The 72,089-nt window shown below is 47.3% G+C and overlaps 2 protein-coding genes and 1 long non-coding RNA gene across 3 annotated transcripts; all 3 read left to right on the plus strand.

Moving 5' to 3' along the window:
- The first annotated feature begins 16,752 nt into the window (after window positions 1-16,752).
- On the plus strand, window positions 16,753-18,369 carry LOC107196794 (Calcium-dependent lipid-binding (CaLB domain) family protein). The gene is given in 1 exon segment (NM_001320095.1): window positions 16,753-18,369. A coding segment is annotated over 1 exon segment (1,086 nt). The 5' UTR covers window positions 16,753-16,990; the 3' UTR covers window positions 18,077-18,369.
- Window positions 18,370-23,857: 5,488 nt separating this feature from the next.
- Window positions 23,858-30,253, plus strand: LOC103636279 (protein IRON-RELATED TRANSCRIPTION FACTOR 2). The gene is made up of 3 exons (XM_008658640.3): window positions 23,858-24,471; window positions 24,563-24,907; window positions 29,940-30,253. Exons 1-3 carry the CDS (start codon window positions 24,157-24,159, stop codon window positions 30,021-30,023), a joined length of 744 nt encoding a protein of 247 aa, XP_008656862.2. The 5' UTR covers window positions 23,858-24,156; the 3' UTR covers window positions 30,024-30,253.
- A 2,188-nt stretch (window positions 30,254-32,441) lies between these two features.
- On the plus strand, window positions 32,442-33,649 carry LOC109941571 (uncharacterized). The gene is made up of 3 exons (XR_002264235.1): window positions 32,442-32,569; window positions 32,679-32,747; window positions 33,458-33,649. It is a non-coding gene; the product is annotated as an uncharacterized lncRNA (long non-coding RNA).
- Window positions 33,650-72,089: the final 38,440 nt, after the last annotated feature.

Below are 72,089 nucleotides of genomic sequence, written 5' to 3' on the forward strand. Positions count from 1 at the left end.
GGTCGGCGATGAGGGCCTCGGACTCGGCGAGGGCCTCGGCGTACTCCACGCACTCCACGTCGCATTCGAACGCGTGTTTGTACGTAGGGCCGACGGTGATGACCCCGTTGGGGCCCGGCATCTTGAGCTTCAGGTATGTGTAGTTGGGGACGGCCATGAACTTCACGTAGCATGGCCTCCCCAGTACCGCGTGGTAGGTCCCTCGGAACCCGACCACCTCGAACGTCAGGGTCTCCCTTCGGAAGTTGGAGGGTGTTCCGAAGCAGACGGGAAGGTCGAGCTGTCCGAGGGGTTGGACGCGCTTCCCGGGGATGATCCCATGGAAGGGCGCAGCGCCTGCCCGGACAGAGGACAGATCAACACGCAGGAGCCCGAGGGTCTCGGCGTAGATGATGTTGAGGCTGCTGCCTCTGTCCATGAGGACCTTGGTGAGCCTGACGTCGCCGATGACGGGGTCGATGACGAGCGGGTATTTCCCCGGGCTCGGCACATGGTCGGGGTGATCGTCTCGGTCGAAGGTGATGGGCTTGTCGGACCAGTCTAGATAGACTGGCGCCGCCACCTTCACCGAGCAGACCTCCCGGCGCTCTTGCTTGCGGTGCCGAGCCGAGGCGTTCGCCGCTTGCCCACCATAGATCATGAAGCAGTCGCGGACCTCGGGGAACTCTCCTGCCTGGTGATCTTCCTTCTTGTCGTCGTCGCGGGCCTTGCCACCCTCCGCGGGTGGCCCGGCCCTGTGGAAGTGGCGCCGAAGCATGACGCACTCCTCAAGGGTGTGCTTGACCGGTCCCTGGTGATAGGGGCACGGCTCCTTGAGCATCTTGTCGAAGAGGTTGGCACCTCCGGGGGGCTTCCGAGGGTTCTTGTACTCGGCGGCGGCGACAAGGTCCGCGTCGGCGGCGTCGCGTTTCGCTTGCGACTTCTTCTTGCCCTTCTTCTTGGCGCCGTGCTGAGTTGACGCTTCGGGAGTACCTTCCGATGGGCGGCCCTGGGGCTACTTGTCCTTTCGGAAGATAGCCTCGACCGCCTCCTGGCCGGAGGCGAACTTGGTGGCGATGTCCATCAGCTCGCTCGCCCTGGTTGGGGTCTTGCGGCCCAGCCTGCTCACCAGGTCGCGGCAGGTGGTGCCAGCGAGGAACGCGCCGATGACATCCGAGTCGGTGATGTTGGGCAGCTCGGTGCGCTGCTTCGAGAATCGCCGGATGTAGTCTCGGAGAGACTCTCCCGGCTGCTGTCGGCAGCTTTGGAGGTCCCAGGAATTCCCGGGGCGCACATACGTGCCCTGGAAATTGCCGGCGAAAGCTTGGACTAGGTCGTCCCAGTTGGAGATCTGCCCCGGAGGCAGGTGCTCCAACCAGGCGCGAGCGGAGTCGGAGAGGAACAGGGGGAGGTTGCGGATGATGAGGTTGTCATCGTCCGTTCCACCTAGCTGGCAGGCCAGACGGTAGTCCGCAAGCCACAGTTCCGGTCTCGTCTCCCCCGAATACTTCGTGATAGTAGCCGGGGGTCGGAACCGGGTCGAGAACGGCGCCCGTCGGATGGCTCGGCTGAAGGCTTGCGGACCGGGTGGTTCGGGCGAGGGACTCCGATCCTCCCCGCTGTCGTAGCGTCCCCCACGCCTGGGGTGGTAGCCTCGGCGCACCCTCTCGTCGAGGTGGGCCCGTCGGTCGCGGTGGTGGTGCTCGTTGCCGAGGCGACCCGGGGCCGCAGGCGCGGTGTTGCGCGTGCGCCCGGTGTAGACCGAGGCTTCCCGCATGAATCGGGAAGTCGCGGCATGAGGTTCCGAGGGGTACCCCTGCCTTCGAAAGGCAGAGCTCTCGACCCGTCGGACCGCGGCGCCTTCCAGGAGATTCTTGAGTTCTCCCTGGATTCGCCGCCCCTCGGTGGTTGATGGCTCTGGCATCGCGCGAAGAAGCATTGCTGCTGCCGCCAGGTTCTGGCCGACCCCACTGGATGCGGGTGGTGGCCTGAGCCTGACGTTGTCGGCGATGTGGTGCTGGAAGCCCTGGGGTAGATGACATATTTCTCCGGCCGGAGGTTGGCCCGCCCATGCCTGCCCGACGTCCCGACGGATCGGCTCCAGCGCTCCTGCTCCCTCGTCGAGCCTGGCCTGCACCCCGTGGATTTGCTCGAGCTGTGGGTCATGACCCCCCGCTTGAACGGGGACCACAGCTAGCTCCCATGGGATGTCAACGCGAGGCACCGGCCTAGGGAGGTCACCGTCCTCCGGCATGCCGAGATGGCTGCCTTCGGGGGAACCCCCTAGATCGACGTGGAAGCATTCGCGACTTGGGCCACGATCCTCGTCGCCGAGGCTTCGGCCACCGTCGGAACAGTCGGAAAGGCAGTAGTCGCATGCGGTCATGAAGTCCCGCATGGCACTGGGGTTACCAAGTCCAGAGAAATCCCAACAGATGCTGGGTTCATCGTCTTCCTCGGACCCAGAGGGCCCGTAGGTCGAGACGTCCGTCAGCCGGTCCCAAGGTGACCGCACACGAAACCCCAGAGGGTCTGGATTTGCCTCTACGAGAGCGCCCGCCAAAGCGAAGTCGCTAGACGGGTTGAGGCTGAACCCAAAAGACGCGGGATGGGAATCGATCGGTACCTTTTGGTCGACGGGCGGCGATAAGGTCGCGTCGGGGACTGACTGCGCCGTCGTCTCAGGTACGAGGGTGACATCCAGCAAGCTTTTCGCGAGCGTGCTGGCGTCGTCCACTTGCTCGGGATTGGCGTGTCGCGGGGAGACGACGCTCGCCTTCGTCTCAAACGCGAGGTCGACGCCTGGTGCGCCCCCCGTTGGGGTGCCGGGACCGTCGACTCGCTCGACAGCCGACGAGGCGCTGTCTCCTGCTTGGCCTTGGTTGCCCCGCCTCCTCCTCCGTCGACGGGGGAGAGGACGGGGTGAGCTCGAAGGTTGCTCTTCCACCATGCGGGGAAGACGTCGCCGATTCCGCCGCCGGCAGGCGGGTTGTCGGCCGCCACTGTTGTTGTCGCACGGCGGTGGAAGGAGTATCATGTTGTAGCTGCCGTCGAGGGACATGAACTCAAGACTCCCAAAACGGAGCACCGTCCCGGGTTGGAGAGGTTGCTGGAGACTGCCCATCTGGAGCTTGACGGGAAGCTGTTCGTCAATACGCAGCAGGCCCCTACCTGGCGCGCCAACTGTCGGCGTTCCGAGACCGGGGGGTCCCTGGGCCGACGAGTGAATGTCGCCGCGTGCCCCAGCCCAGATGGGTCGAGCGCGAGGGCGAGCGCGAAGGGGGGAGAGCGAGGCGGCCGGAGACCGGCGTGAGAGAGGTGGGAATCCCGTGGCCTTCGTGTTCGTCTCGCGCCCAGGTCGGGTGCGCTTGCAGTAGGGGGTTACAAGCGTCCACGCGGGAGAGGGAGCGAGCGGCTCCAGGCGAGCGCCTGTTCTCGTCCTCGTCCCCGCGCGGCCAACCCTCTCTAAGAGGGCCCTGGTCCTCCCTTTTATAGACGTAAGGAGAGGATCCAGATGTACAATGGGGGGTGTAGCAGGGTGCTACGTGTCTAGCGGAGGTGAGCTAGCGCCCTAGGTACATGCCGTTGTGGCAGCCGGAGAGATCTTGGCACCCAGCTGGTGTGATGTCGTGGCCGTCGAAGGAGCGATGGAGCTTGGCGGAGGGACAGCTGTCGGAGCGGTCGAGCCCTTGCTGACGTCCTCTTGCTTCCGTAAGGGGGCGGAGAGCCGCCGTTGTCACAGAGCATGCGGGGCGCCATCATTGCCTATCTGGCGGCGCGAGCCAGATGGGACGCCGGTCTTGTTCCCTGCGGCCCGAGTCAGCTCGGGGTAGGGTGATGATGGCGCCTCCTGTCGACGTGGCTGGTCTACGCCCTAGGTTGGGCGATGTGGAAGCTCCTCCGAAGCCGAGGTTGAGTCCGAGCCCCCGGGTCGGGCGAGGCGGAGATCGTCGTCTTCTGGGCCGAGCCCAAGTCCGAGCCCTGGGTCGGGCGAGGCGGAGATCGTCGTCTTCTGGGACTTAGCCCGAGTCCGAGCCCTGGGTCGGGCGAGGCGGAGATCGTCGTCTTCTGGGACTTAGCCCGAGTCTGAGCCCTGGGTCGGGCGGAGCGGAGTTCGCCGTCTTCCGGGACTTAGCCCGAGTCCGAGCCCTGGGTCGGGCGGAGTTCGCCGTCTTCCGGGACTTAGCCCGAGTCCGAGCCCTGGGTCGGGCGGAGCGGAGTTCGCCGTCTTCTGGGACTTAGCCCGAGTCCGAGCCCTGGGTCGGGCGAAGCAGAGCTTCCCATGGTGCCTCCGGCAGGGCCTGACCGCTTGTCAGTCTTACTTTGTCCAGTGGCACTGTAGTCGGTGTGGCGTAGGCGGCGCTGTCTTTTCGTCAGGCCGGTCAGTGGAGCGGCGAAGTGACGGCGGTCACTTCGGCTCTGCCGGCGGGGGGTGCGTGCCAGGATAAGGGTGTCAGGCCACCTTTACATTAAATGCTCCTGCGACTTGGTCGGTCGGTGCGACGACTTGGTCAGGGTTGCTTCTTAGCGAAGGCAGGGCCTCGGACGAGCCGGGAATATGTTTGCCGCTAAAAGGGGGGCCTCGGGCGAGACGGAAATTCTCCGGGGTCGGCTGCCCTTGTCCGAGGCTAGGCTCGGGTGAGGCGTGATCGTGTCCCTCGAATGGACTGATCCCTAATTTAATCGCACCCATCAGGCCTTTGCAGCTTCATGCTGATGGGGGTTACCAGCTGAGAATTAGGAGCCTTGAGGGTACCCCTAATTATGGTCCCCGACAGAAATCATACAAACCAAGCAATAAAACACGCTTCACGCGAAAAGTGATGTTATACTCGCGCTAAAAGTAACAAGACTACTCGAACAAAGAGGAAACTAGTAAAAGCTACAACCCACGGCCGTGGTATTTATAGGCAGCTTCGGTCAAAAACAATTATTCACCTTTCTTTTATAACCTATGCCAATCGTAACTTGATCCTTACGAGTATAAAAATTAATGTTCACTCGTTAATAGCCAACTCCAAAGATCGGGGATGACATTCTTACCTTTACTCAAAAATCATGGTTTCGCAAGATTCGGAGCAGTTCTTCTTCCACGAGGGGTTTACTGTTGGGAATTGCACCACACGCAAACGCAACCGTCGATATTTAGGAGCAGTCTAACAACCACTCTTTGTTTCCCATTCATTCACAAGACTAACTTAGCTTTGGTAAAAAAAGTAATAAACATGGTAATAAAGGAAAAAGGTGAATATCTCAATTTACTCAAGGACGAAGACCATACGAACGTTGAAATAACTTGATCACCTTTGTACTACGACTGAAAGCTTCACCAATGAAGATCCAATACGAAGCCTCAAGAGTTACAAGCTTCACCGAAGAAAACTCTATATGAAACCTTCGAAGTTTCACCGAGGAAGACTCTACACGACAAAGTTTCATTGAGAAAAGCCATATCTTTAGAAAGTGAGGCGAAGCTACTAAATAGTCTTTGCCGAAAGCGAACCCTCGTCCGCAAAGACCGATAACCGACGAAGATTCAAGAACTGATAAAGGCAATGACTGATCAAATCGGCAAATAATTATAACACTATAGTTTAGGGAGAGCTAGGGCATTACATAAGTGTTTACAAAGATAGAGACCTCTATAAATACCTCATGACATGTATTATTAACGGTCATGAAAACGATATTAAACTAAGTTGGTAATCAATATTTTGTCTGTGTAGATTAATTCATTCTCCAACAATGCGTAGCTAGAGAAAAGTAGCAAGACACCCAACCGTTGCAAAGTAGCCACCTAATATTAGTTTATGGGTATGTGGTCTATTATCCAACCAACTATGAATATAAGTGGCGATGGGTTCTGAATTTTACACTATAAAATGTAAGGATCAGATCGAATTAGAATCACACCATATTTCATTTTATTTCTTAGGACCTATGAATTGGAACGGGCATAGTAGTGGAAAAGTATTATGTGGCAACCTGGTGCTAGTGGTGCTTACGGAAGCTATGACCATGGCGTAGGCATTTCGCTGCAGGTACAGGACAGGAGGCCAGCAATCAGACATTGGGCGTCTGACGCATGCGCCAGAAGCCATACACGAAATTTGAATTTTTTTTTAAAAAAAATGGCCAGACTGCGGGTTTCGTGCTTTGTGGTTCAGGATCCAACACCAAAATTAATTAAGCGTGTTTGGTTGTCACACAGGGCTCGCATCTTTTGGTTAGCTGATGATGGAAGAAATGCAATGGTTTCCGCGAGTCGTCAATCAAACACGCAATGAATTCGATAAGGAGTCTCGGTGACAGCGGCTGCTGTGGAAGACGTCGAGACGCGTCTGGGTACCGTTGCTGTGCTGCCAGCCTGCCACGGAATTCTCAGGCTGAAAACTTCGGGGGCACATGGATGGAATGGAACCAATTGGTCATTGGTCTCTGGGATTTTACGTCAGAAAGCGACAGCAAAAGTGCTCGTGAAAAAAAAAGAAAAAAACGATCCACCTCCTTTTCTTTTGCAGGAAAGTGAACTGCTGTTGGCTTGTGGCCAAACAGGCCAAGAGTCACAGTGGCACGCTTCCAATGGATGACCTTGAATTAGCTCCAAGGCCCAGTTAGCCCAAAAGGCCGAGTTAGAAATCCCGAATCTTTTTCTAACTTTAAGGAGGCATATACAACCCTATTAATTAAGCTTAGAGCTGTATTATGCAGTCTCTTCGCTGTCTTTATACTTGGACCAGTCTCTTAGCTTTCTATGTGCACGGAGAGGATCTTGTGCACAAGATGCGTTCCCATCCATGTACTCCGATGCGTCTCAGTTCCAATAGCGAAGGGATTGAACTAAAACAGATGACAAAAGATTGGTAACTACATATATGTTTCTATGAACCGGGCATTTTTAGGTAAAGAATAGTGTATTGAGTTCATGAATCGATAGATCCACGCATGACTGCTTCACTTCGTTGACCCCGTTGGGAACAATGACAAAAAGAGATCGGCCTCACCACTGTAAGGATAGGTGGTCCACAATCAACCGCAAGGTCACCCTGTTCAATGACATATACAACCGCTTATCTCCATCACGATCGAGCGGAGCAAATGATGGTATGCTCCTCGAAATGACAAAGGAGAGCTTTTATGAACTATGTATTTTTTACTTTCTACTTTTTTACATTTTCTTTTTTGTTTGAATTATGTATGTTTTCTTAATAATATTACAGAATGGTTTTTTTCCCAAAAAACTTTATATATCATTTTAAATAAGTATTTATAAAAGGAAAGTTGTTGCAGCAATGAGACGGTCGTAGCGACAAAGACCGTAGACTAGAGTGTTACTGTAGATAAGAGATGTCAATGGTCATAATAGTATGATTGATAGTGTGATCGGTAGCGTTTTAGTCGTTGGTGGTCACTTTCCTTTGTGTTATTTTTTAATATTGTTGTTTTTCCCTCGGCTGCATAAAAGACCCGTGCATCATCTCTTTTCTTAAAACCTGACCCTTTTTGGACGCACGACCGCATTTCACGGAGGAGCAGCCATTTCTGCGACGACGTGTGCCTGTGTATTTTGCAAAATAATCCTTTGGCTTCACAAAAAATCAACCCACTGTCAATTCATCCGTTCTTCCACTTCTGCCACCACCGCCTCGCCTCGCTCAACATCCCACTCCCACACGCACTCCCCTCTCTCCTGCCTGCTCCGTCGCTTCTGCGTCGATCCAGAGGACATCCTGCTCCTCAAGGACACGCTCAAGCCATCTACCGCGGGACTCCCTTGTCCCATCGGAGACGAAGCCGATGGCAGCCAGAGAGCCGCCTCGCCTCTTGCTGCCCCTACTCCACGCCCGATTCGTCTGGGAGGAGGGCCTTTAGCCGACATTCCATGGGGTCAGCGCGCGGGGGCCCGTGTCGGCCTCGCCTCGTGGCGGTCAGTCGATGGAGGCGTCGCGGACGGCTGCTTCAACAACGGCTCTACAGATGTTAGGCGACAGCTTCCATTCATGATACTTCGTCCAAAGTTCAAGAATCAAGACACATATTACCATTTATGTGCATAGCTCTACAGATGTTGTCTGATAGAAAAGGCTGTCGTCGACTCTTTTTTTGCTTCTTTGTATATGCAATGTTGGCTTGTTTCAAAAGAAAAAACTCAATCATCACAAAATAGTATACTATTTACCCATTCCCTTATAGTGTAAGAAAAGAAATGTTCTCCGCAACTTGGAGAAAAAATGATGTTATGTTGATCACTAAAATAGAAAACTAATTTAAGACCCTCTTCTCTCGGTTTCCCTTATGCTTCCATTATGTTACAGAATATATGTCATCATTCCTATGTTATCATTTCTAGGACTGTGTTGAGTTTGTGATCCAAATTCTGCATATGGAGGTCGTGTTGGCGAGCCGAGCGGAGGCTCACCGCTGGGAGGCTTGGGTCGGACAACGCTAAAGTGAACAATAATCCCAAACAAAGAGTGCTACTATATGAGTTAATTGAATATTTTAAGACATGTACATGTGGGTTTAAGTGTTTGCACAAATTATCTATAGCTGGAAAATTACTAATTCTTTATTGAATGCAAGTGGCCCAGATCTCCTTTAGCAAATTATGTCGTGAGATGCAAACATGTAGTGTGCTACTAATGCACATTGCTATTTCTTTTTGTTCTGGTCCGATAGATTGGCTAACAATGCAACCATATGTAGAGGAAGGTGAAACTCTTTGAAAAAGATCCTACAAGGCAGTTAGCGACATATGTTGAGACCATAAAATAGTAGACCCAACGAAGACAGTTGAGACTCTTTGGGTGAAATTAATTTGCAAAGATGTATATAGGACTGATAATGGGTTCTAAATTTACACTAAATTTTAAGGATCATGTTAGAATCGAGCTCTATTTATATTTATCATTGAACTAAAATTGATTTAGGGCATTAACAAAATGTGAAGACACATTTGGATCGCGATCCATTACCACCCCTAGATGTATGAGAAACACAATCGTCTAGATAGTGCTGAAGATATCTTTGAACGGGATACTCAACTGAATTATAAGGCAGTTGACAATTTTTACAAGGCTATTGAACTGATGAGGCAAGTAACACTAGAGCCCTCTCTTGAGTTTAAGAGGCGGGGTATAATATAATCTGTTAGATCCATGTTATTTTTAAATTTTCCTGTGTATTTTATAGAACATTCATACTAACAATATGATTGATGCAACTGCTGCCGAGAGAAATGAGCCTGTTCAAATGAAAGTGTATAAATATTTAAAACTATGGAGCTTTTATTTTGATATGGAGGAGAGCCTCAGAACCTTAGACTCTACCTATGAGGTTTATGAGAGAATATTAGTTTTACAAATTGTCATTCCACAAATAGTTCTCAATTATGCCTATCTTCTAGAGGTAAGATCTTTCTCAAAAAATCATGGTTTTAAGTGTATTTCCTATACGCTAAAACATATGATTTAATTTGTTTTCTGTCTCAAAAGTCATGGTTTTAAGTGTATTATTTCCTATACGCTAAAACATATGATTTAATTTGTTTGTTGAGTGCACGAACGGTTTAGCACCCAATAGGGCGCTTTCTCATTCTAGTTATAATAATAGGATCTTTAGCCCTTTTAGTAATACCTATATTGTCATCCCTTTAACCTCCAGAGCTGAAGAGAGCCCATTCCCCCAAAATATCTTGTTTATTCCATTTCATTTGCTAGGAATGCAGCAACTTCCAGTTCGTGTATCGCTCGTTATGCTTGTTAACATCTATTCTAAATTTTAATGCAATATAGTTTTTGTGTATTAGTATTTATATGCAATATAATTTCATTCCAATGTCCTGGCGATGAAGCTATTGTGCCATTCGAATGCTGATCAGTATCAGTTTTCTGCTAACATTGCGCCCAAAAATTTAGCCGGTCCCAATCGTTTGGTCTCTACTCTTTGACCCGCCATATATAAACTGCATTTGTAATGAAACTATCGGTTCCTACTGTTTGCATTCCATTTACTCACTTGTGAACCTGCTGTGTCACTGAATACATCTTGTATCATGCAGTTAGTGATAGATCTAGATATCACTTGACTTCGGAGGTGTTTGGTTCTTACCTTCTAAACTTTAGTTAGTCACTTTTAATCTCTAAAATAGCAAACGAGATGACTGAAATAGGTCTTGCAAATAAGATTTGGAGAGACTAAAATTTAGTTCCTAAAGTTTAGATATGATAGAGGGTGCGTAGCCTGCGTTTATAATCACTATTTTTGTGTCCTTTACATGGTTTGTGTTACTACCTCTATTTTTTTATTTTACGCTAGCTAGTTTAATTTTACACTAACCAACATCAAATAAAAAAAAACCGGAGGGAGTACAATGGTAGCCCCTCCCTGAAGAATGCACTTGACAGAGCTTCTAGAGGAAAGAAGTGTTGGGCAGACAAACCTGCGGCAATTGTGAATGCAGGCGGTGGCTTTGGTGGAGGGAGCTCACAGTAGTACCGTCTCCGTTAGGTTGGAATATTCTTGGATCTTCATTTGATCAAGCCAGAATTGTGTGTCCAAGCATTTCAGCAACCACCCGAGTTTGACAGTGATAGCAATCCGATTTTGTTGCTGAAATCAGAGAGAGGCTGTGCTCTTACCCCTTCATTCAGGCTTTAACACTCAGGCTCTAGAAGGACTGAATCAACTGGGAATCATTGTTTTTTTTTTTGATAGGGAAATGCAAAAAGATTTGTCATTCCAATACATTAGAACTTAGAAGGGTGAAAAGCTTTAAATCTAGTGCATTCATCTTGCATTCAACGGCACCAGCTAATTTTACGAAGAACCCCTCCCACCAGGGGAGGAAGGTGGAAAGGGTGCTTCACAAAATTGGTGCTGCTGTTAGATGCGAAATGGATGCACCAGATTTAAAATGTGCACATGAACACTGTACCCCTTTGAGCACCAGATACGTTCCAAAAAACAAAGCCCCACACAATGCAACTTAACAAGGCTGCATAAGAAGAAGACACTGTCGCTGAATAAAAAAAATGGAAGCTAATAAACAGACATCAGACTGTCAGGTGGTCTGCCAAACTAATACTACTGCTACTATCAGTGTAAGGTAACCTAATCCCAAACGCGTCCGTTTTCGGCTTTGGCTAAATCCTTTGCGTTGCGAGAAACAACCACGCAAGGCAGCTCTCGTGTTGGTGTGGAGCGCGGACAAATGGAAGCTTCTTTTGCGCCAAAAAAGAAAAAGAAAGAAAGAAAGAAAACAAGACGAGATGATAATATCGGTTTGCCCAGTGGTATGTGATGTTAGGCAAATCAATCAACTGAACGAGTACGAGACGACAGAGATGCAGTTCATGGGAGAAGTGAAGAAGCTAGCTGTCAGGATGTGCTACAGTATTCCAGGTAGGACATCCTGTCCACGAGCTGCACATGATTGCGATTTGCCATTGACTCTTGCATTCCAGACAGAACAAATCAGCATTGTCGCTTGGCTTTAATCCGTACCAGATTCTACTATTTATACAATGTTTTTGTCTCTATACATCACACTCATATGCATTTGTAAAAGACTGTCTGGCTGGCTGCAGGGATTCTTGTTCATTTGTACTGGCATCCTGTACTCATGTGGCAAGAGTTGGGTGAGAGAATAGTTGGGTCCAGATCCAGGAGCTCGATCATCGCCGTTGAGCGTCAGCGTCGGTGTGGGGAGTTTTTGGAAGCGCACTTGTCGAAGTGGGTTCAGACCTAACCCAACCCAACCCAACCCGGCCCATCTGATTCTTTGTGAACTGGACGGACCTGTTTGGCATGCAGTTGCTCGAGTGGCAGCGAGACCGTGTGTCTCACGATGCAAATGCATTCTATTTTAGTCGTTGGTTTGGTGGTGGCGCTCATCAAGTCCGGTTGGTTGGGTGGCTTTCGCTGTCGATGGTTTTGCGATCGCCGCCCACCACTCGCCGCCCACCACTCGCTTCGTTCCATCCATCTCTGACGAACACCCAGGCCACGTCGTCGCCTCGCCCACCTTCTCCGGCGCCCGCCCATCTCTGGTCGAGAAGCGTTCCGGTAGTGCAAGTGCCGGTTGTGCGCCGGCGCCGTCCAGAATGTTCCATGCATGTCCCGATAGCCAAAAAGAAGGGCCTGACCTTCCGCCGGCGTTGCCGTCTTCCAGAACTCCGCTGTCGCACATCCCGGTTGCTAGATATAGAACTGTTGAACACCTAACGGCATTTTAGCACTCTAGATTATAGATTTAAGAAATTGCTAAAACAATTTAAGGAGTAGAAAAAATATATGTGCTCTAACATGTCTCTATTTATTGGTGGCTAATTTTTAAAGTTGTCTACGTCAATCAGAATAAGCGAGCATGTTTTCTATTTTTAATTGAGCTGGCATATCAACAACCTTTCCTTATGTTTTGAGAGGTCAAAGTTATCGATTAAAGATCAGACGATGTGCTCCCTGACGACATCTCGATATAAGAGGTTGTCTAGCAGTGGCAGCATCAAGACATCTAGGCGCTGGAGATGGATTTGTGGTCAACACGGCAGTAGGACAGCACCAAACAGTGACAAAAGTATGATTTTCACGATGGATTTAGTACCAATGTTGATTTAGAGAGTCCCAACAAGGTTGGTAAATGTAGGGATGAAATTGGATTTTGTAGGGAGTTTGTAAATTTAGGGAACTGATTTACATAATTGTTGAAGAAGAGTTTTTCTCGAAAACTTGTTAAATTCATATTTAGGGACTTGTTTATATAACTATTGGAGATGTTCTAATGTGGCCGATGGTCCTCGCCCCTGTGATCAGATTGACTCGGACAATTATTTGTTCTGTTTAGCCCCCAATAGGTGATGACCATCATAGAGGTGTCTTAATGCTCTAAATATCTTCAAATTTATTTGATCCTACATCATCTAAAAGGTGTCAATACCACAGGGTGGCACACCCCTATTGTTTGGTGACCAGATTGACGACAACACATTTTTTGGTGACTCCGTTGGAGACAAAGTTTGTATATCTACAAAAATTGACTTCTATGATCGATTATAAATATCTCAATGGTGTTTCTTCAGATAGCGACACAAGACTGATGAAGATAGAGACACAAGACTGACTACTTTATCGGCCGTTGAGCATAAGAAATTAGAAGATAACATGAACGAGCTGGACGAGGAGATTGAGCGATAACAAGCTCAGGTGCTCAAGGTGGCGCATAAGTGGTACCTCTCCCACTTTAGGATAGATCGCCACTAGAACGTTGTCCGGGAGTGGGAAATAAACTTCGATTCCATGGTAGCCGTGATGCAGCAGCTCTCCAGTGTAAGTGACGCCGCATCATTCAATGATATTCAATATATTAATTTTTCTTTTGATGATCGGGTTAAAAGTATCACAGAGGATATAGAGAAGAAGACACATGCATTAGATCAAACTCACGCCTGATTTTTTATCATATGAATTGGGCACCGAAATAACTGCGCCAAATATGTCGGCAACAGATGGATTTTCTCAATCCAAGCCTTATTCTGGTATGCCAATGGACTCATATCTAGGAAGACCGTTGTTGCCATCCTCTTTGTACGGTAGATCGACTCTGAGCACGGTCGAACAGTCCACGCCCGACCTCAGACCGTTCAACCCTCCATTGGACCATCCAGCACCCCCACACCAACCGGACAGTCCGGAAATAGTACTGGACCGTTTGGTCCCTTCACAGACTGTTTGACTACACAGGTCGTATGTCCAGAGTACCAGAAGTCACCTTTGATAGTTCTAGTGCAGAAGGCTGGCATAAAGCTTGCTAGCCACCTGAGCCCTAGGATAAATATCACGACAATAGTAGCTCAGAGGATGAGTCAAAAGCGTCACGTGTCGCTGCGTTTGTTTGGCCTGCTCACTCTCACCTGCACTCGACACAAAAGAGAAAAGTTAAGTTCATATTTAATGTTGCTAAGTGTGATAAAATATTTGATGAGTTACTTAAAAATGGTAACATTAAATTGTCGCATACAATTCCCTCGATAGTAGAATTGAAAAGACGTACATATTGTAAATGGTACGACTTCTTTCTTCATAACACCAATGATTGCAATGTCTTCCATCGGCAAATACAGTCAACTATAAATAAAGGACAATTTAGATTTGAAGAAATAAAGACTTACAAACCACCTGTCTTTGTTAGCACATTAGAGTCGTCAAGCAAAAAAGACTTGGTTCGGCCATGTGTGGTCGATAAAGGCAAAGGAAAAACATTACCATTGGTGACTCTCGCACGCCAAATATATCATGCAAAGTGGTTACTTGAAAGGATCTGGACCAAAGAAAGGACCGAAGGTGCCGAGAGGCAAGCACGATCGGACATCCGATCACAGTCACCTATCATGCGTATATCGGACAGTCTGGGCACTAAGGCCGGATAGTCCGGGATAAGCGAGGACAATCCGGCTACGAAGGTTGGACAGTCCGCAAATGACCAGAGGCAGCAACGACCTCAGACTGTCATACCACAACGTCCTAAAATAGGTACTAGAAGCAAAACACTTTTCGATACATCTGGCTGGCTCATCAGAGTCGATCCTACTTTTGATCAGTTGCTTGCTACATATATGAAAAAGATAGCAGTTCCACGGGACCAGCCAATAAAACAAACAAAGTCAAAAAGCGATATGTGCAAAAGCAAAGGCCGACTAAACCGACCCAAAAAGTGGTGCAACCAAGATCATCTGGTCATCCTCCTCCAGGGATGTCATGGTGTTTTCCAGTCTATTCATCGATGATGTGTTGTCATACTCAAGTGTGAGGTGGTACGACAATGAATCCATATTATTGGCCTAATCCGTTTACTTATTCGGATTGGGGGCACCATAAGTTTTTGCCTATCGACATGATGATCAGGTAGACATGACCGAAGAGGATGCAATCGAAACAGCATCAGTGTATCAAAGTTCTATCAAAGATTTATATTGTCTAATTACAAAAGTCGATGACTTGCATCGAGCTAAGTCCTTCGGAAACAAAATAATCATAAGGTCTATTATTTCCAAAGTGCGCTGGTGCTTTTGATTCACCAAGCTCCACCAAAAGGCAGGGGCATGTGTTGAACACCAAAAGTGGCGGACAGTCTGACCCTAAGGTCCGGACGGTCTGTGCCCCCGCGATCAGATTGCCTCGAGCGATTATCCTTATGTTGTGTGTGGTTATCCATCTAGTCACATGGGATCTGTTGGTTATCGCCTAGGAATGGGTCCAGACCCCTATATATATGAGGGGTACGCCCGATTGAGAACCCCCGAACATATTCCAAGCGAACCAATCTATTACTTTATTTATCGATCCTTTACCATTCCTGCCCTAGGAGTAGATGTAGCATAGTCTTAGTTGTAACTTTTTACATATCCACCTTCATCCCTACTCGACTCTACGTCGTTTAGATCCGTCTTGGGTGGCTTACCGACTCCAAGACGGTCCTAGGATCTTACCCCTCTCAGGGCTTTTTCGGTTATGGATTGGAGGGGATTGATACGGATTAGGAGAGATTTTGACTTACTAGAGATTGAAACCCCCTCAATCCATCATATGGATTGGGGTAGAACCGAACAAGCCCTCAGAGGGCAAGATCCACTTCACTCAAGATCTTACCCCCTCCCGAGGGCGAGATCTAGGTTCTAGCGAAGATGAAGATGACACCCTGTGCCTTCGCGGATCGTACGACCTAGAGCGTGGACCGTCCAGAGCGACGCTAAGAAGTAGCCGCTCCTTCCGCCAGGTCGCGGACCGTCTAGTCCATGTCGTGGACCGTCTGTACCGCCGCAAGGAGCACCGCCATGCGGTCTAGTGACCCATCGCGGACCGCCGCCACCACCCACCTCGCAGAACCGAATCTAAGGTATTGCTCATCACGAGAATGCCCTAGGTTTCGTTGTTGTTTGACCCCCAAAATAGGTGGTGATCATTATAGAGAAGACTCAGAGCTCTAAAGATCTTCAACTTTATTTGACCCCTATATAATTGTCAGACATTACACTTAGGCCTTGTTCGTTTGTGCCGGATTGGTGGGTCGGAACGATTCCTAACTGGATTGCTTCTCTAATTTATATAAACTTTGATTAGCTGGAACGATTCCGAGTACAATCCGACACAAACAAAGAAGATCTTATATTGTTTGGTGACCATATGGGCGCTAATTAACAAGAACCACTCGAGAAAAGCTCGGATGGATGAGTGGAAGACACGCTGAGTAGACACCGTTTGGTGACCACTCCCGCACGAAACGTGTATGACACGTGACGTATCGGTGTGTACATGGTTCATGCATCATGCATGTTGGGCGGGACAGCGAGATCGATCGGCTTGTTTTGCAGCTAGTACGTATTAGCATTACCGCCTCGATCCGGCAGCAGGAAGAACAATCAATCATTGCTTTGCAGCTGGTTATTACTGATGGAATTCTCCAAGATCCTGATCGAGTCTCCATCGATAAACGTCACTGTCGTCGACGCTAACACCAGGCTAACACAAAGCAAGCGAGGGGTGCCGCTGCTGTGCTTTGTGATGCAGCGTCACGCACTAGGAGAAGACGGGGTAGTTGTGGTTGTAGCCTTGTAGGTGTAGCGTAGGCCATGGCGCCAGCATCCCGCCCTTCACGCCAAGCCAAGCCAAGCCAAGCCGACCGACCGAATCGGAATACGGAGCCCCCGGTTTCTTCGCCACCTACTCCTGACTTTTGGAACCAAGGGGACTGACAGCAAGATTGCAAGAAGCAAGGAACAAGTATAGTGGATCATCTGGTGTGGAAGCAAGGACTCGCGTGCACAGCACACTCCCCGTGCTCTGCTCTCTGCTCCGCTCTTGCATTGCAAGCCACTACAAAAACTTGGCGTCTACTACCTGTGTTCTGCTCTCTCCCTCAACGCTTGAGATCGATCGAGACACAAGCACAACAACCTCTCTCTCTCTCTCTCTCTCTCTCTCTCTCTCTCTCTCTCTCTATCTCTCCGTGACTGCCATGGAGTTGCCGGTGAGCTTTCTGCGCGACCAAGGCGGAGGAGGAGGAGCAGAGGAGCAGAGCGGCACCCAGCTGGAGCACGAGGAGGATGTCCCCTGCGTGCTGGACATCTTCGTGCACGAGGCGCGGGGCACCCACAAGACCATCCGCGTCTACGGGGACCACCAGGACGTGTACGCGAGGCTGGCGCTGACGTCGGCGCCCGAGGCCGGCGCCAGCGCGCGTCTCGGCGAGCGCCTCCCGCCGCTGCGCGTCGCCCGCGGGAGGCTGGCCGTGGACGTGCTCAAGTGCGAGCTCTGGATGCGCAGCGGGGGCGTCCCGGACGACCAGCTCCTCGGCTTCGCGCTCGTGCCGCTCGCCGCCGTCGCCGCGGCCGACGGCGCCAGGGTCATCGCGGCCGACTTCGAGCTCTCGTCCACCGACCTCCTCCACTCGCCCGCGGGCGCCGTGCGCCTCTCGCTCGCCCTCCGTCCGGGGCACGCCGACGCGTGCGAGCCGTCGGAGGCGGCCGTCCTCGGCCTCGGCCCCGCGCCCATGGCCGTTGACCTTGACCACTCGAGGATCGAGTTCACGGACCTTAGAGTTAGAGTGGAGCAGGAGAAGTCGGCGTCCTCTGACGGTGACGGCAGCACCAGCCGGAACGCTGCCGCCTCGACGGCCAGCACGGTGAGCGAGGAGGACAGGGCGTTCTCTTCTTCCGCCGAGGCGGCACAGCAGCCGCCCGACGTCGAGGAGGCCACCACGGCGTCGGCGCCCGTGTCCCGGCGCTCGCCGGACACGCCGACTTCGCGCGGCGGGAAGGCCAAGGCCAAGGCCGACGTCGACGTGCTCCCGTCCCCGGCCGGGGACATCGTCGACGTGGAGGCGGAGCAGAGCGCGATGCAGCGGCAGATCATGGAGATGTACGTGAAGAGCATGCAGCAGTTCAGCGAGTCGCTGGCCAAGATGCAGCTGCCGGTTGCGCTCGGCGGCGGCGGCGGCGTAGTAGAGAAGGAAGAGACGCCCGATGACAAGAAGGTGATCGAGCGGCAGCAGGGGAAGAAGGACGGGGCAAGGGTGTTCTACGGGAGCAGAGCTTTCTTCTGAACTGGTAAAAAAAAGATACCAGGGAAAAATGACATAATCTCTTGCAAACTTGTTCGAGTTCGGCATAGCATTCATCCCATCCCATGGTTTGTTCATCATTAGTTTCCGCTTGCCCATTCGTATTCGTAACTTAATTCATTCGATTAAGTAGAACAAGATCACATAATTTAGGAGAGAGTAACATGTACTTACGTGAGTTTTTACGGACTCGCTTCGGAGACAAGCGACGGGGAAAAGCGAGATTTTACCCGTGTCACTGAGAATCTGATTATCAGTACAAATGCGGCTAACATACTTGAAGCTGCGTTTGGGAGAATCCAATGAAGCAAAATTCGTTTGGCAGGGTTATTCCCGATTCTCGCTTTTCTTCGTCCAGAAGCTGATTATAATCGTATCCAAACATGCCCAGAATTTGACGGTCTGTTGCCAAAGATGTTTAGATGTGTACAAATGAAAGGGCTATTAGGATATCTGCAAGTCGTGATTAGGGATGACAACAGATAATTCACCGTCAGGTTTTACCTCCTCCAATCTCCGTTCTCGTGACGAGAAATATTCCTCGTATCCCCACGAATGGTTGTGGGAGACATTTCTTTCGCATTCCCATTCCTCACGAGAATAAATCCCCATCGGAGATCTCGTTCACGCTTAAATTATAAACATAACATACTTTCTTTGTTATTAATTAAAAATACTGTTACACATTGTCATATGTAAGAAATTATTATGTGTACATCAAAATGAACATATTTGTATAACGAATGCTCTTTTGACAAAGTAATTATTTAATTTTGTTACCAGTAACTCTTATACAAAAACACTACCACGCGGAAGTTTAATGGGTCCCCTCGGGGAACGGGCCCTATCCGCGTCCCCGTTTATCCGTTGGGTGATAACTTTTCCTTGTTTACATGGTGGAAAAAAACTTCCCCATTCCCATTCCTAATGGAAGAGTTCTCAATGGAAAGTAGAAAATCGGAGCCCCATTGTCATCTTTAGTTGTGATCACAACGACAACAAGCACTAGCTAGTACACCTTTTTCGAAACAAACCAAAAAGTGATGTTGCATGAGATGAGAGCCTCCATTCTATACTGTTACTACCGGCCGAAAGGCCTGCACCAAATGGACATAGCCCCATGCATGGTTTTGATTCAGAAGCAAGCAACTTGTTGATGAGCGCATCGTGTTAACGTCAATGGTCTGTTTCGTGTATAATTTAAATCTGCACTATATAAATTATTTTGCCCGTTTATACACCAAACTCTTGTGATATCAGCCTCATCACAAAGCAACAAGTACTTGACACTTGCGAAGGAAATGCTCTTCTTTCCCCCTCCAACACAAACACAAGAAACCAAAAAAAGAAAAACCCGAGAAAAAAATCCCCAGAAAGAAAGTGAGTCACAGAGTGCTAAAGTGCAAGGCCCACAACGCATTGTCAGATGGAGAGGGTAGGCCCAGTTTGGACCTAGCATATGAAGGCCCAAGTTCTTGCCGAACCCCCTGAATCCGTCGATTGGATTGTTCCACTTCCTGGCCTGGCCTTAATTCTGGAGTAACTTGGGCCATGCTGCTTGGGCCTGTGCAGCAAGCTGTCCGGACTCGTACAGTACATGACAGCCTTGCCTTGTCAAAGAGAATGAGGACGCGGCACGGCAGGCTGTTCCGTTTCGGCACTGTACTTCACTGGGAGCTCGTTGTACATGTGTACTACTACTACTGCCGCTGAGTTCAGTTCAGGTCTTGCCAACGGTACTGCACTGCCAAGAGCGAGTAGGTCGGTCGTACGTCCAACCCGAGCGATCGAGCGCAGTTGTACCCATGCTCGGCCCCACACGACCCTCTCATTTAAAAAAAATAGAACCATCATCGTATATTAAATTTAGAGAGAGAGAGAAAGAGTATCTCTCGTAGTGGAGACTGGAGAGTGAGAATGGTAGTTTCGGCGAGTGAAAAAGAACTGTTATATCCCATCCTCTATTTTAAGTTTTACTAGTTAAACAATATCATTTACAGTATAAATTTTCTATTTTACATGATACAGCGTTAAAAATAAAGTCTATTAGATGCTGTTTTTTACATAAAGTTTTTTATAAAAAAAAATCCATGAAGGGATCTTCTTGGGACCTCTTACTGCCTGTTCCTATGCTATGCCATCTAATATTACCTAAAAACTAATACTAAATTATTTTTCCTAACACATTACGTTAATTAACTATAAACACTAAATTTCAAAAGGGGGACATTCATTAATAACTACACCAGATTTCAATATGGAAAATACTTGTCCAAACACATTACACCAAATATGTGACGCCATGTCTCTTTCTCTCTCTCTCTTCTGTGCCACTAATTTACAGTATACTTGTTAAAGCGACTATAGATTATATTCATCTAATAAACAAGCATGTCAACTTTTCTTAACAACCCATGGAAAATAGGAGAGAGCTCCCCGTGAGTTTGATGATGCGATGACCCGCTATATATAGCGACAATGGTACGATCGTATATTATTATACACAAACTAATAAAAAAAACTCGGTATTGCCATCTAGCTAGCTAGCTCCTCTCTGCAATGCTGACATGGCTTGCCTTATAGACAAGCGCCTGCGCCCGGCTATAGACTATAGTACTAGTACTGCTGGCCTGGCTCTCTTAATTAGCCCTGTCACCTCCAACGTGGACTAGTGCAGCTGGGCTCGCACGGGGAGCAGGGCTGCCGGGCACACGCCGGCACGCGGCGTCCCCGTTCCTCCACGCTCGCCGAGCGTGTCGACACCCTCACGCCAGAGGTGGTGATCGCGCACCACTCACACCGAGATGCGACGGGGTAGTCAGTAATCACGGTGCTTCGTTTTTTTTTAACAAAAAAAGAATGGCAGATTAAGATAAGCCCTAGCTAGCCTGAGCTAGGCTAGATCCCCCTGGTGGCTTATTGTTAGCTAGCTCCGTGCATGACTCTACTATTGGCTACTAGAATATATATCGCTGTAGCTAGGAACAATAATACTAAACTGTGTTGGTTAGTGCACTAATAGAATTGTCATGTCCAACCCCATTTAATATCCAATTTCTTAAAGAGTCTCTAGAGAGTTAAAACTAAAAAAATACAAGAGACATACTCTTCGAGGAGGGCCTGTCTCTACATGGTTATTCATAAATATTGTCTCATGCATTTATGAAGTGAGTAATTTTAAGACACCTCATTGTATTATGAGGTTTCTTAGGTGTGTCTTATGCTTAGAACATCGATAGATTAGAGTCTATATGTTGTATATGCTCTAATATACGGTATCTTGAGGAGCCTCTAGGGGGCTATTTAAAAAAGAGATGAACTCTTCGTTAAGAGCTCGTCTTTATCTTTACATGATTATCCATACATATTGTATTTTAACTACATTTATAGTCCAGGGATCACGATTATATCATAGGGTCTACGAAATCGGTTCATGGTCTCAGGGTTGTACATGTCTTGTCATTGAGTTATAGTGTATTAGGCAACAATAATTAGGGATGTTTGGTTAGAGGGACTAAAAATTAGTCTTTAGTTTTTAGTCCCATTTAGTCTATTTTTTTGTCAAACACTAGGTTTAAAATACGGACTAAAATGATTTAGTCTTTAGTCCTTCACATATGTGCTAAAAGGGACTAAACCATATTAATTCCACGTTTACCCCTCATTTAGTTCAATTGTACTAATAGCAGAAGAATGTTAAAGACCATTTTAGTCTTCTTATGAGTCATTTAGTATATTCTTACTAATTTTAGCCTCTAGAACCAAACATGTTATGGACTAAACTTTAGTCCTCTAACTAAACTTTAGTCACTAGACTAAAGAAACCAAACAGTTACAACGGTAGCCCTGACCTAAACCTAACCTGCCTGCGTCACACATATGTCACAACCATACGCTGAGCTATATGTTGTGAGATGATACCGCTCAAAGGAATGTCATTCTCACTTCTCAGACTTAGTCGGCCTCAACTTTTAACAACTCTCTATGTTCGTAAACAAATAGATTTCTAGCTTAATAATTCTTTGCCTATACATAAATTAATCTATATAAGGTTACATGATCCAACAACTTATTTATTTTTTCTCCAAATCTCCCCGTATTTAAGGCACCTTCTCCTGTCTATTTAGAGCATGGATAATAATACAGCCGACTACTGGCTCTAATTAGAAGTGGCTACATCATCTTCGGCCAACTAAAAAATGTATTAATATAGTAACTCTCTCATGATATAAGTTGTGTACATTTAATGCTTGATCTACCTGACTACCTCTTTTTGCACAAAAATGTCTAAGTCTGTGAGCAACTCACTTCCCTTTTCTTTATTTCTCATTCTTTCATGACATCATAAATCTGATGTGCCATCTTTTTCAGTCCACCATGTCAACTATTATACTTGCTCTTATCCGATAATGAGTTTATGTGGTTGAATATGTGTAATAAATGTTTTAGTTGGTGTGCTATTGTGACATTCACTTATAGGTGCGCAACTATTCTAAGTTAAAACTGCTCTTAAGAATTGATTTATTCGTGGACATAGAGGCCGGCCAGCTAATTGCTCAGCTCTTCAGGAAAAGGTATGCTCCCACACTTACCAACGATTTATGTATATATACTTCCATACTTCCTTCCTAGCTCCAACCCATAAAAGCGTATAATTTTTTTGGCACGGTCTTCAAAGGAGAATTTTAATCATTCATTTCTTTAAAAATATGTCATCTATAAATACAAAATGAGCATCGTATTAAGGTAATTTTGAATACAAATCCAAATATATAGCATGCACACACTAAAAAATATGTATGTTGGCAGAATTATTAGTCAAGAATTTAAAGAGTTGACTTTTTTAAAAAAAATTGGGATTGAGGGAGTAATATTTTATATACAAAGTGTATGTATGGTTATTTTCGGTAATCTTTTTTTTTAATCATATGAGCTAGCGCTTTAAAAGGACCATTACAAACACCCCAAGTATCTTTGAATGAATAATAAAAATATATTTTGACATATAAATATTATGTACTGTTTTTTATAATCTTAGTTAAACTTTAAAAACTTCACGTTACTTTAAACCTAAAATGTCATGTTTTTTGAACAGACGGAGTATGGCTCTAGGCCGGCCTGATTATCAGTTCTTGCTTTAGGGCATGTTTGGATGAGCTAAAGCAAAAGTGAGTAAAGTTTAGTCATTTAGAAAATAAAGATCCAAACAGAAAGAGTTGAAAAAGTTAAAAGTGACTAACTTGCCCTTAATTAGTCACCTCAATCTCAATCCAAACATGCTCCTTTAGGGCTTGTTCGGTACTAGCCCAATCTATATGAATTAAGGACTAGTTTTGATACTTTGGGATTAGAGTGTTTTGGAGGGATTGGAGAGGGTATAAATCCCTAATAGATCAAATACTCTTTCAATACATCTCAATCCACTCTAATCTCACTCATTACTAGAGTCCCCAAACTAGGCCTAAGGGGGATTGAGGGAGTTTCAATCCCTAGTAAGTCAAAACCTCTCCGGTCCATATCAGTCCACTTCAATTGATATGGATTGAAAATAACCCAGCATGCTCTTACCGAAAATTCTTGGCCGGCCAACTCTAGACCATGCATCCTGGCCTGTCGTATTGTAAAAGCTAGCAGGTACAGTACTTTTTACTGCATGTGATAATGTAGGCAGTTCACAGTCTCTGTGGGACATAGTGACGACACCTACCCGTGTCCACCATCTCAACCCTAGCTATATAAATAGTAGGGAACAAGTCGCCTCTTTGAAACTGCCTCTAAAGCTAAAGCTACTCTCGCTCCATCAAACCAACCCTCCCACCATCACCAAAGATATATACTATTACTACATAGTTAACAAACTTTATCTGCCTCCTGTCCTGCTAATCTATATATCCCCTCTCCACTACTGCTACCTTCTCTCGCGCGTCTCTGCTCAAAGAATAATGTCAGCGTAGCCTAGCTAGCTCATAGGGATTCCTCTTTCATCCCTCCTGAGATCGACGATCTCACCAATTAAGAACACACACGCACACAGCAGCTACGTACGTACCTAGCTAGCTAGCATGATGGACCATCAGCTGTTCGACGACCCCTTCGGGAGCAGCATCTCGTCGCTGGAGGCGGAAATCTTCTCCGCCGCCGCCCAGCTGCCGCCGTCGCCGCCGTGGCCAGACATCGACCTCGACGACGACTACGACATCCACGACCTCTCCGCGCCGGCCGCCAACGCCGCTACGTCCTCGGGCGGCGGCTACGGCTCCGGCGGCTCCGGCGGCCACAGGAAGCTCAGCCACAACGCGTACGAGCGCGGCCGCCGGAAGCAGCTCAACGAGCTCTACTCCTCCCTCCGCTCCCTGCTCCCGGACGCCGACCAAACTGTACGTGACTGTACTGTACTATTCAGCATGCGAATTAGTCGATGGATCCATCGATCTTGACTTGACGACGACACATGTGGTGGTGGCGCAGAAGAAGCTGAGCATCCCCACCACCGTGTCCCGAGTTCTCAAGTACATCCCGGAGCTGCAGAAGCAGGTGGACAACCTGGAGAGGAGGAAGAAGGAGCTGACCAACGCCAACTGCAAGCCGGGAGTTCTGAAAACCACCAAGGCCGTAACTCCCATTGTTTCTGCTACCTGCCTCAACGACACGGAGATCATGGTTCAGGTCAGCCTGCACAGCGATGTGGCCGCCACAGCTCTCCCTCTCTCCAAGTGCATCAAGGTGCTAGAGAACGAAGGCCTTCATCTCGTCAGCTCATCAACCTACTCCTCCGCCTTTGAGAACAAGACATTCTACAGCCTCCATCTTCAGGTGCATCACTGCTTCTTCTTTTTTTTTTGAAAGAACGACTGCTTCTTTCATTAGATGCATGTTCAATGTTCCTGCCTTCCTCTGACGTTGACTTGAATTTCTTTTTACTCTGTCTAATTAGTTAGTATAATTGCACTGATTTATACAATCTAACACTATTACCACAGTCATCTCAATTTCCACCCTTGCTTTTCTAGATGCTTGCTCAAAAAATACATGCAGTTCCAAGCTCCGAATCCTCAAGCAAGAGGTGTCACTGGATCACTGAGCATCAGTAGAATCAGAGAACGACCACAACAGACAAAATAAATACAGACAGGAAACAAATGAACTCATCAAACTAATTAAATATGCAAACAAGCTATAAGCATGATCACTATGATTAAATCTAGAAAGAATCCATTGAGTAAGTACAACACTAAACCAAAAGAACACTAGTTTAATTTCAAATTTGGTAAACTACTCATTAGTGATTGAGGTTCCACTTACCTTTTGAAGATCCCAAACAATCGACCATTTTACAGCACATGATGCTTAGAACATTCACCCAACATCTAGATTATGCAAATATAATTAAAATGCCCAAAATTTCCTTCCAGAAGACTAGAACAAGGTTTGGAAACTCGACTCGGCACGAACCGAGCTCGCGAGTTGGTTCGGTTCGTGAGCCACACCCTGATAATATAATTGAATTATAAAATAAATTAAAATATATAAATATAAAACATAAAATTATCATTCAATATTATGAGTAATCTAAATTATGAATTGTCATATACTCCCTCCGTTATAAAATAACACCGTTATAAAATAATATTCATTTTAGCCTCATATATCATTCAATATTTTAGCCTCATATACTCCCTCCATTATGAGTAATCTATATTCAATTGGATGATGATGAATCTAGCCTCATATATAAAACACATACAAAACACATACATCAAGTGATGTATAAATCTATTAATTTACTAAAATAAAATTTTTAATTTAGGACAGAGGGAGTATTCATCATCAAAAGCTAAACAAGCCTATTATCTGTAAATTTATCCAATATTTATTATTATTTGGCATATTAATTAGTTTGGCGAGCCATCTTGGCTCGGCTCGCTGCTCTAATGAACTCAAAAAATAGGCACGGCTCACACGAGGCTCGCAAGCCGCTCTGAGCTCGAGCCGGCTCACAAGCCTCGACCTTTTTTAAGCCCTAACTAGAACGACGTAGAATATATGAATCCAACATTACATTAACTTGGTACAAATTAATCACACCAAATATTATACTACTTAGTATCATATCATGCTTAGAGATACATTTCACTAATATACGTCCACTACACAAGAACTGCAAGAACATATCTCTATCATCTGCCTCGAATATCTATACACCAATCAACTAAAGCTATTATCGATAAAAAATTATTATGCTATGCACAAAGAACTTAAAACTCCATAGCTTAGGGATCTGCAATAATAATCAGGATCTGGAGACATGAAGCAGTCGATGCACCTAGTAAGAGTGTGCCCTAACTTACAGAAGCCCCACTATCTCGCTCAGGTGCACCACCGCTCACCACTCTTGCGCGTCGCCTATCGCCCGTCTACACGCAACCCACTCGCGTCACACGTCGTTGGACTCATCACTGGTTACTATTGTGCTCTATTTTCTAAACCGACCATATACCTTCTTATACGTGTCATGCCTCGTGCCATGGCCTAGGCGGCCCGAGGCCCAAATCTATCCATGTCTGTCTCCATTAACCTTAAAAGAACTAGCCCGAACGTCCAATCTAGCCCAAGCTTAGGTCCTGATCTAGGCCACACGTCGTTAATATGCGTAACACAGACATCCATCTACACACGATCAACATCGACAACATATATTTGACTGTCGCCATCATCAATTCACATCCATCATCATTGATCTACATGTTGTCATTATTGATCTACATGACCAAGCCATCAATCTACATGCCACTGTTGTTGATTCGCACGCTACCACTAGATCTGCGTGGGAGGTTGAGAGAGAGAGAGAGAGAGCACAAGTAGATGAGGGATAAAGATGGAAAGGGAATAGATCTTACCTGCTTTTAGGGTTGATAATGGTCTTTGACCAGTGGCGAAGCTAGAGTAAATTAGGGGAGGGTGCATATACCTTGAGGGTGCATGATAACAATTTACAGGTGGTGCATATATGGTGAAAATTTGGTCCAAACCACTAGATTTCCAATTTTTCGTGGGTGCATGTGCACCCCCTAATTTCTACGTAGCTCCGCCCCTGTCTTTGACATGTCAACGAGAAGGGTTGGAGGGTGTGTGTAGGGCAAAAAATAGCTCGAGGCTTGCAGGCCGGCTCAAGCTCCATACGACTCGCTCGGTTTATAGTGACTCACAAACTCTGACCGAGTCTATCATGTTTCTCAAGTTTGATCCATGACTTAGCCGAGTCAGCTGGCTGTGGCTCGTGAACTAAGTCCAAACTGGCATAACAGAGAACAAGAGCCTAAGATGTTGTCTAACTAGACAAAGCCCAAGACAGACCCAAACTAGCCTAACAAAGCCCAAGACTGACCAAACTAGAATTTGTATGCAAAGTAGGATGTATCGTGAGCCAGAGTCGAGTCTCTATCTCGAGCTCGTACACCAAACCGAGTCAAGCATGTCTCTTCTCGACTTGTTTCCACCACTAGGTGTGTGGTGACAACCTCCATCAGTGCTGACCTCCTCGCATTCTTTGCGACCCATTTAGGCATAGATCGGCACAGGTGGAGGGTGTGCTCACAGCTCTAGCCTTAAGACTTCTTGCGCTCTTTAAAACTGTGTCCAACAGATCGTGTATATGGTCGTGCAAAATATATTTTTTGCACTAGAGATATAACACAATTTGTAGAACGAAGTTTAAAACAGGAGGTGAGATAGATAATAGGATAGGAGTGCTTTTGGGCACAATATCCGTAGACTCCAGCAAGGATGTAGAGCTGAAGACTATGATGGAGAAGAGGGGCGGATGCGTGATAGAGAAAGGGCCACGATGCATGAGGGAGGGAGAGGCTCAATGTGTGGCAGAGTGTAGCTAGCGTCGGGTGCAGAGTGGGTATGAGAAGAGCTAGGGTTCATCGTCTCTTATAAATTCTAGGTTGATTTGGGTCAACGACTATTTATTTAAGAGGCCTATCTCCGTTAATTGATTTTAAGAGACAATCAAGTTTTAAGTGTCTTTGTAAATGGTTTGTCTGTCTCCAAAAAATCAGGGGACATTTTAGAAGACAGTGAGATTTTATGTCCACCTCTGTTAATCAAATCGTTTGTCTTCCAAAATCATCTATGTAATAGTGATAATATGATAATTTATTCTATTGAGCTAGGCTCATATAAATTTAGTCAAGTATGCTTAAATATTTCTCTTATTAATATGCAAAGTGGACTCTATTTGAACTCATCTAAAATCTTCGTATTCCGGTTAAAAGGTTATAACACATTATAATTTATTTTTTTTTGTAAACGCTCTAATGTGTTTAAGGAAAAAATATGGCTACAACTGAAGTTTTATTATAGGAAAATTCAACGTCCTGTCCACTGCAGTGGAAGCCAAAACACTTGTCTACACCACTCTTTGTAACTAGGATGCAGGACCTAAGAGCATGTACAATCTAGATATTATGTTACGGTTCTCTAAGCACTAATACATCTAAGAAACTTCTTCATACAATTCAATGTATACAAGTCTTCTATCTTATTCACTAGAATCTCTTAACATATGGTTCATTTATGTGGGTTGTATGGATGGAACTGTATCTAAACTTAGAGAACCGTGCTAGAGACGTTCATTCACCAAAATATATCTTATGTTTTTTACACTTATCTCCTTAGTAACTCTTAAAATACAGATCATTTATGTGGGTTATACATTGCCCTAACACCTATATCTTAATGACATCCAAAGGAAGGCATGTAATAAGAGGTACAAACGAGCTCTAAGGTTTTAGCCTACCATGCATACGAAAAACACAAGTATATAGATATGTAGTTTTGGGCTTATTTAATCTGGAACGATAGGGAAAAAAATGTTGTCCAACGTAAGGATTTTACTTGTAAGAAAAAAAAAAAGACACTGTTCATATCCACAAAATGCCATAATATATCCAATGAGAAACAACCGAAAGAATCGGAGCTATTCAGTTTGACAGTTTGTTGTGTCGAGCAGACCGGGTATATTGTTGTGTAAAAGACTGTTTTATAGTAAAGATGGTTGTAAAGTAGAGTTTGAAATATAAAGTGGTATATAGAATGTGATACTGCTGGAGACAAGATTCTGCAAGCCTGCTGCTACATACCTCACCCCCGGAACTCTATTAAAAAAAGATCCTGCCTTACCTTCTGGATGCCTGAGGCAGATTGATCAGTATCCTGCCTTCTACAAGGCTATTCGGATTCAAATAGCACAGCAATTGAACCGTGCAGTCCCGTTTAGTTTATGTTTAGATACTGAAGCTAACCGCTAGCTAGCTAAAAGTTCTCTCTAGACCTCTAGTACATCGAAACAGAAGGGTTAATAGATAGTCTAATTTTTTAGTCAAGTCTTTAAAACTAGTTAACTAGTCAGATAACCATGGCTAATTTAAGCTATTTTTTTAGCTCCAAAACAGGCCCTTAGTATAGCTAGAGTCAACTGACAGGAGCGGTGGTGTGTTATGAGATCATCATCCAGTGGATTTTGTGTCGATGATCCATTCATTCTATCAACATGTGCTTATATGATCGATCGATATGAGAGATCAACTCATCATGTTTCTGACGCACGAAAGAAATAAGGACGAAAATTAGGAACGAGATGATCTGTCTCAACCAGTTCACTAGTGAAAGAAACCAACAGCATGAACATATATATACCCCATGCACCACATCTCGAACGAAATTCCAACTTAACTCATCACTGCATGCATGCGTTGCTAAGCTGACAATGATGGCTGCCAGTGCCCAGCAGATGACTTACAGCATCCATAATATATATACCAATGTTTCGCACTGACAGAGAAGTCAAAGAACGATGAAGGAGGAGTGCCCGGCATTCTGCGAGCAACTGGAGAAGATCGTCAGGAAGAAAGCAGGGGCGTAGCCAGCTGCAGCCTGCAGGAGGAGTGTGCTGGCGCATGCGTTCACCATTCCTCTGCGTGCTACTCCAGCCATAAGCACACACAGCTAGCTAATTAAGGTATTTTAGTCTGTAAATAATGGACTGTGTAGTCGTGTGTGTGTGTGTGTGTCGTAACTGTGAAAGTCGCCGATGGATGCATAATATATATGTGGTTTTTCCCTTAAACAAATTGGATAGATCCTTTGGTTCTATTTGTTTCTTTTGCCATGGATAGAGAAAACACTGTACAGTGAACTGCGTCAGTTTTGGTTAGAGCTGGGAGTGGGCACTGGGCAGAGGAGCATTTCGCTGGCGCCTGCTCCTGCATTCTAAAGAGGCCCTTGGGTCCAGGTGAGATTCGGCCCGGCCGCGTCCGAAGAGCTGCCGGCGCCACGATCTGGAGCGTTCGTTCACGGCATGTGGGCCTGATCACTCCCGCCGCAAAAGAAGGCCCAGCCCACCTGTGTGTTCCCCGGAGGGAGAAACCAATTCACCAATCCATTAAGCAGGGGAAAGGATCTGCAGAGCTTGCGGCTTGGCATTGCAAATTTGCAATGTCCTAAAAGAGACTTTTACCTTAATATAATTTTAACTCAATCTGGAGACGTCTCCCAACAATATTATTCCTTTTATTAATATAATTTTAACTATAGATGGACAAATATTCTTATTCGTAGATATATTTAATACCAAAACCCAACGTATTATTAACGTGGGATCTGTAGCTCAAATTAAGCTATAAAACAAGTAGCTAGCAAATCAAAATTAGAACTAAGCTCAATTCAGAGAATTACAGGCCAATTGGATCTATTCATTTGGAGGAAAATTAGAATTTACTTAATAAAGTAGTCTATTTAGTTTAAAATTTACTATTCCACCACTTTCCAAAGCTCAGATATAAGACTATTTTAAATTTATGGGGATGAAACATTAGAAATAAATGTATGTATCAATAAAATATGTTTCTACTCTACAACTTATAAGACGTTTTTCGGCTCACTCCTACATAGTAAAAATATAACATATAAACATTTCTGACATATTGCTAATAATAGTATATATATATATATATATATATACACACACACTACTCCTTGTGTTATTAGGCGTCCACATTTCTCCGGTTCTGCCGTCGCCACCGCGCGCCCTCCCGCGCTCCATCCGCCTCCCTTCGTAGACCGCGTTCCATCCGCCTCCCTCTGCGCTCCATCCTTGAATCCCGCGGCTTCCTTCGTTGGCCAGCCCCGCAGCTGCAGCGCCGCTTCCCGCCCGCGGAGGCTTCCTTCTATGGCGACGAATCCGGCCCGCAGAGGCTTCCTTCTATGGCGACGAATCTCGCACTCCATCCTCTAATCAAGCAGTGGCACTTCCTTCTATGGTGAAGCATGCCCCCACCAGTCGCATCCGTCAATCCCATGAAAATCACCGCGCGCCCCCGACCTCGTCATGGCGTCCGAGCAACCCGCCATCCCATCAATCTCGCGACTGAGGCATCCACACCGAGTCACGCCCCCGCTGCTCCTGTGCGTGTACGCTCGCCCCCGCGCCACCGCCTCATCCTCCCCGCGATCCCCGGCTCCCCGCCAGGCAAACCCGATTGCGGTCCTCCTCCATGTCTCCCTTTCCATCCTCACCTGCCCCTTCCATCCTCCTCCCCGCCCCCTACTATACCCGCTGCCGAGCTCGCCTCCCTCCTCTCTGTCTCCTCCGCATCGGCCTCCACCCCGCTCTCCGACGCGCTTTCCGCCGTCTCGGAGTCCTGGCGCCCTCTCTTCTCTACGGCGTGAGCAAGGGCGGCGCTGGCCGCAACGTCGGTGAGAACCAGGCTCGCTCTCCCCATCAATCTGGTACACGTCTTCTTTCGTCTCACTTTCGGTGAGAACCGGCTCGCTCTCCGCCGCTGCTCAAGTTCGACATTTAATTGGCTCGCTCTCCGCCGCGACCTATTGTTTTTCTCTAGCGCTCAAGTTCGACATTTAATTGGCACTGCAGTGTTCTTGTTACCGAATTAAAGTGCGCGTATGATTTATAATCCAGAAGACTTTGGGGGTCCAATGGCCTAAATCAAGCTGTCCAGGAACTCAGGAAGGAGTTGTTTGTATCCTGGTTGGTTAAGCTTACCGAATTAAAGTGCGCGTATTCAGAGCGATTTGTTTTGCTCTTGTAGATGATAAGCGAACTAGAAAGCCACAGGCATCAACTACCTGTACGCGGAACAAAAAGTAGTATTACAGAACTCAACTTTATGATTTTCCTGGGTTCGTCATGACTATAGGACCTTTTACATGATAAAAAGTCCACGATTCTACATTATTGATGTGTAAATGAGTGTATGAAATTTATGAGTTTTTTTTGCTAAATCCAAATCTCCAATTGCATCTCAGTATGTGTACTATAACAGTATAACTTTGGGACAGTTGTGCCTCTGTGGTTCTAAAGATCTGAAATTATGCAGTTTGAGGTTCCCATATCTCCCTTTGGAAATGCATCCCCCTCTGACTTTACATAGGCATCCTATGTGTGCTGAGGTAATCTGTTGTTTTTGTTTTGATTTTGTCCTGGCCTTGTTCAATATTTGTTCATTTATATGTTGTTGCACTACTTCATTAAAACTTACAATTATAATGTATTTTCCAGATTATTGAAGAAGTTATTCGGAGAGTGCACATACCTTAAAATCAAGCTAGATCGCTGCTTCGACAGGAGGTGGGTGCTTACCATCCTTGTTTCTATTATGTAATCCTCTAAATCACAACAATATTCATTTTAAAATAAATCACCTCCTTCTGAATGTCATGTTATTGTACTTAAAACCAGAAAGCTTTGAAAGGCAAACTTTGAAGAGAGTAAGAAATTTAAAGAACAGCTGCAGGCTTACAAATGAGTATTATTTGCTCTGATTTCTTGAGTACGATCACATGGTGAATTGCATGAATTAACTTAAATATCCAGGGAGCAAGGTTTCTTTGCTTTTTTTATTGCGGTTAATATTTCTATTTGTTCATATCTATTTGTGTAGCCTTCTAAAATTATTGCTGAAGTTGTCTGATTTGCCATCTTGTGACGTGTTTGCTGTCTTGGCCTTTGGAATTGGTTTATTGTGCTGCTTAATCAATTGATTATTATCATACAGAACGAAAAAGAATAGTTGTTTGGTTAATTCAATATGTCATAGGTGGGCTTCTCATTTCTGAAATATGTATAAGTTCATATCAACTTCCTTGGGTTTCTTTTTAGCCATTTTCACTTGCATATCTTTACAAAAGCAACTCCTAACGGTGTGCTGAAACTAATGAAGGTAGAAGGTCTAACTATTTATCATGTGAAGCGCCATCTGATAAAAACATATTTTTTTTATCGCTGCATAGACAGGAAAATGAAAGGAAGCAGTTGTAACATATTTTTGTATGATGCAGAAGGGATGCTCTATAATGCAGCCTGGTAAACCTCCCTCCTAGGCCCAGCTGTCCTCTGCTTTCAGTGTGATTATCTTTGTAAGGGGTTCAAGTGTTGTGAAACTACTGATTTGGGTGTTGCTGATTTTCATCATGATTTTTTCTGTTTGTGTCATCATTTATCATGTAATTTGCTAAACCTTTGGGCACAATGTTCATCATTTATCATGCATATGCTATTTTCGCTGGTATTGGTTTAGGGTGTGATCTCCATCTTTTTTCAGTTTGGTCAGGGAGCGACACTCCTCTTTAAACTAATCAAATTTAATTTTAAATTACTTGTATTCACATAAATCAATATCCATAAGCAAGTCTTTAAACCCATGTTATACAAAAACAATTGATGACTCAATATGCTCAAGCAATTCTTTACATTGGGTATAGTCAATATAGGGGCAGTATGGGATACTAATTGTTTCAGTTTTATTTGACTATGTGGAAATAATTATGTTCTTTTCACTGCATTTGTGTTTCCACTTACCAGTACTGCCTAAACCTTTTCTATCTTGATTTCGTTCCCTTATTTCAGGCAAATAGATTTTAGATATGATATTGTGCTGTCGGTGTTTTGGGTCCGACCGCACACCCGGGGTTGCCCCTCAAGGTGTTTTTAGGAGTAGGACGCTATCGACGACTGTAGCAAAATGGTTCGTGCCGATCGCACGAGGGACAATGGACAAGGTTTACAGGTTCGGGCCGCTTAGAGATGCGTAACACCCTACGTCCTGGTGAGTATGCTTGGTGATTATGGTTACAAGAGTCCTCTCTGGATTGAGAATACAGGGAGTTGATGTGGGTGGCTGAGTAGTTGGGCCGATCGTTCTGAAGGGGTGCTCCCTAGGCCTTATATACTCGACCGTGGGGCAATACACGTGGATATGATAACAACAAGTAACTAAAAGATAGTGAACCTCTCGAGTTTATCCTGCGTGATCCTCGCCGACTTATCCTCGCACGGCTCCGCTGCATGGGGGCTCCCGCGCGGGAAGATCGGGTCTCTGTTGCGATCATTCGCTCGACGATGTGGGCCGTTCGGGTTTGCACCAATCCGGCCTCATGTCGTTCTCCCTTGCTGTTTGTTCTTCCCCAGGCCCACGAAAAAATGACCTTACGAGTTATTGGGCCCTTGGGCCTTTCGTGAGGTCTTTTACTCCTTTAGTGGACCTAGGGGATATCTATCCCCCACAAGCCCCCGATCTTTGGGTTAATTTAGAGGTAATCAACCCGAAGATCCCAGGTCCAGCTTGCAGATGATTCGAAGAAAAATGACTTCCTGTTGTCTCCTTCTGCCTCGATCACTCGTTAACTGAAGCTTAGTTTCGTGCCCGTGCCTTAGAGGTCGGCATTTCAAGTCATAAGATTCTGAACTTCATTGGGCGCACCGAAGGTGCACCCAATGGGTGTAGCCCCCGAGCTTCGAGTAGATTTTAGAAAAGAATCTACTCGAAGGTCTTCCTCAAAGATTATCTCCATTGGTGCTCCTGCGTTTTGGTTGAGGGTTGGCCTTTTAATCTTGTCTCACGCCTTAGAAGTCGGTACTTTCTTGGTTTGGAATGGTAATCCATGGGGTGCACCGGAGGTGCACCCAATGGGTGTAGCCCCCGACCTTCAAATGGATTTTTGAGGATAATCCATTCGAAGGTCTTCCCTTTGTGTCTCTTTGCTTGCAAATTATTCCTTTTGCTTGTAGAAATCGGCACAAAGCTATTTGTATTATGCTTTGGCGGTCAGCATTATGTCATCAATATTTCGCTGCAGAGGTCAGCATATATTTTGTCTTTAGCAGCCGAGTTTGCAGTCTATCCATATCTTGCTAGGTAACGCCATTTATTTGCTTCTGCGACTGATTGGACGTTTGATGGACGTTGTCTGTCCAGTCTTCACGTCGCTTCTGTCGGCCATATCTTGTACTTTGCTGGCTATATTTGGCTTTCCTCTGATCCTTACTGATATCTCATTTTTGTCTTGGGGTATTCACTGCGTGCCCTGCACAGATGTGACCGTTTTGAAAAATATACTGAAAATTCCTGGGCGTCCCCCCCAATGGGTGTGGGCAAGGGACGTCTTGGTACGCTGAGTGTTTTAACCAGTTGCTTCTGAGTAGTAATGTGACGGGACGGCGAGTGTAATCATATCCTTTGCGTTGTTAACTGGAGTCCCAATGGGTGTAGAGTTGCATGAAACGGCGTCAGCCGCCTGACGTGTCTTCAGATGGGTGGGAGTGCTTATTGAATGCTTTGCGACTGTTCAGTGACCGCGGTTGGAAGTGAGCGGTTGCCTTTCCCTTCTATAAATAACGCCCTTGCTCCTCTGGTTTTTTCACATCTCTTCATTGTTCTTTACTGCATCCTTCTCCTCCCTTCTGTCTGCTTCCGCCATGGGCAAGGGTAACAAACGCAAGCGTGAGCCGACTCCTCCGTCGGAGGATTTTGGCGACTCGGAATACTCGGAGGAGGAGTTCTCCTCCGAGTCCGAGGGATCTCCGGCTCCCGTCTCTCCCCCGGCGTCGTCTGATGATTCAGACGACTCCCAGGGGATTGCCGCGGAGGTCTGGACGTACATCCGGGCCGTCGAGCGATCCGGGCTCGAGGGCTCGGATGAGTCTGAGTTCTCCTCGGACGAGGAGGACTCGGACGGCGGCGAGGACGAAGATGACGACGACGACGACGGCGACGACGACGATGGTGGCGACGGCGCCGGTGACGGCAGCAACGGCGGCGGGGGCAGCGGCGGCAAGGGCGGCACCAGAGGCGGCAGCAGCACGGGCAGCACCAGAGGCGGCGACGGCAAGGGCAGCAGCAGCAAGGCCAGTGGCTAAACGCCACTGGTCTTTCGATATTAGTATAGTGTAGTTAGAATAATGTAGTAGTAATGTAGAGTAGTATAGTGTAGTTTAGTAGTAGTAGTAATGTAGAGTAGTAGTAGGGAAGCACCAACTCGCAAAGAGTTGGTTTGCAAGCCTATTATCTTCCCCTTAATGAAAAACCAACGTTGGCCCCTTCTCGATGACTCGCTTTCCCTGATTGTTGAACTGATTCTTTTGATACAGTAGATGAATAAATTGTGCATCACACTGACGCTTCCAGAAGTAGCTGCCGAGTAATATTGTAGTCGGTATCGGCGTTTTAGAAGCAACGCCGAGCGATTGAAGGTCGACATCAGCATTTTAGAAGTAACACCGAGCAATCGAACACGAGATCAGCGTTTTAGAGGCAACGCCGGGTAAGTGGAGGTCGGCGTCGGCATTTTAGAAGTAATGCCGAGCGATTGAATACGAGGTCAGCGTTTTAGAGGCAACGCCGAGCGATTGAAGGTCGGCGTCGGCATTTTAGAAGTAATGCCGAGCGATTGAGTACGAGGTTAGCGTTTTAGAGGCAACGCCGAGTAAGTGAAGGTCGGCGTCGACATTTTAGAAGTAATGCCGAGCGATTGAATACGAGGTCAGCGTTTTAGAGGCAACGCCGAGCGATTGAAGGTCGGCGTCGACATTTTTAGAAGTAATGCCGAGCGATTGAGTACGAGGTCAGCGTTTTAGAGGCAACGCCGAGTGATTGAAGATCGGCGTCAGCATTTTAGAAGTAATGCCGAGCGATTGAATACGAGGTCAGCGTTTTAGAGGCAACGCCGAGCGATTGAAGGTCGGCGTCGACATTTTAGAAGTAATGCCGAGCGATTGAGTACGAGGTTAGCGTTTTAGAGGCAACGCCGAGCGATTGAAGGTCGACGTCGGCATTTTAGAAGTAATGCCGAGCGTTTGAACTCGAGGTCGGTGTGTTAGAGGCAACGCCGAGTAATAGCCGGCCGCATGAGTTATTTTGAGGATAATAACCGAGTGATGAAGTGGCACGTCGGCTTTTTTGGAAATAATTGCCAGATGTCCACGTGGCATGCTGGGGTTTCGGAAATAACCGCCGGGTGATGACTGGGCACTTTTTGAAACGGTATCTGGCCCGAGAATATCCATAAGAGCTGCGCTTTTAGCCGCCTTTGCTTTCCGTGCCCTAGTTCTTACATTCCTGCACCCGAATCCTCTCTGCTGCTCGCCTCCACTCTGCCTGTTAGTAGAATCGATATGGCGCCCAAGAGAAAAACTGCGAATTCATCTGCTGCGGTGATCCCACCAATCGACCCCAACAGCCAGCTGCCTTTCGTAGGTAACCATATGTCCATAATTTCTGAAGCTGAACTCCTTCACCTCGTATCTATCGGGGTTCTTCCTCCGCGGGAACTCTGTTCCTGGCGGATTTGCCACGGGACCACTGTTCCGACAGAGGATACCCATGAATCTGTAGTTTACGCCCCTTTTCTTCTCCGCGGCCTTGGCCTTCCCATCTCTCCCTTTTTCCGAGGCCTTCTTGATTTCTACCACATAAACCTGACCCATCTGAACCCTAACTCAATTCTGCAAATCTCCATCTTCGTTCACTTGTGCGAAGCCTTCCTTGGCGTGCTGCCGCATTTCGGTTTGTGGAAATATCTGTATCATTGCCGCCCTGAGATGGCTGGAGGACAGCATCAGTTGGTTGGAGGTGCCAGTTTAGAGATGCGCCGCGGGCGGAAGACTGAGTACCTTGAGATTCCTGTTAAGGACAGTATCAAGGGATGGCGTCTAGAGTGGTTCATAGTTGACAATTATGGAAATTCTCTCCCTTCCCGGTCGGGAAGACAGCCAGACGTTCGCACTCCAAGTTGGACCGAGTCTCCCACGAACGAGGAGGTAGCTGAGGCAAGTGTATTGCTAGCTGAAGTTGGACTGCTGAAAGAAAGAGGTCTAACTGCTGAAGCTGTGGTCACTGACTTTGTTTTCAAGAACATTCAGCCACTGAAAGACAGGGCCTACCCAGCTTATCTGTATCGGGGGCTAGCCGACTCAACTCGGGTTACCAACAGGAGAATCCCTTCAGCAGACTTGGTGAGCCGTCTAGAAATGATCCTTAGGGGCAAGGTGTCCAATGTTGGTGCTCCAGTGACATACTCGGCCTGGAACCTGCCTCCTCCCAAAGCCTTCACCCTATTTGTATCAAATCCACCTGTTACTGATGGCAGTCTGGGCCTTAGAATGCGACCCTCTGCTGAAGAAGTGAGTACTTTGGTTGCTTCGCTCGGGGAGATTCCTGATGATGAACGACAGGTTTATTTTGAAGTGCCTCTGAACCCTAGTGATGCCGACATAAATGACATGCTTGATCTGTTAGCTGAGGATTCATCCGACGCTGCTCCTGCTGGTACGTTGGCAGTGGTGCCTCTCCCAGAAGTTGATACAATTTTGGATGTTCAGAAACCTGTCAGCACTCGCCCGAGGCGCCCTAGCCGAACCAATCAGCCTGGGCCTTCTGCTGATGAGCAGAAGAAGAAGAGAAGACGCCTCCGACGAGTATCCAGTTTTGATGAAGACGCTGGTACCTCAGTTCCTGCCGCTGAAGAAGTGCCTGCGACTGGACCTACTGACGCTGATCCCAATGGGTGTACCCAGACTGCTACTGATCCCAATGGGGGTGCTGCTTGTGTTGTCACTGTGGAGGATGAGGAGGAAGAGGATGAAGTTCCTTTGACTCGGAAAAACAGTCGACAGCTCATCGCCGGCGGTGAGAGTAGTGGAGTTCCTTCTCCTGCTCTGTCTGCCCTCATTGGTCTGCAAGAACTGTCTCTGGCCAATTTCGATCAAACTCTTGAGGACATGGTCCCAGAAGACTTGCTATCAGAGCCAGTGGGTGATGATGCAACAGAGGCTTGTGCTGCCGTGCCTGATGCTGGGTTGAGGTCATCCCGTGCCTCGTCGACCTTAGAGCGCGATCTCGAGGGTCGGGAGACTGACTTGGATCGTCCTGGTCCCATGGAAGTAGTTGAGGGCCCATCAACCTTAGAAGTGGTTACTGCAGAGAGCCTGGACCTCAAGAATGGTGCTATCGCATGCCCAGCCCCCGAGGATGTCGCCGGGGATGACTTAGCTCGGGTGAAGAGTATAAGCCACTGCCCAGCCCCCGAGGGTGCTACCGGGAATGATCCGGCTCAAGTGGGCGGCGCCAACTATGACCCAGCCCCCGAGGGTGCCCGAGCAGGGTCTCCTTCCTGTACTTCCATGGACGTTCACGCAGGATCTCCTCCACACTCTGGCTGCATGGTGGTAGCCCAAACTTTGGGTCAGGAGGTCGCTTTAGAGGGCAGCGTCCCTGCCGACCAAGTGCTGGGCTCTGTTGAAAGCGCTGAGCTGATTTCTGCTGGTTCATTGCAAGCTGCTCCGGGTGGCGGTCTTACATCTGCCTATCAACTGATTTCTCCTGACTTGGGAATACCTTCGTTCTTTTCCAACCTCCAGGTACTGTGATGTGTTTTAGCTTGATTTTTACGTTGTATGAACTTCTGTCATTATACTCACTTGTTCTCCTTATCAGGCTTTGGTGGATGGGATGGCTAGCCAGCTAAGATTGCAGGGTGCTTCCGTCCCAGAAGTGGCCTCGTCTCTTGCGTGCTGGAGCCCAGTGTCACTCCAGCGCCGTGTATCCGAATTGGAGACAACCAACGCTGGTTAGTGCCCTTTTTTCTTTCTCTTTGCCTTGGTTGTGGACTATTTTACCTTTTGACCTCATTTTGTTTGATTACCTCTTGCTAGGAATGACTCGGCAAATTGCAACTCTTGAGGAAAAACATTCCCGAGATCAGGCTGAAATGGCTCGACGGTGCGCTGACTTTGAGGAGAAGTACTTTCAGAGCCAAACTGAGTTGAATCAGGTCTCTGCTGCCTTGGATGACGCCAATGCCCTGAGTTCTTCTCTCCATGCTCGGCTCGACTCTGAAAAGGTGACTTACAAAATTGTGCCTTGCCTTGCTGTGTTCCTATCACTTGTTTAGTTTCTGAAGGGGTTGATTTTTGTTTGCAGGAAGAAAAGCGTATCCTTGCTGCTTCTCGTGACAATCTTGACAGATTGTATCGTGATTCCAGTAACTCGCTAACCATCTTGGAGAGGAGTCATCGCTTCACAATGGAGGAGTTGGACAATCAGCGTTGTAGGCTGCAAGAATCTTCAGATGAGGTGACTCGCCTCAAGCAGTTGATATCAGCAAAGGATGCTACTATCAAAGAACTCCGAGCTTCCAAGAAGTCCATCGCCCAGGAGTTAGAGACCGCTCGACTGGCTGCTAAAGTTGCCGAGGAGACTGCTGTTACTCTCAAAGCCCAACGCGACAAAGCCATGGACAAGGCTATTCGGGCGGGACGAATCTTGATGAGGAGACCCGGCGTGGTTGTTCCTGAGGACATAAGGGCTGACGTGATCGCTGCCCCTGATTCCTCGAGTCGCCCTTCTTCGTCGGTCGCTCCTGAGAAAGACATTGCCAAATAGAAAACATTTTGCGTGCTTTGAGCGCGCAGTTAGTATGATCGAGTTAGAAGACCTCAGTTTGGTATTCGGATGATATAACTGCTCTCTTATTGTATCAGAATTCATTAGTTCGTAATTTTGCAGTAATGGAACGACGCACGATGATTATGAGATTTGTTTGCGGGATATAGAAGTCATCCCCTTAATTGCATGGGCATGAGCATGTTGCACCGGCTTTTAGTCGCCACTGACTTTAGCCGATTGATCCGTTAGCAGGGCATAGTGGTCACCCCGAGTTAAGTAAGCGTGAGCATGTTGCACCGCCTTAAGTCATCGCCGACTTAAGTCGATTGCTCCGTTAGCAGGGCATAGTGGTCACCCCGAGTTAAGTAAGCGTGAGCATGTTGCACCGCCTTAAGTCGTCGCCGACTTAAGTCGATTGCTCCGTTAGCAGGGCATAGTGGTCACCCCGAGTTAAGTAAGCGTGAGCATGTTGCACCGCCTTAAGTCGTCGCCGACTTAAGTCGATTGCTCCGTTAGCAGGGCATAGTGGTCACCCCGAGTTAAGTAAGAATGCAAGTCAATCGTAGATGAACTGAGTATCTTTGAAAACCTCTTTTTTATTGATGACATATTTCCACTTTACAGATTACATCGTTGTCCCAGCAGTTTTGAGATACAGCTAGGGATAAAACTTTCTGAGGTGTTCTATATTCCAGGAGTTCCCAACTTCTGTGCCATCCATCTGAGTGAGACGATACGATCCAGGCCGAGTGACTTCTGCTACCACAAAGGGTCCTTCCCATAAGGGTGATAACTTGTGCCGTCCCTCCCCCGTTAGAATTCAGCGGAGGACGAGATCTCCTACTGAGAAGAATCGTTGCCGCACGGCCTTGTCGTGATAGCGTCTTAGAGTCTGCTGGTACCGTGCTGATTGGATCACTGCATTTAGCCGTTCCTCCTCGAGTACATCAATATCCTCTAGTCTGGTGGCCTCAGCTTCTACTATACTGTCGAAGATCAACCTTGGCGCCCCAAACTTGAGATCAGCAGGTAGCACTGCCTCCGACCCATAGACCATGAAGAAAGGGGTGTTCCCATGCAGGGCTCGGCTAGGTTGGGTTCTTAGGCTCCAAACAACATAAGGCAATTCCCTTATCCACTTTCCTGCGAATTTTTCATTCTTATCGAAGACTTTTTTCCTGAGTGCCTCCAATATCATTCCGTTGGCTCGCTCAACCTGCCCGTTGGCTCTTGGATGTGCTACAGATGCATACTTGATCTGAATGCTCTTTTGCTCGCAGAAGTTGAAGAATTCTGAACTGGTGAAGTTGGATCCTAAGTCAGTGATGATGCTGTTTGGTATCCCGAATCTAAATATTGTGTCTTGTATGAATTCCACGGCTTTAGCAGAGGTTAAAGAAGCAATGGGCTTGAACTCTATCCATTTAGTGAATTTGTCAATCGCCACCAATACATGAGTATATCCCCCTTGAGCTTTCTTGAAAGGTCCAATCATATCCAGTCCCCAGCATGCGAAAGGCCAGGTTACTGGTATGGTCTATAGTTGCTGTGCGGGCATGTGCTGTTGCTTTGACAAGTATTGGCAAGCTTCACACCTCTGAACTAACTCGGCTGCATCATTCTTTGCTGTTGGCCAATAGAATCCTGACCTGAAGACCTTCCCAACTAGTGTTCTGGAGGCTGCATGTATTCCACATTGCCCAGCATGGACCTCCTCCAGAAGTTGCTTCCCAGTGGACGGGAGAATGCACTTCATGAGAACACCTGATGCACCCCTTCTGTATAGTATCTCCCCAATGAGTGTGTAGTGAGTCGACTGTCTGGCAATGCGCTCTGCCGAGTTCTTGTCATCTGGTTCTTCTTCATTCTTTATATACTTAATGATCGGCCTTCTCCAATCGTCAGAGTCTGACTCATGTTGATTTATGATGTTGCACTCTTCTGTTTGATCCATTGAGATACTCGGCTGTAGAATTTCTTGCATGAAGATTCCAGGTGGGACCTGAGTTCGACTGGATCCGAGCTTGGATAGTACATCAGCTGCTGTGTTACGATCCCTTTCCACATGATGAAATTCCAGACCCTCGAACTTGTCTTCCAGCTTTCGGACGGCAGCGCAATATTTTCCCATTGAATCACTTGAGCAATCCCACTCCTTGTTTATCTGGCTGATAACTACCAGATAATCTCCGTATACCATCAATCTCTTGACGCCCAGTGATATGGCAATGTTTAATCCATGGATCAGAGCTTCATACTCGGCTGCATTGTTGGAGGCCGGGAATAGTAATTGGAGGGCGTACTTGAGGTGTTCGCCTCCAGGTGCAGTGAAGAGAATCCCTGCTCCTGCTCCCTGCAGCTTCAGCGAGCCATCAAAATACATTCGCCATACTTCTGCAGTCTCTGGATTATCCGGTACTTGCTGTTCGGTCCATTCTGATACGAAATCAACTAGTGCTTGGGTTTTGATGGCGGTGCGAGGTCGGAACTCGATGTCGTGGGATCCCAACTCACAAGCCCACTTGGCTATTCGGCCAATAGCTTCCTTGTTGCGAAGAATGTCCCCTATTGGAAAACCAGTGACTACTATGACTTTGTGGTCGTCAAAGTAGTGACGCAGCTTGCGGGCAGTTAGAAGTACTGCGTATAATAGCTTCTGAACTTGAGGATACTTTTTCTTTGAGGGGCCCAGAACTTCACTAATGAAGTAAACAGGATGTTGTACCGGGTAGGCATGTCCTTCTTCTACTCGCTCGACTACCAACGCGGTGCTTACCACGTGAGTCGTGCAAGAGATGTACAATAGCAAATCTTCAGCCGGTTGAGTTGATGTAGCTCGCCGGGGTGGTTTCAGTACTGGTGGTGTTGTCAAGAATTTTTTCAATGCATCTAGAGCTTCTTGTGCTTCTGAAGTCCATTGAAACTTATCCACCTTCTTGAGCAGCTTGTAAAACGGCAAGCCTTTCTCCCCCAGCCTGGATATAAATCTGCTTAGAGCCGCCATACATCCAGTGAGTCGCTGAACCTTCTTTTGTGATCGAGGAGCTTCCATTTTCATGATAGCTTCAATCTTATCTGGATTAGCCTCAATTCCCCGGTGGCTGACGATAAACCCGAGCAACTTTCCTGCTGGTACCCCGAAAACACATTTTTCGGGATTGAGCTTCCATCTATATCGTCTCAGGCTGTTGAAAACCAGCTGCAAGTCTTCGATGAAGTTTTCCGAATTCTCTGTTTTGATTACCACATCATCTACGTAGGCCTCCACACGCTTGCCCCAGTGATCGGCTAAGCATGTTTGAATGGCTCTCTGATAAGTCGCTCCAGCGTTTTTGAGGCCGAACGACATGGAGGTATAACAGAAAGCACCAAACGGAGTAATGAACGCCGTTTTTTCCTCATCTTCTTTTGCCAGACTAATCTGGTGATACCCGGAATAGCAATCTAAGAAAGACAACACAGAACATCCAGCGGTGGAATCCACCACCTGATCTATCCTCGGGAGCCCGAAGGGATCCTTCGGACAGTGTTTGTTGAGATCGGTATAGTCGACGCACATGCGCCAATCCACTTTATTCTTTTTGAGTACAAGAACAGGATTGGCTAACCACTCAGGGTGTAATACTTCTCTAATAAATCCAGCCGCGACCAGGCGAGCTAATTCGTCACGAATGGCCTCTCTCTTGTCGGGCGTGAAGCGACGTAGCTTTTGTCGAATCGGCCTCGCCTGGGGGTAGACTTTCAGTTTGTGCTCGGCCAGTTCTCTTGGGACTCCCGGCATATCCGCAGGTTGCCATGCGAATACGTCTCGGTTATCTTGCAGAAACTGGACGAGCGCGCTTTCCTATTTGTCGTGCAAGCTGGAGCTGATGATAGCCGTCTTGCGCTCGTCAGCGAACCCCAGGTTGATTCTTTTGGTTTCTTCAGTCGGCCGCATAGAGGTCGCGGCCTGAGCTTCATTCGCCGGTACTGTGAGGTCCTCCTCAGGCTTATAGTTCGCCGGTGTAGAAGGAACCGTCGACGGCTTGGTGGTGAGGGCTGCTTGAATGGCCACTCGGAAACACTCTGCGGGGCCTTGGAAGTCGGCGCGCACAGTTATGATTCCTCGCGGTCCTGGCATCTTCAGTATCATATATGTGTAATGTGGAATGGCCATGAACTTGGCCAATCCCGGCCTTCCGATGATGGCGTTGTACCCGCAGTCGAAGTTCGCCACTTCAAACCTCAGGAACTCGGTTCTGTAGTTCTCCGGAGTTCCAAAGGTGACCGACATGTAAATGTGGCCCAGCGGGTATTCCCCTTCAGTCGGCACGATGCCGAAGAAAGGGGTGTCTGACTTGTGAAGCTCTTTGAGGTGAGCTCCCAAGCCTTGGAGTGTCCGGGGGAAGGTGACGTTGATGCTGCTCCCCCCGTCCACTAGCACCTTCTTCACCCGGCTCTCTCGGATCACCGGATCGACGAGGAGCAGGTATTTGCCGGGGTGGTCGAAGTTGAGCCATTGATCTTCCCGAGTGAAGGTGATCGGATGTTCTGACCACCGGTATGGGGCGGGAGGACCGGTGGTCGCCACCAGTATCTGGCGGTCGTTGAGCTTTTGTTGTCTTTTGTTCTCCTGCGATCCGTGTCCGCCGAAGATGACGTTGACCTCCCTGTCAACGCGTGGGAAAGCTCTTCCTCCCCCCTCTTCCTGCTGATGGGGCTGTCGTGGTTCATCTGGTCCTCCCCTCGGCGGAGGAGGCGGTAGAGGTTGGAAGGGTCGGCCGTGCCCGACGGAGTGCTTGAAGTCCTGGCAGTTACGAAGAGTGTGGCGCATGTCCTTGTGGTACGGGCACTGGGCGTCGAGGATGTCGTCCAGCGTGCGCTCGCCTCCACGAGGTCCTCCTCGGGCGCGAGAGGCGGGTGGTCCGGCGGCGTGTACTTCTTCGCGGGGCCTTTTCTCCCAGCGTTTGTCGGTCGGCTGGTTCGTGTCGCGTCGTGGTGCTGCCGGTGCGGGCTTCGCTCCTCCGATGAGGTCCTGAGCTCGCTCGTCGGCGGTGATGTAGAGGTCGGCTTCCCGGAACAGCTCCTCGGAGGTATTCGACGCCTTCTGTAGTATGGCTCGGACAAAAGCCGAGTCGTTTGATCCTCTGTAGAAGTCCTCGATCACGGCCGCCTCCGTGACCTCGGGGATGCGATTTCTCATGGTCTGGAACCTTTTGAGGTACGACCGGAGAGTCTCATCCCCTCGGCGCTTGATGGATTTGAGGTCCCATGGTTGCGCCGGTTTGTCGGAGAGGGACTGGAAGTTGGCGGTGAAGCGTCGACTGAAGTCTCCCCAGTCGTCGATGCAGTGTCAGGGTAAGTGTCGTAGCCACTGCAGCGCATCTTGCCCAAGGACGATGGGCAAATACGCGGTCATAACGTCCTCGGATGCCCCGACAGCTCGAGCAGCGGTGGTGTAAACGGCCAGCCAACCCCCTGGATCCTGCTTAGGTTCATATTTGTCAATGTTGGATACCTTGAAGTTGGGAGGCCACTGAATGGCCCTAAGGCGCGGAGTAAGGGCGGACACTCCGCACGTGTCCTCCTGTCGTCGGGGACGATGTCTGTCCCGGGGAGGGGAGTTGTGATTGTAGTTCCTCGACCGTCCCCGGGTGGTACCGCCAGTTGAAGCTGTTGCCGACTCAGTCCTGGTGGCCTGGCTCTGAGTCGGGATGCCATGATCCCTGTCATACTCCTCCCGACGGCGAATCTCATTCTCATGCTGCCGTTCCCGCGAAGCATTGATGGAGCTTCGCGCGTCCCGGCGGCTGTTGATGGCGTGTCGCAGATCGTTCGGCAGATGGGCAAGCGGTAGAAGATGGTTGGCTGCTTGGGTGAACAAGCGTCGGTAGCCCTCAGCGTCGGGAGTCCGAGGAAGTCCATCTGCTATCCGAGCCAGTACCCCTCCGACTTCGCTTGGCGTGTTCATAGCTCGGGCGAAGTCGGGATTTAGGTTGCGTCCGAAGAGTGGATTCTCCCGGCGTTGCCTTGCATCTTGCTCGGCTTGTTCCTGAGCTCGCCGGCGATCACGTCGTCGAGAGTTCCTTCGTTCTCTGAAGACGCGTTCTTCCGGAGTTTCTCCTATCTCTGAGACCTCGTCTCGCGAGACAGGCTGCTCCGGATCTCGCTCTCCGGCTGCGTGATGTCGTCGAACGTTCCTGCGCCGGTTCCTCCGTCGGCGGGATTCTCGTTGAGGTGGTTCTTCTCCGGGTGCGGTTGGTTCGTCGTCAGAGACGGCAGGCGACTCCACTCTCCCGATGAAGAGGATGTCGGGGTAGAATGGCGTTGCTGTCGTGGCGACTTTCTTTCCGTTCTCCTTTGAGGTCGGAGGAACAGGAAGAACGGCTTGCTTCTCCCCAGTCTTCCTCTTCCTCGCAATCCGTGTCCATTCTGTTGTCGGAGAGGTAGACAGTGGAGTCCTCCGGTTCAGCGGGCCCTCGGCTCCTGACCTTCCGGAGGCGATCTTTTTCCGAAGAGCAGGAGGTTGCGCTTTTCCGGCATTTTCGGGGTTTGTTGGAGGAGACTTCTTTTCCGGCGGATCCGCGATACGGTGTAGAATTCCCTCTTCATCCGCTACAGACGAGATCGTCCCAAAGCGGAACACGGATCCGGGACGCATGGTGATCTTGCTGCAGAAGGTGACGGCCATTGAGCTAGCTTGGATCGTCGACACACCCCCTACCTGGCGCGCCAGCTGTCGGTGTTTTGGGTCCGACCGCACACCCGGGGTTGCCCCTCAAGGTGTTTTTAGGAGTAGGACGGTATCGACGACTGTAGCAAAATGGTTCGTGCCGATCGCACGAGGGACAGTGGACAAGGTTTACAGGTTCGGGCCGCTTAGAGATGCGTAACACCCTACGTCCTGGTGAGTATGCTTGGTGATTATGGTTACAAGAGTCCTCTCTGGATTGAGAATACAGGGAGTTGATGTGGGTGGCTGAGTAGTTGGGCCGATCGTTCTGAAGGGGTGCTCCCTAGGCCTTATATACTCGACCGTGGGGCAATACACGTGGATATGATAACAACAAGTAACTAAAAGATAGTGAACCTCTCGAGTTTATCCTGCGTGATCCTCGCCGACTTATCCTCGCACGGCTCCGCTGCATGGGGGCTCCCGCGCGGGAAGATCGGGTCTCTGTTGCGATCATTCGCTCGACGATGTGGGCCGTTCGGGTTTGCACCAATCCGGCCTCATGTCGTTCTCCCTTGCTGTTTGTTCCTCCCCAGGCCCACGAAAAAAATGACCTTACGAGTTATTGGGCCCTTGGGCCTTTCGTGAGGTCTTTTACTCCTTTAGTGGACCTAGGGGATATCTATCCCCCACATGTGCGAAATGCAGGCTGACCTTGGAGGAAATACAGTGCTGGCAGTGTCAACTAAAGCTTGCAAAGCTGGTGCTTCTAAAAAAGAGTTGTCGCTTTTCTTCTAAAATCATCATGATTTGATAAATGTGTCATGCCACCGCACATAATTCTCATTCTCAGGTCATTGGACACTTGTTGTTGTGCATGTTCCACTGTACAAGCATATAGGCGATATTGTTGGCAAAACGTATTTAGGCAATTTGTTGTTCATGCATATCAACCATATCAATATGTTTGGTTGTAGTTCTGGAGTAACTATAAACATTTATTATTTGTAGGAAATTATGATCCTTCCTGTTGGTGCTATAAACTTTGAAGAAGCAATGTAGATGGGTTCAGACACCTGTCACCATCTCAAGGTATCCTTCACTTCCAATAATGTACTGTAGATACAACTTAAGTCGCTATATGATGAGGCATCACAAGTCATATATGACCATGGTGACTGACAAACTAATAGTTTTTGTTTCCTTAAAGCATTGCCATTATTCTTTTTAAGTCGATTTTAAGGCATTGTCCTGAATAGTGAATACTGGTGTGTTCTCTTCCAGTCCTAAGCTATATTTGAAGCAACATATAGTTCCTCCACAGAAACAAGTTGTAGTGCCCTCTATTTGATCTTGTCACTTTGTTAGTCACAAGTCACCGGTATACCTTATAGTGGTCGTTAGAAAAATATACTATGCATAATATTCTAGGTTATTTTTCTGTAATTGTAGTTAGAACCTTAGGCACATAAGGCTAGCCTATGAACCTGACAACCTGCAATTGAAGGTTTTTGCATTCTGTAAGCTTGAAACCCTTTTTGGGCTATCCCACATTCAACGTAGGCATACTGTGATGCAGTTCAGTGATTAGTTGATATCGAATGGCATATCTAAGATTGGCTTATCTTTCCATTATCTTTTCTAAACTGGTATGTTCACTGCAGAACATAAGGGAGACAACTTTTGTGCTTCACAAGCTGTCTATGGCCAAGGCTAAGCGATACCTTGATGATATTATTGCTCACAGGCAGTCAATTGTCTTCCGGAGATACTGTGGTGTTGTTGGTCGCACTACACAAGCATAGTCTCGACATTCCAATGGTTAAGGCCACTAGTCTGTTAAATAGCTAGGTTCATTTTGGACTTGCTGAAGAATGTTGGGAGTAACACTGATGTATATCTTATTTCTCTTTTCTTTTTAAATGTGCACAAGATTTTCTACTGTTTGGTTTGTCTTGCATTTCTGTTATTTTTTTGTGAAAGGCTTGGTTGTGGACAACCTCTACGTTTCACTTATCCAGGTGAACCTAGCCCAGAAGCAGCACAGACACATAGATAGTATGTATTTGAAGGATGGGCATTCATTCATGTAATGATGTTGAATAACATATTTAACTTTGTTGTTTTGCAGCGTACATGTCCTCACCTTGCCACAGTGAGCTGTTCCTGTTAGAGAAGGAAGATCCCATGAAGAAAGAGGTATTTCACATGTTCATCAAATTTCAAATGCCATCTAGATATTTTGAGGATCTTGCATTGGTTTTTAGAGTTGTTTTGACTTTGGTTCTTGTGATACATGCTCTGCAGCATCCTTCCATTTTAGTTAAGTAAAACTGCCTAACAGATGGTTGCCGACATTTTAGGTAAGGAAACGGGTGAAGCGCTCGGAGTCTAGGTGGGGCCGGTGAGGATTCAACGCTCGAAAGAGGCCCTGTAGGCAGCGTCGGACGGCGGTGGCGGTTGACACAATCTTGGAGCAGGCCTTCATTGAGGTCAGAGCTGGCACGCGGTGGTCTCCTCGGTCCGCAGTGTGGTCGGCCTCGTCTGTACGAAAGGTTCGACACTGCTTCCCCTTTCCTTGACCTTTGAATATGAAATGCGTAGATCTGTGCAATGGAATGGTCTGTGAAATGGTTGTTCCTTGATCACTGAATATGAAATGGCTAGATCTGTCAAATACCTTGTTATATGAAAAAATTTGTTCCTCGAATACGATGAGTACTACGATGCCAGCGCTTTCCACTCGTGTACACAGAAATTGTTTTGTTGATGACGACCAAAAGTATGCGCTAACTCATCTTCCTGTCTATGCACCAGCGATTCCCTTGAAACCCTTAATATGATTTTGCATTAATTATTTCTCACTGATCTGGCAGATTTAGGAAGGCTATATTTACTTGACCTGCTACCTTTCTTTTACATAGTGAATTAGTACAGATTTACAAATTGTAAGTAAACACGCATGTTGTTCGTTCCTCAGTAATTCACATGCCCGATGATATCTTATTTGTAAGTAGACACACCTGATGCGTCACTAACATCTCTACTCCCTTGCACTCCCAAGGAAAAATATGTTCATTGTAGTTTTAATGCATAATTTTGTAGACTTGCAGTATGCAACCAAGGATTAAATGGTTAGTAACATATATGTGCTCTTTTACCATCTGTCAAGCTGAACTTGGAAAAGTAGCTAACATTTTCTACCTGCTCCTATATGTCATCCATGGCATCTTGTTTTGCAGTACCCAGGCCACCCGACAATTTGAGTAGTATCACCAATTGCGTTATGTTTTCTAATCCTTGTATGTGGTAGTAGATGAAATTGTAAACTAATTAGACTATTGCATCTTCCATTATCACATAGTGTATTCATGTTTATTTAAGTTTTAGTGCACAATTTAGGTACTTGAATTTTCAGAGATGCTCTGAATTTAGTTACTCAAATTTTTTAATTGAGTCACTGATGGGTTAGCATTGCAGGGGAGTCAATTTGATTTACCAAAACTGCATGCTCAGTGGGTTCCCTATTTTAGTAACATCTGGATTCAATTTTGATTTACCAAAACTGCATTCTTTAGATAGCGAGAAATCTAAAATACAAGATGACTAATTGCATAATTATTCAACCCCCCCCCACGAGCGCTTCCCCAGTGGATGCGTGCATGCCCGCACCGGCGGTGGCTCCCTCCTCTCTGGCCGCAATGGCAGGGGGACCCTGCATCGGCGTGAAACACACTTGTAGGTGTACTGAAACAATTCAGAACAAACAACCTTCGATATCTGGTTAATGAAAAGCACATAAGTAGAAAATAAAAAATATACCTTTCAGTGAATTGTGCTCATTTAGCCTCTGTAGCCATGAACACACTCACTAGGTACAAATCTAGGTTCTGAATGCATGATATTCGATAGGAATCACAATTTCAGAGGGCAACTTCTATTAATTTCATTCGAAACCTAGACTCTAACAACAAAGGTATTTAATATGTTCAAAATACTTCATTGTAAATCATGTTTTCTGAGGAAGCATTGTATGATGTTTGTAAAAATATATTTGGTTATTATTAGACTTACTTTCTGTTGTTTGAACCTAAACAGTTCTTCTGTCTTCTCTTGCAATGCTAATTCATGCATGCTTTTTCAGTTTATTGATCTCAGCCTTAAAATAGCTTGGTTCGGTCAACTCATCAGTGTCTAATCTGCAATGCAGATTCGTGCATCCTTTTTTTATTGACGCTTGAAAGCAAAATGCATATCATAATTTTGGTTGATGAATCTGTGGAATATTCAGCAATCTAAGCTGACTCGAGGTCACTTGCAACGTTACTTCTGATCTGAAATATTCAGGTCTCCTTATAAAAAGAGAATGCTTTTAACATCTCAATTATATCATTTTTAGATCACATGCGACCATCTTCAATCATGTTGTACAAGGACAAGATTGTTCTCATTCTTAACTACTACAAGCAAAGCGACTTCCAAATAGGAAGCAATGGTTTCACATATTCCTCGAGGGTCCTTTTTTTGAAGGTTCTTTGATGGGGGAGATGCAACAAGTAAGCATGGCACTAGATAGATCTAATGTTTAGTATGCTAACTGAAGTATTAGAGTTTTATCTTTGAAATGAATGTTCTTCACTAAGGTAACTTGTTGATACAGAATATCACCTTGAGAGGTATATGTTTGTGTGTTGTTACAAAATTAATATGATAACATACATTGATATACCAAAATTGTTGTATTTTATTATATTGATTTCGTAGCAACGCACGGGCATATACCTAGTATATATATATATCGAATAAAATCATAATAGCTTTATTGTTTTTTTTGCCTAAGTTACTATTATTTTATTATAATGAAATTCAAAACGGAGCGTAAATGCAAATTGATGAAACACGATGAGACCGTTACTATAGGATCTAGTATAGAAGATAATTTGCATCGAGGCCAAAATCCATGTCACCCATCTCAATGTCTTTTCCATTATTGGCAGCATTAGAGTCAACATCAACAAGGCATTATCTAGCTTCCCTATAGACAGGGCCGGTCCTAGAGGCGAAAACTAATTTAGAGGCCCTATTATCTCTCTATCTCTACTACTACTTAAGAAGCTAGTGTAGCCGTCCATAATTTTTGGTGCACGGTTCTACCGTCGCGCGTATCCCAATCTCAGTCGCCTCCCCCACCGCGCCTCCCCCACCGCATACATTCCATCCATGGCGCCGGGTCGCGCATTCCTCTGCGCTCCCTCCGCGCCAGATCCGCGAGTCCTTCTATGGCAGCCGCTCCCCCACCGCGCCAGATCCGAGAGTACTTCCATCCATGGCGCGAAACCGTCGCGCCCCCACCGTGCCTCCCCCAGCATTCCATCCATGGCGCTCCCTCCGCGCTCGCCCCCGCTCTCTGTTGTCCGCCGCCCCCGCCCCCGCCCCCGTTCTCCTCTCTCGCGCCCCCGCTCTCTGCTGTCCGCTCTCTCGCATCCTCCACGGAGTCGTGGGCCAGTGGCTCCATGGTGATGGACTGGGTCAGCCCCGTGGTGGCCGAGATGCAGTGCGACGATGGCTTCTCGCTGCTGATCTACGCCTGGAAGAGCTAACACCGGCGACGACGGCGGCAGCGCCTTCACCACGGCTCCGCCACACTACCTCGTCAGTCCCGTCATTCTCGCGAAAATCACCGCCCCCTCCTCAGTCCCCATTCGCGTCCTGACCTCGTCGTGGAAGGCCGAGCAACCCGCCATTCCCGCTCTTCCCGACCATCCTCGCCCCCAATCTCGCCTCCACGGAATCCGACCAACCCGGGCCTCCCCCCGCGCGGCGCCTCCACGGAATCCACTGCTCTTCCCCAACATCCTCGCCCCACAATCCTTGCACCCAATCCAGCGTTCAGATAGCCGTGGAGGTAAGGCGATAGGGCTCAATCCCTCTTACTGTTACGCCCCAGCCGCGCGTTCACCTCTTCTCCGCGCGTGCACAAGGACGTCCTCGCTGACGCTCTTTGCCAGGATGCGCGAGGTGAGCGCGAGTCTCATCCACATAGGTGAGCTACTGTCGTCGTCGTGAGGGCGCGCGGGCTCAGCTCGCCGCCGCACAGGCTCCGCTATGGGAGGCGCGAGTCGAGATCCGCATTGGACTCTATTTCTTCACGCGGACACGATGCAGCTCAGCTTCAGGTTTGGTGAGTTCACCAGCTACTATTTGTCCATGTGATCATTTTAATTACTTATCATTAGTTCAAATTCTTTTCTATCGTAAGCTATCCAACATGATATATTTGTAAGGAAAACATTTTTACACCCTTGTCAATTCCAGCTACTTCTTATTTTGCCTGAAAATTCTGCTAGAAACATTAGTTCTTCAGTCTCCCTCTCGACGTCGTCGCTGATGGACTCCGAGATGACTGTCTCTTTTTTCTTAATCATAAACTAATGGGTGTGTGTTGTTCGTGATCAATGTTATGGTTCGATTATAGAGGGGTGTAGGCAGTAGCTGACATTGAGAAGCTTAGGGAGCATCTTGACATCTCGGAACGCTGACCACCTCGACCTACAACTCTAAGGTATACTGTATTTCTCAGAGCTCTTGTATTGTAGAGATAGATAGATAAATATATATGATATAAATATTTATTTGGTCATTTTTTGCAGGTTCATGCCATCGAAGTCTGCTAAGCCTTCTGATAATGTGAAAAGAAGGTACCATCACTCATAACGATATTTTATATGTATTAGTTTCACTCTTCTGGTGAGCAGTTCATTACCATTTTCTGATGCAGAAAGCACCATTCCCATAAAACTAGCATGACACCTTCATCCCCAAAAATATAGAAACATGTACCCTATTCATGACCTTTATCTATAATACTATGCTAGGAGTTATTCTAGGATTGAGAGAATTTTGAATTTAGATAGCCTCATCATTCATATAGATAATTATGTTCCGGTGATAATGTGAAAAGAAGGTACCATTACTCATAACGATATTTTATATGTATTAGTTTCACTCTTCTGGTGAGCAGTTCATTACCATTTTCTAATGCAGAAAGCACCATTCCCATAAAACCAGCATGACACCTTCACCCCCAAAAATATAGAAACAGGTACCCTATTCATGACCTTTATCTATAATACTATGCTAGGAGTTATTCTAGGATTGAGAGAATTTTGAATTTAGATAGCCTCATCATTCATATAGATAATTATGTTCCAGATTGGCATAAGTTGTTCGAGTCATCTAGATTTAAAGAATATGTCACTATCTTTTTGTGCTTTTATTATGAATACAGTGATCCATTCTAGATGTTGTCTTCAGTTCTACTCATTAAAGAATGGGGTTCATGTCATGTTAAGGTGGTAACTAGGCCGGTCCTAACAATTCGGGGGTCTCATCGGTCGGCAGTGTGGTTGGCCTCGTCTGTACGAAAGGTTCGACAATGCTTCCCCTTTCCTTGACCTTTGAATATGAAATGTGTAGATCTGTGCAATGGCATGATCTGTGAAATGGTTGTTCCTTGATCAGTGAATATGAAATGGCTAGATCTGTCAAATGCCTTGTTCTATGAAAAAATTTGTTCCTTGAATACGATGAGTACTACGATGCCAACGCTTTCCACTTGTGTACACAAAAATTGTTTTGTTGATGACGACCAAAAGTATGCGCTGACTCATCTTCCTGTCTATGCACCAGCGAGTCCCTTGAAACCCTTAATATGATTTTGCATTAATTATTTTTCATTGATCTGACAGATTTAGGAAGGCTATGTTTACTTGACCTGCTACCTTTCTTTTACATAGTGAATTACTGCAGATTTACAAATTGTAAGTAAACACGCATGTTGTTCGTTCCTCAGTAATTCACATGCCTGATGATATCTTATTTGTAAGTAGACACACCTGATGCGTCACTAACATCTCTACTCCCTTGCACTTCCAAGGAAAAATATGTTCATTGTAGTTTTAATGCATAATTTTGTAGACTTGCAGTATGCAACCAAGGATTAAATGGTTAGTAACATATATGTGCTCTTTTACCATCTGTCAAGCTGAACTTGGAAAAGTAGCTAACATTTTCTACCTGCTCCTATATGTCATCCATGGCATCTTGTTTTGCAGTACCCAGGCCACCTGACAATGAGTAGTACCACCAATTGGGTTATGTTTTCTAATCCCTGTATGTGGTAGTAGATGAAATTGTAAACTAATTAGACTATTGCATCTTCCATTATCACATAGTGTTTTCAGGTTTATTTAAGTTTTAATGATGGCTTGGGCAGCGCCACGCACGCTGGGCAGGAGATGGTGACGGAGGGGAAACAACACCTAGAGGAGACATCGGCGCCACCTGCACAACGGTGGAATGTGAGGGGAGAAACATGAGATCCCGGTGCCCTGCTGGCTCCTGCTCATCAAGATCTTCAACCACCAGTCCCAAACTCTTACCATGATTTTTTAGTGCAGCCAATAATTGTTATTCCGACGTGTTCTTTGTTTCGTGCTAATCTCTGTTGTGATATTCTGTGCTATGCTAACGGTGGATTGTTTGGTGATTGCGTAGGGTAGGGAGAGATACGGTGTCGCAAGGCTGGAACCATCTCTGCATCTAATTGATGAGCCAACCCCGTGTTGGGTCTTTTCAAGCCTTTCAATGTGCTGTTGTTGCGGGTTGGGTGGTGACGGATGCCTTCAATATTATCCTGAAGGGCTTGACTAAATTGAGGTAAGCATAGCATGCTATTTTATCCCACATTGTGTATGATATGATACATAGCTGATTCCATGATGCCATCAATATCCATCGATTTTGAAGACGTTAAGAAAATGTTGAATTACTGAGTAGAGTGAAAAAACAAGTGTTCTGAATGGATGTATTTGGGTCTGTCCACATTAACTTGTTTTAACCAAACATGACAGGTTTGGTGAGTTCACCAGTTACTATTTGTCCATGTGAACGTTTTAATTACTTATGATTAGTTCAAATTCTTTTCTGTCGTAAGCTATCCAACATGATATATTTGTAAGGAAAACATTTTTACACCATTGTCAATTCCAGCTACTTCTTATTTTGCCCGAAAATTCTGCTAGAAACATTAGTTCTTCAGTATCCCTCTCGACGTCGTCGCTGATGGACTCCGAGATGACTATCTCTTTTTTCTTAATCATAAACTAATGGGTGTGTGTTGTTCGTGATCAGTGTTATGGTTCGATTACATAGGGGTGTAGGCAGTAGCTAACATTGAGAAGCTTAGGGAGCATCTTGAAATCTCGGAACGTTGACCACCTCGACCTACAACTCAAAGGTATACTGTATTTCTCAGAGCTCTTGTATGGTGGAGATAGATAGATAAATATATATGATATAAATATTTATTTGGTCATTTTTTGCAGGTTCACGCCATAGAAGTCTGCTAAGCCTTCTGATAATGTGAAAAGAAGGTACCATCACTCATAACGATATTTTATATGTATTAGTTTCACTCTTCTGGTGAGCAGTTCATTACCATTTTCTAATGCAGAAAGCACCATTCCCATAAAACCAGCATGACACCTTCACCCCCAAAAATCTAGAAACACGTACCCTATTCATGACCTTTATCTATAATACTATGCTAGGAGTTATTCTAGGATTGAGAGAATTTTGAATTTAGATAGCCTCATCATTCATATAGATAATTATACTACTAATTAAGAACACAGTGTGGGCGCCCGGCGCGGCCATGCCTCCGCCTCGCCTTGCCTCCCCCTTCGAGTTGTCACTGCCACACTGGCCCCGCCCGACGCTCCCCTCGTGTTGCTCGCCCCACCCCCTAGCCTCCGCCCGCCGCGCCACGATAGACGCCGCCCCTAGCCTCCGCTCGCCGCGCTGCCCCGTTTGTAGCCCCTCCCGCAGGAAGGGTAGAGCCCTCCGCGTTGCGGCCTCCAGATCGTAGCTCTGAGTCTTCTTCCCACCCCGCGATGGGAACCACCCTAGCCCCTTTCTTCTCCCTCTCTATCCATCCTCGACCCCTCTCCTGTAATCCAAGGAAGGGCAGAGCTGAAAGGGAAATGTGCCCTTGGGCCATTTCTAGTATATTTTGGTGATTAAGTGCCCAACACATATTGAGTGAGTAATTATATGCCAAATGATGGATGAAGTGCAAATCGTCAAGAAGGTATGGTTCTAGACTTAGTACATTGGTTTTTATGTACTAATATATTTGTCTAAGTGCTAAAATCAGGAAAAGAAAAGGATTGAAAAAGAGTTGGTTGTGTACAGCCAACTGCTGCTCAGTCTGGGTGCACCGGACTGTCCGGTGCGCCAGGCCAGCTTCGGCGAACTGGCCACTCTCGGGAATTATTCAGCGGCGTACGACTATAATTCACCGGACTGTCCGGTGAGCCAACGGGCGCTAGCGCAACGGTCGTCCGCGCAATTCACACGCGACACGTGGCCCCAGCCAACGGTCGGCTGGGGGCACCGGACTGTCCGGTGTGCACCGGACAGTGTCCGGTGCGCCAACGGCTACAATTCTGCAACGGTCGGCTGTGTCATTTTAGGAAGGAGATCCGCACCGGACAATGAACAGTGGATGTCTGGTGGTGCACCGGACTGTCCGGTGTGCCACCCGACAGAAGGCAAGAATTGCCTTCCAAGAATGCTTCCAACGGCTCCTAGCTGCCTTGGGGCTATAAAAGGGACCCCTAGGCGCATGAAGGAGATACCCAAGCATACTTTGAGCATTCTAAATCTTCTACACTCCGTCTCCGTGCACTTGATTGTCTTTCTTAGTGATTTGAGCTCTGTTCTAGTGGCGAACTTGTTGCGATTCATTCGAGCTCAAGTCTTGGCTGTGTGTGTGCGTATTGCTGCGGATTTGTGTGTGTTGCTTCCCTCCTTTACTCTAGTGCTTTCACTTTGATCCTTGTTGTAAGGGCGAGAGACTCCAAGTTGTGGAGATTCCTCGCAAACGGGAAAGAGTATAAGAAAGAAAACAATCGTGGTATTCAAGTGGATCATTGGATCACTTGAAAGGGGTTGAGTGCAACCCTCGTCCATTGGGACGCCACAACGTGGAGTAGGCAAGTGTTATACTTGGCCGAACCACAGGATAAATCATCGTGTCTCTTGTGCTTGTTTTCTTTGTGACCATTGTGTTTCACAAAAGCTTGGTCCTTAGCCACTTGATTCCATTATGCTAACATTAACCAAGTTTTGTGGCTATAAATTTAAGTTTCTACAGGATCACCTATTCACCCCCCCTCTAGGTGCTCTCAATTGGTATCGGAGCAGTTCTCTTCACGCAAGGGACTAATCGCCCGAAGGGATGGATCCTAAGGGAAAGGGGATGGTGGTCAACGACAAGGAGAAGGAGTCCTTCCTCAATGAGCCAAGGGACGACAAGCCACTGACTCTGGCTCTAGTCATAAGAAGAAGGACGGGAATAAGAAGAGGCGCATCAAGAAGATAGTCTACTACGACAGCAATGAATCTTCTTCTTCCCCAAGAGACGACGACGACGAGAAAAAGAAACCGGTTAACTCAAACTTTTCATTTGATTATTCTCGTATTCCGGTTAACTCCATTGCTCATTTACTTTCTATTCCACTTGGGAAACCTCCGCACTTTGATGGAGAAGACTACTCATTTTGGAGTCACAAAATGCGTAGTCACCTATTCTCCCTCCATCCAAGTATTTGGGAGATCATTGAAAACGAAATGCTTTTTGATAGTACTGACAACCCCGTTTTCATTAATGAGCAAATCCATAAAAATGCACAAGCTACCATTGTTTTGCTAGCATCCTTGTGCAGGGACGAGTACCATAAGGTGAGCGGCTTGGATAACGCCAAGCAAATTTGGGACACCCTCAAGATTTCTCATGAGGGAAACGACGCCACCATGCTCACCAAGATGGAGTTGGTGGAAGGCAAACTGGGAAGGTTCACAATGATCAGGGGGGAGGAGCCAATCCAAACGTACAACAGGCTCAAGACCCTGGTCAACAAGATCAGGAGCTATGGAAGCACGAGATGGACGGACCACGACGTCGTCCGACTTATGCTCAGGTCCTTCACTGTACTTGATCCTCATCTTGTGAACTCTATCCATGAAAATCCTAGGTACACCAAGATGACGCCCGAGGAAATACTCGGAAAGTTGGTAAGCGGGCGTATGATGATCAAGGAAGCAAGATACGTTGATGAGGCATTGAACGGTCCAATGCCCATCTACGAGCCTCAAACCGTTGCTCTCAAAGCAACAAGTAGCAGGGAGGCACTACCCAGCAAGGTGGCGCAAGTTGAGGCGACCGGGCTAAACAAGGATGAAATGGCCCTCATTATCAAGCGCTTCAAGACCGCATTGAAGGGATGCAAGGAGTACTCAAACAAGAACAAGGCAAAAGGAAAGCGCTCCTGTTTCAAGTGCGGTAAGACATGTCATTTTATTGCTCAATGTCCCGATAATGAAAATGACCAGGGAGACGAAAGACATGGGAAGAGGGAGAAAAAGAAGGCCTACAAGAAGGCGAAGGGCGAGGCGCACCTTGGCAAAGAGTGGGACTCGAATTGTTCTTCGTCCGACTCTGACAACGAAGGACTCGCCGCCTCGGCCTTCAACAAATCATCGCTCTTCCCCAACGAGCACCACACTTGCCTAATGGCAAAGGAGAAGAAGGTAAACACTCGAGAAACTCCTAAGTACTCTACTTCTAGTGATGAGGACTCTAGTGATGATGAAGTAGATTACACTAGCTTGTTCAAAGGATTAGATAGAGCTAAAGTAGAAAAGATTAATGAGTTTATTGATGCATTGAATGAAAAAGATAAACTACTAGAGAGGCAAGAGGACATTTTGTATGAGGAACATGACAAATTTGTTAGTGTTCAAAAGTCTCTTGCCTTAGAGATTAAAAGGAATGAATTACTATCTTTTGAGTTATCTATTTGCAATGAATCTATTTCTAGCTTGAAGATTTTGAATGATGATTTAAATGCTAAGCTAGAAGTAGTTAATAAATCTAGTCCTTGTGTAGAGCACGTTGTGATTTGTAATAGGTGTAAGGATTTCAATATTGATGCATGTGTTGAGCACCTTACTTCTATTGCAAAATTAAATGATGAAGTGGCAAGTCTTAATGCCCAACTTAAGACTTGCAAAGATGACTTTGACAAATTAAAATTTGCTAGGGATGCCTACTGTTAGAAATATGCCCTAGAGATAATCATAGAGATGAGCATATTTCTTTGTATCCATGATATATATATTGCTTAATTGAATATCCATGGAAGGCACCTTGTATTGATTAGCAATTATGTGAATTGTTTGTGAGATTCTTTACTTATATGGTTATTCTAAATGATGTCCCTAGTCAGAGTCGATGACTAGCACATGTATTAGTTGATGACTACATTTCACAAGTCATGAACATGGAGATGTTAAACTAATAATGTGGGCGCATGTATGACATGAGGCTGGACCGACCCAACGTGAGATATTGTAATATAGTTCTCCTTTTGCAACATAAATACTGTATCCTTAGACCTGAGATTGTCGCATGTTCTCAAGATGTGAATTGACTTACTTAGGGACTATCAAACGCTATTCCGTAACTGGGTAGTTAAAAAGGTAGTTTTGGGTTTGTCAGGAAGCATGCTGTGAGGCATGGTCAGTCAAGATGGAATTTGTCCCTCTCTTTGTGAGAGAGATATCTCTGGGCCCCTCGGGTGATTGGATCAAGAAATGCATGGCCGTGCTAGGGTTAAGAGTTAACCATTGAAAGGATTCCAATTCACAGTATCGAGAAAGAGAGGTCAGCTTAGAGCCAGACCAAATATCGTGAGACAAAGGGAACAACATGTACGTAATGTTGCAATGGTTCGTCTGATATGATCTTTACGTGCGCATAGGAGTTGACATGTCTTGCTAGAGGCCGTTGTCAATTATTGGGCCAAGTAAGAGTACTCGGGCTATGTCTATTTGTATGTGAACCTATAGGGTCACACACTTAAGGGGAAGGAAGCCTAACTCGGATTAGATCCGAAATTAGACTGGGCTTTAGGGTTACCGATGGGCCTCGGTGTCAGAAGCCCACAATAACGCCTATATAATGAGGGGCGGGGGCGCGGTTAGGCTTAACCTAATTCGCCACCAGCAAACGAGTAGCCGCTCGCCTCTCGCCCTCGCCAAGCCGCCGTCGCGAACCTAGCAGTTCGGTACGCGGTGCTTCCTCCCTGTATGTGTGGATACCTCGGAGGTGCTGCATCTGGAGCACTAGGATGAACCGTGCGAGGACGTGAAGGACGCCGACGACTGCACGACACTGCTCGACACGTTCGTCTACATCGAGACGTCTTCCGCAGCTCTGCGCATCTAGTGGTAATTCCATGACCTATAACCGCAGTAGTTCTTGGTTTTATGGGGTTGAAAATTTTGTTTTGCGCTAGCGTAGCCTCCCCGTAATCCTTCACCTACACCATTGGTAGACATCCCTCAATTAAGGATGGGCTTGGCTTTCGAAGGGAAGCCAAGAACTTAACAAGTCAAAGGGCTCCCATTCTCAACAAGGAGAAAGGGAAGGCTCCTATGGCTAGTAGTAGTCAAAAGAATCATGCATTTATTTATGATAGAAAATTTTCTAGGAATGCTCATTATAATAGGAGTTATAATGCTTATGATACACATGCCATGATTGTTTCAAGTTCTTCCTTTGTGCATAGTAGAAATATGCCTAGAAACAATGTTGTTCATCATGTGCCTAGGAAAATGCAAAATGAATCTGCTATTGTTTTTCATGCCTGCAACACTGATTTTGTACTTTCATATAAAAATAAGAAAGTGGTTGCTAGGAAGCTGGGGGCCAAATGCAAGGGAGATAAGACTTGCATTTGGGTCCCAAAGGATATTGTAACTAACCTTGTAGGACCCAACAAGAGTTGGGTACCTAAGACCCAAGCCTAATTTGCCTTGCAGGTTTATGCATCCGGGGGCTCAAGCTGGATTATCGACAACGGATGCACAAACCACATGACAGGGGAGAAGAAGATGTTTTCTTCCTACGTCAAGAGCAAGATTCCCAAGATTCGATCATCTTTGGAGATGGGAACCAAGGCAAGGTTAAAGGTCTAGGAAAGATAGCTATTTCTTCTGAGCATTCCATATCTAATGTGTTCTTAGTTGAATCGCTCGGGTATAACTTGTTATCCGTTAGTCAACTATGTAATATGGGTTACAATTGCTTATTTACCAATGTAGATGTGTCTGTCTTTAGAACGAGTGATGATTCATTAGCTTTTAAGGGTGTACTAGACGACAAACTCTATTTAGTTGATTTTTCGAAGGAGGAGGCCGATCTAGATGCATGCTTAATCGCTAAGACTAGCATGGGCTGGCTGTGGCGTCGTCGTCTAGCACATGTTGGGATGAAGAACCTTCATAAACTTCTAAAGGGAGAACATGTGTTAGGACTAACCAATGTAACTTTCGAAAAAGATAGACCTTGTGCAGCTTGTCAAGCAGGTAAACAGGTGGGAAGTACTCATCACAGCAAGAATGTGATGACCACATCAAAACCCCTGGAGCTACTTCACATGGACCTCTTCGGACCCGTCGCCTACCTTAGCATCGGGGGAAGTAAGTATGGTCTTGTTATTGTTGATGATTTTTCCCGCTTCACTTGGGTATTCTTTTTGCAGGATAAAACAGAAACCCAAGGGACCCTTAAGCGCTTCCTAAGGAGAGCTCAAAATGAGTTTGAGCTCAAGGTGAAAAAGATAAGAAGCGACAATGGGTCCGAGTTCAAGAACCTTCAAGTGGAGGAGTATCTTGAGGAGGAAGGAATCAAGCACAAGTTCTCCGCCCCCTACACACCATAGCAAAATGGTGTGGTAGAGAGGAAGAACAAGACGCTCATAGACATGGCAAGGATGATGCTTGGAGAATTCAAGATGTCCGAGCAGTTTTGGTCGGAGGCTGTGAACACGGCTTGCCACGCCATAAACCGGGTCTACCTTCATCGCCTCCTCAAGAAGACGTCGTACGAACTTCTAACCGGTAACAAACCCAACGTGTCATACTTTCGTGTATTTGGGAGTAAATGTTATATTCTAGTGAAGAAAGGTAGGAATTCCAAATTTGCTCCCAAAGCTGTAAAAGGGTTTTTGTTAGGTTATGACTCAAATACAAAGGCGTATAGGGTCTTCAACAAATCATCGGGTTTGGTTGAAGTCTCTAGCGATGTTGTATTTGATGAGACTAATGGCTCTCCAAGAGAGCAAGTTGATCTTGATGATGCAGATGAAGATGATGTTCCAACGGCCGCAATACGCACCATGGCGATTGGAGATGTGCGACCACAAGAACAAAAAGAGCAAGATCAACCTTCTTCCTCAACAATGGTGCACCCCCAACTCAAGATGATGAACAGGTTCATCAAGAAGAGTCGTGTGATCAAGGGGGAGCACAAGATGATCAAGTTATGGAGGAAGAAGCTCCACAGGCCCCTCCCACTCTAGTCCGAGCGTCGATTCAAAGGAATCATCCCGTCGACCAGATTTTGGGTGATATAAGCAAGGGAGTAACTACTTGCTCTAGATTAGCTAATTTTTGTGAGCATTACTCGTTTGTCTCTTCTATTGAGCCTTTCAGGGTAGAAGAGGCCTTGCTAGATCCGGACTGGGTGTTGGCCATGCAGGAAGAGCTTAACAACTTCAAGCGAAATGAAGTTTGGACCCTGGTGCCACGTCCAAAGCAAAACGTTGTGGGAACCAAGTGGGTGTTCTGCAACAATCAAGATGAGCACGGAGTGGTGACAAGGAACAAGGCTCGACTTGTGGCAAAAGGTTATGCCCAAGTCGTAGGTTTAGATTTCGAGGAGACTTTTGCCCCTGTGGCTAGGCTAGAGTCTATTCGCATTTTATTAGCCTATGCCACTCACCATTCCTTCAGGTTGTTCCAAATGGATGTGAAGAGAGCTTTCCTCAATGGGCCAATCAAGGAGGAGGTGTACGTAGAGCAACCCCCTGGCTTTGAGGATGAACGGTACCCCGACCATGTGTGTAAGCTCTCTAAGGCGCTCTATGGACTTAAGCAAGCCCCAAGAGCATGGTATGAATGTCTTAGAGATTTTCTAATTGCTAATGCTTTCAAGGTTGGGAAAGCCGATCCAACTCTATTCACTAAAACTTGTGATGGTGACTTATTTGTGTGCCAAATTTATGTCGATGACATAATATTTGGTTCTACTAACCAAAAGTCTTGTGAAGAGTTTAGCAGGGTGATGACTCAGAAATTTGAGATGTCGATGATGGGCGAGTTAAACTACTTCCTTGGGTTCCAAGTGAAGCAACTCAAGGACGGCACATTCATCTCTCAAACAAAGTACACGCAAGACTTGCTCAAGCGGTTCGGGATGAAGGACGCCAAGCCCGCAAAGACTCCAATGGGAACCGACGGACATGTCGACCTCAACAAAGGAGGTAAGTCCGTTGATCAAAAGGCATACCGGTCTATGATAGGTTCTTTGCTTTACTTATGTGCTAGTAGACCGGATATCATGCTTAGTGTATGCATGTGTGCTAGATTTCAATCCGATCCAAGGGAGTGCCACTTAGTGGCCGTTAAGCGAATTCTTAGATATTTAGTCGCTACGCCTTGCTTCGGGATCTGGTATCCAAAGGGGTCAACCTTTGACTTGATTGGATACTTAGACTCCGATTATGCTGGATGCAAGGTTGATAGGAAGAGTACATCAGGGACGTGCCAATTCCTAGGAAGGTCCCTGGTGTCGTGGAGTTCTAAGAAACAAACTTCCGTTGCCCTATCCACCGCTGAGGCCGAGTACGTTGCCGCAAGACAGTGTTGCGTGCAACTACTTTGGATGAGGCAAACCCTCCGAGACTTTGGCTACAATCTAAGCAAAGTCCCACTCCTATGTGATAATGAGAGTGCAATCCACATGGCGGACAATCCTGTTGAACACAGCCGCACAAAGCACATAGACATCCGGCATCACTTTTTGAGAGACCACCAGCAAAAGGGAGATATCGAAGTGTTTTATGTTAGCACCGAGAACCAGCTAGCCGATATCTTTACCAAGCCTTTAGATGAGAAGACCTTTTGCAGGCTGCGTAGTGAGTTAAATGCCTTAGATTCGCATAACTTGGATTGATCTATAGCATACATGTGTTTTATGTCTTTGATCATGTTTCTTTATGCATATTGTTGTTTATTTATGGTGCTCAAGTTGTGCAAGCAATCCCCGGACCTCAAAAGTCCATGTGTGAGTAATGCACATATTTTGGGGGAGATGTGCTACAACTTGACCCTTTTGAGACTAACCGTGTGCTTGAGGTTACTTAATTTAGTCTCAAAGGTGGATTGAAAGGGAAAAGTGAACTTAGACCTTGCAAGACTTCCACTGCACTCCGATGAGAGGGTAATTTACTCCAAGTTCATCTCCATGCTCTTATTGCCTTTTTACTCGTAATTGACAATTTTGGTGAGGCAATGGGGTTTATGGGCCAAAATTGATCCTATTTTGGTGTTTGATGCCAAAGGGGGAGAAAATAAGGCCAAAGCAAATGGATCAGCTACCACTTGTGAAATTTTTGAAAAAGAGTAGAGTAGAACTTTTGATTTGTCAAAATAACTCTTACTATCAAAATTTGATCTCTTGTGGGGAGAATGTTTGATTATGGGAAAAAGGGGGAGTTTTTGGCTCTTAATCATTTTTACTCTTGGATTATCTCTCCTTGTGTCTAAACATGTGTGTTCAACTTAGAGATACGAAAATGAATTTGATTTGCAAAAACAAACCAAGTGGTGGCGAAGAACGATCCAAATATGTCAAATCTTGTCAAAGACTATTTTTGTTCTCAATTGCATTGATATTGCACTTCCATTTGTTGTTTTTTGATGTGTTGGCATAAATCACCAAAAAGGGGGAGATTGAAAGGGAAATGTGCCCTTGGGCCATTTCTAGTATATTTTGGTGATTAAGTGCCCAACACATATTGAGTGAGTAATTATATGCCAAATGATGGATGAAGTGCAAATCGTCAAGAAGGTATGGTTCTAGACTTAGTACATTGGTTTTTATGTACTAATATATTTGTCTAAGTGCTAGAATCAGGAAAAGAAAAGGATTAGAAAAGAGTTGGCTGTGTACAGCCAACTGCTGCTCAGTCTGGGTGCACCGGACTGTTTGGTGGTGCACCGGACAGTGTCCGGTGCGCTAGGCCAGCTCCGGCGAACTGGCCACTCTCGGGAATTCTTCAGCGGCGTACGGCTATAATTCACCGGACTGTCCGGTGGTGCACCGCAATGTCCGGTGAGCCAACGGCCGCTAGCGCAACGGTCGGCCGCGCAATCCGCGCGCGACGCGTGGCCCCAGCCAACGGTCGGCTGGGGGCACCGGACTGTCCGGTGTGCACCGGACAGTGTCCGGTGCGCCAACGGCTACAATTCTGCAACGGTCGGCTGTGTCATTTTAGGAAGGAGATCCGCACCGGACAATGAACAGTGGATGTCTGGTGGTGCACCGGACTGTCCGGTGTGCCACCCGACAGAAGGCAAGAATTGCCTTCCAAGAATGCTTCCAACGGCTCCTAGCTGCCTTGGGGCTATAAAAGGGACCCCTAGGCGCATGAAGGAGATACCCAAGCATACTTTGAGCATTCTAAATCTTCTACACTCCGTCTCCGTGCACTTGATTGTCTTTCTTAGTGATTTGAGCTCTGTTCTAGTGGCGAACTTGTTGCGATTCATTCGAGCTCAAGTCTTGGCTGTGTGTGTGCGTATTGCTGCGGATTTGTGTGTGTTGCTTCCCTCCTTTACTCTAGTGCTTTCACTTTGATCCTTGTTGTAAGGGCGAGAGACTCCAAGTTGTGGAGATTCCTCGCAAATGGGAAAGAGTATAAGAAAGAAAACAATCGTGGTATTCAAGTGGATCATTGGATCACTTGAAAGGGGTTGAGTGCAACCCTTGTCCATTCGGACGCCACAACGTGGAGTAGGCAAGTGTTATACTTGGTCGAACCACGGGATAAATCATCGTGTCTCTTGTGCTTGTTTTCTTTGTGACCATTGTGTTTCACAAAAGCTTGGTCCTTAGCCACTTGATTCCATTGTGCTAACACTTAACCAAGTTTTGTGGCTATAAATTTAAGTTTCTACAGGATTACCTATTCACCCCCCTCTAGGTGCTCTCAAGAGCTCAACCAAGGTGCTCGCGTCATCAGGCGTAGCGGTAGATCGGACCTTGGCGAAGAGTACGCTTGGAGCACCTCTATCCCCTCCACGATGGAGGCCGAGTACTCGACGACCGTGACCGGGAAGCCGATTTGATATCGTTTTGGAGGTGAAGCGGGGGCGATTTCGAATGCTCCAAGGATTTCATGACTTTGGTTTGTGTTGTTCTGATTCGTTCTTGGCTGTTTTCGTTGTTCAAAGGATCTACACCCTCGCGACATGCTTGGTGGCCGGACTTTCCCTCACCTCTATCCCCTCCAGGACTTGGCGACTGTGGCCCGATTCGCCACCGGCGTGACCGGGGATGCCGCCGCCCTTGAGTGCCTCTAGATGTTGCTGCTACGGGCTGCAGCTCCCACTCTCTCAAAAAACACTGTTGCAGCAGCTGCAACGATAAACTTTTTAATCGCAAACGAGCACAAACACAAAATCACTATTTAGTTGGCCAATATATAGTTACTAGGCCAATCCCAGTCATTTCACTCTTTTTTACTCCTGAAGATATACTCTGTTTCAGATAGTGGAACTGCTTTTATTTGCATCGTCAACAACTGCAGAACCAATATTGACACCTTGGTACATTCTTTGAACCTTCAGACTTTGATATTTCTTGGAACTCCTTTATTTCAGCACATATGAAATGATGTGACAAATCCCTGCTCGTCTCATAACCATTGATATAGGCACTTGATGATATGGAAAATGGCAACGGACAAATCAAAGTTTCTGTGGAAGAAGTAACCAAGGCTCACACCTAGAAGATAAAGGTCTTTCATTCATCGTTATTGCTATTATCCTTCACGACTGTTGCCTAATGGAACGAAAGCTTGTTTGATTATCTTTGCATGTATATGGTAACTCCCACAAACTAGACTATGCTTTCTGAGATTAGTTTAATTTCACCCAATGCATTACCACACATGACGACTTGCTTGGCTTGATTACCGGTCGTCACCATCAAACTAAGAACTTCAACAAGAAATAGTTGGTTATCTTGTCTTCCTTCTGTTAGCATGTTCTTTGAAAGATTAAATAGCTGCAAAATGATATACAGATCTTCGAAAATCGTGTCCATGAAGTGGGGAGAGAGAGACAAATATTTGTTGATTCCTTCTGCAACCCTGAGCGCCTCAAGAATGGAGTCAGAGAGCTGACCTCCCGTGTGAAAGCTCTCCAGGACTAACCTGTTTCTGTCGGCTGGTAAGTACAAGACATGACATGTAGTTCTCAGTCCCTTCTAACCTTGCTTATTTTTCCTATCACATTGCTCTAAAACTCGCATGATTCCAACCATTGAAAAATGTCTCTGTGTGCCAGGTTTCACAGATCGTCATGCTTTTCTTGTGTAATGCAATGGGGAACAGACTTTTATGTCTCCATTTTGGCACACTTGTGGTTTATGTTACATTTCTGTCGGCGTTTCGAGACCGGGGGGTCCCTGGGCCGACGAGTGAAATGTCGCCGCGTGCCCCAGCCCAGATGGGTCGGCGCGAGGCCGAGCGCGAAGGGGGGAAGAAAGGCAGCTGGAGACGGGCGTGAGAGAGGTGGAAATCCCGTGGCCTTCGTGTTCGTCCCGCGCCCAGGTCGGGTGCGCTTGCAGTAGGGGGTTACAAGCGTCCACGCGGGAGGGGGAGCGAGCGGCCTCACGCGAGCGCCTGTCCCGTCCTCTTCCCCGCGCGGCCAACCCTCTGTAAGAGGGCCCTGGTCCTTCCTTTTATAGGCGTAAGGAGAGGATCCAGGTGTACAATGGGGGGTGTAGCAGAGTGTTACGTGTCTAGCGGAGGAGAGCTAGCGCCCTAAGTACATGCCGTCGTGGCAGCCGGAGAGGTTTTGGCACCCGGTTCGTGTGGTGTCGTGGCCGTCGGAGGAGCGCTGGAGCCTGGCGGAAGGACAGCTGTCGGGGCTGTCGAGTCCTTGCTGACGTCCTCTTGCTTCCGTAAGGGGGCTGAGAGCCGCCGTCGTCACAGAGCGTGCGGGGCGCCATCATTGCCTATCTGGCGGAGCGAGCCAGATGGGACGCCGGTCTTGTTCCCCGTAGCCTGAGTCAGCTTGGGGTAGGGTAATGATGGCGCCTCCTGTCGACGTGGTCGGTCCGCGCCCTAGGTTGGGCAATGTGGAGGCTCCTCCGAGGTCGAGGTCGAGTCTGTCTTCTGTGGTCGTGGTCGAGTCTGAGCCCCTGGGTCGGGCGAGGCGGAGACCGTCGGCTGGGGCTAGGGCTGAGTCCGAGCCCTGGGGTCGGGCGAAGCGGAGTTCGTCGTCTTCTGGGGCTGAGCCCAAGTCTGAGCCCTGGGTCGGGCGGAGCGGAGTTCGCCGTCTTCCGGGGCTGAGCCCGAGTCTGAGCCCTGGGTCGGGCGGAGCGGAGTTCGTCGTCTTCTGGGGCTGAGCCCAAGTCCGAGCCCTGGGTCGGGCGGAGCGGAGTTCGCTGTCTTCCGGGGCTGAGCCTGAGTCCGAGCCCTGGGTCGGGCGAAGCGGAGTTTCCTATGGTGCCTGAGGTCGGGCCTGACTGCCTGTCAGCCTCACTCTGTCGAGTGGCGCAGCAGTCGGAGCGGCGCAGGCGGCGCTGTCCTTCTGTCAGGCCGGTCAGTGGAGCGGCGAAGTGACTGCGGTCACTTCGGCTCTGTCGACTGGAGGACGCGTGTCAGGATAAAGGTGTTAGGCCACCTTTGCATTAAATGCTCCTGCGATCTGGTCGGTTGGCGCGGAGATTTGGTCAGGGTTGCTTCTTGGCGAAGACAGGGCCTCGGGCGAGCCGTAAGTATGTTCGTCGCTGGAGGGGGGCCTCGGGCGAGACGGAGATCCTCCGGGGTCGGCTGTCCTTGTCCGAGGCTAGGCTCGGGCGAGGCGTGATCGAGTCCCTTGAATGGACCGATCCCTGACTTAATTGCACCCATCAGGCCTTTGCACCTTTATGCTGATGGGAGTTACCAGCTGAGAATTAGGAGACTTGAGGGTACCCCTAATTATGGTCCCCGACAGTAGCCCCCGAGCCTCGAAGGGAGTGCTAGCACTCGCTTGGAGGCTTTCGTCGCACTTTTTTGCAAGGGGACCAGCCTTTCTCGGTTGCGTTTTGTTCCGGTGGGTGCGCGCGAGCGCACCCGCCGGGTGTAGCCCCCGAGGCCTCGGAGGAGTGGTTTGACTCCTCCGAGGTCTTAATGCCACACGTAATGCTTCGGTTGGTCTGGTCGTTCCCTCATGCGAGCTGGCCGTAGCCCGGGTGCACGGTCGGGTTCCAAGTTCTCGGGCTGGTATGTTGACGCTGTCAACGGTTTGGCCGGAGCCGGGTTTGCGAGAGCAGCCCCCGAGCCTCTGCACAGGGCGAGAGGACGATCAGGGACAGACTCGACTTTTTTACATACGCCCCTGCGTCGCCTTTCTGCAAGGAGGAGGGGGGAAAGCGCCATGTTGCCCTCGGTGGGCGCCGAACATGGTGTCTCCGGTGAGCTGCTGGCGGGTAATCCGAGCGGACGTCCGTGCCCCATTTGTTAGGGGTCGGCTAGAGGCCCAGAGGCGCGCCCAAAAGTACCTGCGGGTGATCTGCCGGACCCGGTCCCCTGTCGACGGGGTCCGAGGGCTCGATGCCTCCCTCTGATGGGATTCCGTTACAAGATCGTTCCCGCTGGTCTCGGAAATGTCCTAGGGTACCTCGGGAGCGTAGCCCGAGCCTTGGTTATGTATCGAACGTACCCATGGTCATCCCTCGCTCTGTGTCTGAGGCGGTTGTGAACCCTTCGAGGGCCAGCCTACGAACCCCTGATCAGTAGTGGGCGCGGAGCCCGAGTGGCCTGAGGCAGCCGTTGAACCCTTCCAAGGGGCCGGCCTTCGAACCTCTGACCAGTAGTGGGTGTGGAGCCCACGTGCTCTGAGGCGGCTGTTGAACCCCTTCGAGGGGCCAGCCTTCGAACCTCTGATCAGTAGGGAGGCTCGGAGCCTGTTTCCTTCACGGAGAAGGGTCCTTTTCGGGGTATCCCCCTTTCCCGGTCCCTGTTGTAAGAGAGAGAAAGAGGAAAAGGAAAAGGACACGAAATCGAATGACACGGCGTACCTTTTTCGACGCGGTCATTATGGCGAAGGCGAAGCGTCGCTCGCTTCCCCTGCCAGAGACGCCGCATGTCCCGCCGTGGAGTTAATGCGACGGGGCGAGTGGTTCGCGGGGCGGCCGTTGCGCGTGCGCGAGCCGTTCGAGGAACGGAACACGGGCGCGTCGTCTTCACGCCGTGAGAGAGGGCTCTCTCACTGCCCCAGGATGGGACGTAAGCTTGGCTGACGATGTGACCGCCGCTCCCGCCCGCCTGCCACCGCCATCACTGCCGGCCCGTTTTTGGCCGCATTGACCGTCGCGCCTGGCTGGCACTGCTGGGTTGTACGTAGGGTT

Source organism: Zea mays, chromosome 8, assembly GCF_902167145.1.
Source record: "Zea mays cultivar B73 chromosome 8, Zm-B73-REFERENCE-NAM-5.0, whole genome shotgun sequence".
In the NCBI taxonomy this organism is placed as follows: domain Eukaryota; kingdom Viridiplantae; phylum Streptophyta; class Magnoliopsida; order Poales; family Poaceae; genus Zea; species Zea mays.

What these genes read in the sequence shown, in the direction of transcription:
- LOC103636279 (XM_008658640.3), top strand. Translation starts at nt 24,157, where the DNA reads ATGATGGACCATCAGCTGTTCGACGACCCCTTCGGGAGCAGCATCTCG. An exon ending in TCCCGGACGCCGACCAAACT is followed by an intron (nt 24,472 to 24,562) that starts GTACGTGACTGT and finishes GTGGTGGCGCAG; the next exon opens with AAGAAGCTGAGCATCCCCAC. An exon ending in TCTACAGCCTCCATCTTCAG is followed by an intron (nt 24,908 to 29,939) that starts GTGCATCACTGC and finishes TCGCACTGACAG; the next exon opens with AGAAGTCAAAGAACGATGAA.